Here is a 72,089-nt window from a genome sequence, read left to right as displayed (position 1 = left end):
GTTTTGAAGTTAAAGCCAATACTCTGCAAAGAATAATTTAGCTTTGCCCCCCCCCCAAACTCCAGACAGACCGAATCTATTGAGAGGGAAGAGTAGGGTTGCCAGCCTCCAGGTGGAGCCTGGAGATCTCCCTCTTTTACAACTGATCTCCAGCTGGCAGAGATCTGGAGAAAATGGCTGCTTTGAAAAGTGGATTCCATGGCGGGGTTTTTTTTTGTAAGAGTGTCATTTGCTATGTCATGATGTCATTTCTGGGTTTGTTGGAAGTGATATTGTGCATTTCCCCACTTTTTTTTTCTCCCTCCAACTAGCTTTTAAGGCAGGAGATCTGGCATCCCGGGCTTTAGGACGCTGCAGTTGTGATTATTGCCAGCAAAGCACTTGGCTGACCCCAATACGTAGCTGGTGAGCTGCGGTTAACCTAGTGGGTGATAAATTGTGCCGGTCTCAATGACTCCTTTTAAAGTCACAATATGCAAAGCAAGTTGCGCTGTACAGCATGGTTAGGAAGAAATGTAGCCAAGCAGCCCTACTGAAAAGCCACAAATGGGTGGACGAATAGTCTAACCGATCACCGAAAATTCAACTTCCTGTTCTTGACATGCGAACGGGATGTGAACCAAAGAGGTGGGTACTCAAGCATCCTTTGTTCCAGTGGTACGTCAGTTATGGCAAGAGGTGGTTAATCGTGCTTCTGCAAAACAATGGTGCCGACCTCCACACAGCCCGGAAGAATAGCCAGTGCTACCTCTGTTAACATCTATATGTGGGGAAAGGCTTCACCGCATTTGCCTCACCAGCTGCTGAGATGAAGTTTCCATGTGAGGAGTCAACAGAACTTCACCTGAATGCTGACGGTAATGAGAGTGTAATTGTGCAAGGCCACTCCAGTAAGTGTCATGGTTGAGAAAAAAAAATCTGACTTCCAACTCCAGCCCCACTCAGACTCGGGAAGTCAGTCAGCCAAGGGCTGCAGCAAAGGCTTATGGGTATGGAAGATGGTGGTGAGAAGAGGTGGAGTTTTAGGGAAGGAAATGTCTTTGTATGTGTAGACGTACTCCAATTTATTGAGAAAGCATCCTAACCAACATTTTAAAAATAAAATTGCCCTTTTTGACTGAGTTGGCAAGTTGTTTAAAATATACATTGTTGCTTCTTTTGCAAACTGTAGTTTTAAAAAGCCATGAGAGGCAAGGGTTACAGGTTGTGACATTTCTAAGAGAAGCATAGTGACCATTCCCAAGAGATACAACAGTGTCAGCATGAGCCCTGGTTAAATTAAATCTTCCGTCAAATTCTAATTCAGCAATTATTTATGCTACGATAAAGTCTTTGAGAGGCCACAAAAACCTCTTTTTGCTTATAAAGAAGGACAAAAATTGCAACACTCATCAAGGTGCATTCTGCAATGGGGTTATAAACTTCTGCAATAAATTCATAAATATTATACACTGTACTAATAAAGAAATTAAAAATAAAACTATATCCTGGGAACATGTGGGTTATTTTCCATAAACCCATGTTTATTTTATTATTTTTAATTTAATTTTAATCTAATGTTTAATTTTATTATATTTATATCCCACCCTCCCCTGGCGGGCTCAGGGAAGCTAACAACAATTAAAACAACATAAAATCAAATTGTTACAATAAAACCATGGCAATTTCATTCATTCGTACCTTTCTCCTTAATAAGGACCAAAGTAGCTTACATTGTTCTCCTATTTTATCCTCCCTTCAACCCTGTGAGGCGGTTTCAACTGTGAGGGAGTGACTAGCCCAAGGTCACCCAGTGAGGTTCCACAGCCCAAGTGGGGATTTGAACCTGGGTCGTGTTGTGTTATTTAGAAACAAATGGGATGGCAGCAAAATTAAATCTTCCATCAAATTCTAATTCAGCAATTATTTATGCTGTGATAAAGTCTTTGAGAGGCCCCAACAACTCTTTCTTTTTGCTTATAAAGAAGGACAAAAATCGTAACACTCATCGAGGTACATTCTGCAATGGGGTTATAAATTTACCAGAGTGCCTTATTCTGCTCTGGTAAGACCTCACCTGGATATTGTGTTCAATTTTGGGCACCACATTTTAAGAAGGATATAGACAAGGGCGACGAAGATGGTGAGGGGTCTGGAGACCAAGTTCTATGAAGAAAGGTTGAAAAAGTTGGGGATGTTTAGCCTGGAGAGGAGACGGCTGAGAGGTGATATGATCACCATCTTCAAGTACTTGAAGGGCTATCATATAGAGGATGGTGTGGAATTGTTTTCTGTGGCCCCGGAAGGTAGGACCAGAACCAATGGGTTGAAATTAAATCAAAAGAGTTTCCGGCTCAACATTAGGAAGAACTTCCTGATCATTAGAGCGATTCTTCAGTGGAACAGGCTTCCTTGGGAGGTGGTGGGCCCTCCTTCCTTGGAGGTTTTTAAACAGAGGCTAGATGGGCATCTGACAGCAATGACAATCCTGTGAATTTAGGGGGAGGTGTTTGCGAGTTTCCTGCATTGTGCAGGGGGTTGGACTAGATGACCCTAGAGGTCCCTTCCAACTCTGATTCTATGAAAATTGTACCTCATTCTGGGTGACAATACCTCAAGTCAGCCCTACTTGAGGTGGATACTAGGCTATCCTGGCTTTGCGGCAGCTGAGGCAAGTAAAAATGAACAGTGACACATTGCAAATGACAACAAGAAAAGGGGTCTTTTAAAATGTATGCTTTGCTTCTTCACATCAGAGGGGCTGCCTTAGCACTGGATACAGATATAAGCAATGTGCAGCAAAAGCACACTTAATAAATCATGACAACATGCAAAACCATGAGGGCCTTAAATGCTGTGCCTTAGCCTATCTAATGGCCAGCCATTGGTGAACTTCGAATAAACTGTTTCAGCCACTCCAAAGATAAATTATGAACTGATACCTTAAACCAGGGAGGTCAAACATGCAGCTCAGGGGCCGGATCAGGCCCCCAGAGGCTTCCTACCAGGCCCGTGAGCAAGTCTGCTTTCTTCTTCCTCTCTCTTGCTTCCTTCTGTGACACAGCTTGCTTTGCCAGGCTTGCTCAATTGTACAGAAGCGGCAGAGCAAAGCCTCTGTTTTCTCCATTGGCTGAGGCTCCTCCCTTGGGGAGGAGGGAGAGCTTGCTTTGCCAGGCTCTCTCAATCGTGCAGCAGACCTACTGAGTCAAGCCTCTTTTCCTTCCATTGGCTGAATGAGTTCGACACCCCTGCCTTAAACACTCTGCAAATGTAGGAGTTCATATGACCGGCCCTGGAGAGTCTTTAGCTGACGTCTGTCTCTTGTCTTACATCACAATATAGTAAGGAAAAGGAGTCTGCAAAGAGCTGGCAGGATGGGGTGAGCATGGTTTGAGACCACCGATAGAACCAAACAAGGTGGTGGTATTCTTTAGCAGTCATGATCAGCACTTATCAACCAACCAACTCCATGTCCCGTTAGGCTTCCCAAACCTCCCGCTCTGGCGGGAGACTTCTGGGTTCGCAGCCTCATCTCCCGCTCTTCAAAACTCTGGAAGCGGGGGTGGGGGGGGGAGAACATACCTTTAGGCTTCATGTTGTGGAGCTCCTGAGCCATTTGAAAAATGTCTGCCCCTTTAAGGCTGGGCAGGAAGCAGAAAGGGCTTCTGAGAACGGCCCCTCCCTTTCTTTGCTTTCGTTTTCACAGGAAGTAGAGTTGTCCGGAGGAAGATCTGGTAAGTGTGTGTGTGAGAGAGGGAGGGGGCAGGGGATTCCCTAGTTTGGAGGCCCTCCCCCCCTTTAGAAAGCGTGGGGGGGGGGAGGGAAATGTCTACTAGGCACTCTATTATTCCCTATGGAGAACGATTCCCATAGGGAATAATAGGAAATTGATCCATGGGTATTGGGGGCTCTGGGGGGTCTATTTTGAGGTAGAGGCACCAAAGTTTTAGTATAGCATCTAGTGCCTCTCCCCAAAATACCCCCCAAGTTTCAAAATGATTGGACCAGAGGGTCCAATTCTATGAGCCCCAAAATATGGTGCCCCTATCCTTAATTATTTCCTATGGAAGAAAGGCATTTTAAAAGGTGTGCTGTCTCTTTAAATGTGATGACAAGAACTCCCTTGGAGTTCAATTATGCTTGTCACATCCTTGTTCTTGGCTCCACCCCCAATGTCTCCTGGCTCCACCCCCAAAGTCTCCTGGCTCCACCCCCAAAGTCCCCAGATTTTTCTTTAATTGGACTTGGCAACCCTATGTCCCGTTAAAGGAATCTGTGGATATCTTCACAAGGCTAAACACTGGAAGACACATGAGGCACCTCATCAGCCATTGGCTGCCTGGCTCTGCTATCATGGAATGTTCATAAACATTCTTGTGAATTCTCATGTGTCCTTGCCTACATCAACCTACAAAACACACATTCCACTCTCTGTTATTTAGATTCCTTTAGTGTGTAATTCCAAGGACTGGATTTGGGACTTTGCACATGCTGAGCATGAGTTCTGGCTGCCCCCCACCCCCTACACTCACAAAGGAGAAAAACCCTGACTCCTGTTTTTCCTTCGTGATGTAGTACTCAACACCAACACAAAACTCTGGTCAGGAAATCATTTGTTATATTTGGTTCTCTTTGTATGTGATTACTATCCTCTGATCGGTTGAAAGGGTGCTGCATTTATATGACACCAGAGTTTTGCGCTGAAACTTTTACAGGAATATGCTGTGTAGGTTTCATAAGGTCCCTTCTGGGTACAATAAAACACTTGCCGACAGAGAGGGAAGAGAGATAGCTAATAATAACAAATGATTCATAGAATGTTGGAGATAGAAAAGAACCATTAGATCACTCAGTTCATCTCATGGGTGGTTCTCAAAAGAACAGTTTCCCAAGATTTTTGTCTAGCTTTCTTGAATTAACTCTATCCAAGGGATTTCGTCCTTTTCCTTAAGAGAGAATTTCTAGGCTAGGCAGACTAATAAATACAAGCCCCAGGAATTGCAATCTCTCGTCTTGAAGAACATCAGTGGCAGTTCAGGTTGCCTGCTGTTTCCTGCTGTTGAAGAAGAAGAAGATGATATTGGATTTATATCTCACCCTATACTCTGAATCTCAGAGTGGTCACTATCTCCTTTACCTTCCCCCCCACACACACACACAAAAGACACCCTGTGAGGTAGGTGGGGCTGAGAGAGCTCTCACAGAAACTGCCCTTTCAAGGACAACTCCTGTGAGACCTATGGCTGACCCAAGGCCATTCCAGCAGCTGCAAGTGGAGGAGTGGAGAATCAAACCCGGTTCTCCCAGATAAGAATCCACACACTTAACCCTTACACCAAACAGGGTCTCTATGACTGATCTCCAGGCAATACAGTTCAATTCCTCTGGAGAAAATGGCTGCTTTGGAGGGTGGATTCTATGGCATTATATTCCACAGGGCTCCCTGCCCCCCCCCAACCCCCATCAGGGTTGCCAGGTCCCTCCTGGTCATAGGTGGGGGTTGGTGGATGGGGCTGAAGATTTGAGAATGGAGCCTGAGGAGGACAGGGACCTCAGTGGGGTACAATGATGCAGAGTTCGCCCTCCAAAGAATCCATTTTCTTCAGGGGAACTGATCTCTACAGTCTGGAGATGAGCTGTAATTCGGGGAGAACCCCAGGTCCCACCTGGACGCTGGCATCCCTAATTTCCCAACCCTCTCCAGGTTCCACCTCCAAATCTCGAGGAATTTCCCAACCCAGAATTGGCAACCCTACCACTGGAGAATTCTCAGCACAATACGAGGCGCAGGATTCTGCGGGTTAAGGTTAGGCCCCCACACAGTCCCCACCCCCCTCTTCCTCCACCATTTTTTGCACAACACAGTTAAACCATGTAGAAGCCCCGTTGCTGCTGCGCTTTATCTGCATAAAGTCAAATCCCAAAGGAAACTGTGTTCCCTTCTGTTACATTCTTAGCACCTTATCTGCAGCCACACCAGCAATGGGGAAATCACAACATTTCATCCTGTGTGGAAGACACGATTGGTTTTAAATAACCCTGACCTGGATAGCCCAGGCTGCTCTGATCTCATCAGATCTCGGAAGCCAAGTAAGGTTGGCGCTGGCTACTATTTGGATGGGCGACCTCCAAGGAATACCAAGGTCATGACACAGAGGCAGCCAATGGCAAACCACCTCTGCAATGTCTCCTGCCTTAAAAACAAGTCTAGCTCACCACTAAATAATGCTAAAAGTGCTAGACCTTCTGGCTGCCAGACAATCTTAGGATCTCCTGACTATTCTACACGTAATGCTGTATGATAATTATGAATTATTATTGCTGATTTTAAAGACAGACAGACACTGAATGTGAATGTGTGTCTGAGCCCTCTGTTCATTCCTATCTGCAATATACATGTACCTTTCCTTATCTGTGGGTTGTTGTAAAGAATGGAATGGATCACTGAAGAAACATCTTTATTTGATTCATTTGTACCCCTGCCTTTTGCTCCAATGGGGTCTTCAAGTGGCTCACATTATTCTCCTGTCTTTTAGTTTATCCGCACAACAACCCTGTGAGGAAGGTTAGACTGAGGGAGTGTGACTGGCCCAAGGTTGTCCAGTGAGCTTTCACAGCACGAGAGGAGATTAGAATTTGGGTCTCCCTCATACTAGTCAAATAATCCTATAGGAGCTTCATTATGTACCCTTTTAGTTAGTCCTGACTGCCATTTTATGATTAACACAATTTTGGTATAGTGGTTAAGTGTGCGGACTCTTACCTGGGAGAACAGGGTTTGATTCCTCACTCCTCCACTTGCAGCTGCTGGAGTGACCTTAGGTCAGTCATAACTCTGTCAGAGGCTGCTCTGGAAAAAGCAGTCTCTGTCAGAGCTCTCAGCCCCACCTACCTCACAGGGTGTCTGCTGTGGGGAGGGAAAGGGAAAGGAGATTGGAAGCTGCTCTAGACCCCTCCGGGTAGTGAAGGGTGGGGTATAAATCCAATCTCTTCTCTCTTCTTTATTTTGAAAAAAAAATGCATAGAAACAGGATTCTAAAGTGACCCAGGTCCTTTACTGTTCTCTTATATCGCTCATATTTCTTATAAACAAAAAACAATAGCAAAACCCTTTGCCTCAGACTGCCCAACATCACACCACCTGGAGATGGACTACTTTTCGGAAGAGCTGGATGATTAAGAGGAATGAAAGGGAAAACACACTTTAAACTCACTTTAGAGCATAGGAAACCATTTCACTTAATGCAAAAGTACTCAATTTATGGTCCATTTTGAATTGTTTAGTAATTTACTGCCCTAAGTGCAGAGGAGATTTTAATGTAAAACAATTTCTCCTACCTTATACTTTCTCCTTCCTTTTGTTCCTCGGCATTCTGTGGAGAAGCTGAACAAATAGATATTTCAAAAAAGAATCCAAGGCCATGTCTCTGGAACGTAGTAATGAAATGGATATTCCCTCCTCCCCCCACCCCACTCCTTTCTTGACTGGAGCTATTCCTCTTCTTTAAAAAGCTGAGCATCATCAGATGACCATTCCAACCATTTAAAAGTTTGTTTAAAACAGGTTTAAAATATTTAAATATTTTATCTTCTTCCTCTACAACAGACACCCTGTGAGGTAGGTGGGGCTGAGAGAGCTCTCCCAGAAGCTGCCCTTTCAAGGACAACTCTGTGAGAACTATGGCTGACCCAAGACCATTCCAGCAGCTGCAAGTGGAGGAGTGGGGAATCAAACCTGGTTCTCCCAGATAAGAGTCTGCACACTTACTACACCAAACAGGGGACACAGCTCAGTGGTAGGACATCTGCTTGGCATGCAGAAGGCCCACCAATCAATCTGTATCATCCCCAGTTAAAAGAATCAAGTAGCAGGTGATGTGAAAGACAAGCTGGGGGGGGGGGGGAGCTGACATTCTACACTAAAATCATAGAATCATAGAGTTGGTTTATCTGATTCTATGATTCTAGTGCAGAATGCCAGTTTGGGGACAGGGTTAAACCAGGATTAAAGGTCTAATGCGAAATTGGTCCTTCTCTGCCTGACACACTGGAGAACAGCTGCCAATCTGAATAGACAATGCTGACTTAGATGGACAAATGGTCTGATTCAGCATAAGGCAGCTTCATGGGTTCTTGTGATAAAGGTGCTTGCCTACTGGATGACGCTTCCATCCTAGACCCTTGCCAGTCCGGCTTTCGCCCGGGTCATGGGACGGAGACAGTACTGGTCGCCCTGGTAGATGATCTCCAACGGCATCTGGATCGGGGCGGTGTGGCGGTGCTGATGCTGTTAGATCTGTCGGCCGCGTTCGACACGGTCGACCATCGGCTACTGACCCGCCGCCTCGCCGATATAGGGGTGAGGGGGTCTGCCTTACAATGGCTCTCCTCCTTCCTCGAGGATCGGGGACAAAGGGTGGCAATTGGTGGCGAGCGGTCCCGGAGGCGCACACTGGATTGTGGAGTGCCTCAAGGGGCAGTCCTCTCACCAATGTTATTCAATATCTATATGCGCCCTCTTGCCCAGATTGCCAGGAGATATGGACTTGGGTGCCACCAATATGCAGATGACACCCAACTCTATCTGCTGATGGACGGCCGGCCTGGCCGCGTCCCTGAAAATTTAGACCGGGCCTTGCAGGATATGGCAATGTGGTTGAGGGGGAGCGGGCTGAAATTGAATCCAGCGAAGACAGAAGTCCTTTGTCTGGGTCGGGGCGCCCGGGAAGGGGAAATACCTCTCCCGGTCTTCGACGGGGCGCCGCTGAAAGCGGCGCACCGGGTTAGGAGTCTGGGAGTCTTACTGGAGCCTTCTTTATCAATGGAGGCCCAGATTGCAGCCACTTCCAAGTCAGCCTTTTTTCACCTGAGGCGGGCAAGGCAGTTGGCTCCCTTCCTAGAGCGCCAAGACCTGGCAACGGTACTTCACGCAACGGTCACCTCGAGACTGGACTACTGTAATGCCCTCTACATGGGGCTGCCTCTGTACCGAACCCGGAAGCTGCAGCTGGTGCAGAACGCAGCGGCCAGACTGTTGTTGGGGCTCCCTAAATGGGAGCACATACAGCCTGGGCTGCGCGAGCTGCACTGGCTGCCAGTTACATACCGGATTCGTTACAAAGTGCTGGTCATCACCTTTAAAGCCCTATATGGTCGAGGACCTGTCTACCTTAGGGACCGTCTCTCCCCATACGAACCCCAGAGAGCACTGAGGTCAGCTGGAAAAAACTTGTTGACCACCCCCGGACCGAAAGAGGTGAAGCTGCAATGCACCCGTAACCGGGCCTTCTCCTCTGTAGCCCCGAACCTATGGAACCAACTTCCAGAGGAAATGCGGGCCCTGCGGGACCTTGAACAATTCCGCAGGGCCTGCAAAACCTTCCTCTTCCGACTGGCTTTCGCTGACGAAGAAAGAAATTGCTAATGATTACCGCCATTATAAAAGCACAATTAGCATTAGCACTTTTATCAATTTAATTAAGTGATTTTAAACTTATCAGAATTTTTTAATGTTTAATGTTAATGTAACCTTGTCTTTTGTATAAGGGAAATTGAATGATGTTGTTAGCCGCCCTGAGCCTGCTCCGGCGGGGAGGGCGGGATATAAATAAAATTATCTATCTATCTATCTATCTACTGACTCTTTTGGGCTCATTCCAAAATCGAGGATTCTCACCTGCCCATGTAAGAAGCTGAGAGAATATGTTTTGCAAACTTGGCCAAAAAAGTAAATAAAAGGATTGACATTTCACAGGTGGCATGAAACATTCTGGGGAATGTCAATCAGGATGCTGTGCTTTTGGGTGACACACCCCATTTCATGGGCCTGTCTGCTCCCTCCTTCAGTGTTCTAGTTATATATTGGAAAGTGAACAGATTACCCAAACTCCCATACTCTCTCCTTGAAGGAGATATGACACTGTGAAAAGCTGGACCCAAAACTACCTGCAATATGGAGGAATCAGCAAAGAACAGGGGTGCAAGTAACTAAAACGTCCTAGTACTGCCTCATGTGGGGATCTTGAAGCAGAAGATGGAAGGCAACCACAATAGCTGCTTTCTTCTAGTATTCCTACTTGTCAGCAGAATGGGGCAAGGGAATAATTTTTCTCTATTCTCCCTTCCCATTGCAGAACCCCGCATCAAGCCCAATGCGTTCATGTGAGGGTTGCCAACCTCCAACGGCACCTGGAGATCTCCCGCTATTGTAACATCACCAGACAATAGACATCAGTTCCCCTGGAGAGAGTAGCTGCTTTGGAGGGTTAGCAGCTTTGGAGGGGATTTGAAGAAGAAGAATCACAGATTTATACCCTTCCCTTCTCTCTGAATCAAAGACTCAGAGCGGCTAACAATCTCCCATATCTTCTCCCCCCACAACAGACACCCTGTGGAGTGGGTGGGGCTGAGAGGGCTCTCACAGCAGCTGCCCTTTCAAGGACAACCTCTGCCAGAGCTATGGCTAACCCAAGGCCATTCCAGCAGCTGCAAGTGGAAGAGTGGGGAATCAAACCGGGTTCTTCCAGATAGGAGTCCGCGCGCTTAACCACTACACCAAACTGATGCCATTATAGCCTGCTTAGGACCCTCTCCACCTAAACCCCACCCTCCCCAAGCTCCACCCCCCTCCCAACCTTGGGTATTTCCCAAGCCAGAGCTGGCACCTTTAGAAACCCTGAGGTCAGTCTTTGCAGGGTAGGGCTCAATGAAAGATACAGAAAAAGGTGGGGAAGTTCTGTTAGTGGAGCTCCACTCAGATAATCTCGCTGTATGATCAAGAGTCTGGAAAAACCAGGCTTTAAGCAGTGTGGGGATTTTCTGTATATACATTCCAGGGAATGCATGTCTGTTGAGGTAAGACTTGCCAGAGCTCGCTGCCACTACACATGTTCATTGTACACACTTAAGCATGTATAGAAAAGGACTGTGAAGTCTTCCATTTAGACACTGCCATTCAAGAAATATCTGGGGACTTTGGGGGTGGAGCCAGGAGCAAGGCTGTGACAAGCATCACTGAACTCTTAAGGGAGTTCTGGCCATTACATTTAAAGGGACCACACGCCTTTTAAATGCCTTCCCTCCATTGGAAATAATGAAGGATAGGAACACCTTCTTTGGGGGCTCATAGAATTGGACTCCCTGGTCCAATCTTTTTGAAACTTGGAGGGTGTTTTGAGGAGAGGGACTAAATACTATGTTGTAAATCTGGTGCCTCTATCTCAAAGAAACAGCCCCCCAAGAGCCCTGGATACCCGTGGATCAATTCTCCATTATACCCTAGGGAATTGGTCTCCATAGGCAATAATGGAGTGCCCAAGCAGTCATTTCCCTCCCCTCCCCTTGCTTTCTGATGACCTGAAGCAGGGGGAGGGCCTCCAAACTAGCGGATCCCCTGCCCCCACCTGGGGATTGGCAACCCTATGCTGTGACAATGTGCCAGGGAACACATGCTCTCAGACTAGTCTCTGGACCTTATTTAATAATATTTCACCCCAAATCACTCTTCAGTCACCTTGGTCACATTTTATATTTCAAACACAGCCAGATCTAAATCCCTTTCCAAATCATGTATAATATCCTCTCTCTCTCTCTCCAAAAAAGTCTCTATTAATCATCAAAACCTTTAGGAATCTGAAAAAAACATTGGCCAGAATCTTGTTCAAAGGCAGTTTATTTTGTCCAGCAAAGATGAATATCACATCTTTGGGCTCTTTAGGTTATGAACAGTCTTCTCTCTAAACTGAGTTAGTGTGAGCTAGCTCACAGATTTTTAGCCTCCAGCTCACACATTTTTGTCTTAGCTCAGAAAGGATGACCCCCAGAGCACACTAATTTATGTAGTAGCTCACAACTTTAATGCCAGTAGCTCATAACTTTAATGCCACTAGCTCACAAAGTAGAATTTTTGCTCACAAGACTCTGCAGCTTAGAGGGAACACTGGTTGGGAATTAGAAGATCTTCACTCACAACATATATGAGGGCCTTGCACCAAGTCTGAACAACTGGACCAACATGAGCTTGGAGTTCTACCCAGGGCTTTTTTTGTAGCAGGAACTCCTTTGCATATTAGGCCTTGATTACCAATCCTTCGAGAGCTTAGAGGGCTCTTAGTATAGGGCCTACTGTAAGCTCCAGGGGGATTGGCTACATCAGGGGTGTGTGGCCTAATATGCAAAGGAGTTCCTGCTACAAAAAAGAAATGAAAAGGCCCTGGTTCTACCCATGTACTTCCATGTAGGGAAGGATTTCTGCCTGTGGAGGGCATCTTTTTTGCCTCCCCTCCACTGCAGCTCAAAACACCCCTGGAGATAATGATCTTGGAGCATTTTTTGGGGAGGTGGAATGAAAAAGCCAAAATCTACATGTAGCAATCCTGTCTGTGGAGACATTCCAGTTTATCCAAGTCATTGTCTGTTGAGGCTGGTACAAGTGAATCCAAGATAATACTGTTTCAAAGTGTAGCTGTGCTGGTCTGTTGTAGAAGAGCTAGATTTGAGTCAAGTAGCCCTTTTAGAAGCTAACAAGCTTTTATGGGGTTTGAGAATTAAAACTTCCCTTTGTCAGACTCTCGGAAGCTCATACCCCCAAAAGCTTGCTGGTCACTGAGGTGCTACTGGATTCAACTGTAGCTAAAACAGATCCCCCCCGCCCCCGCTTCAGAAATGTAGTTGTTAATGGTAAAGTCATTGATTCCTCCGATTTCCTTTCAAAAGATTTTTTTTCCTTTGTAGTTTTCTGTTATACATCCTATGTGGCTTTTGCAAATTCAGCACTCACATGTTTTTTTTGTTGATGTTGCACACCATAGGATGGTGCTCTCGCAGGAAGATAGAAAGACTGGGGAAGCTGTTGCCACCCTTGAGCACCCGCAGAGCGAAATTCTGCAATACCTCCCTCCCCACCTCTCCTCTCTTTGAATTTCTCTTTTGAGCAAAACCGAGTTGATCCAAAACAAGACTCCAGACTGGGTACCGAAACTAGGTACAGAGAAATGAAGCAAATCTCTCTTAACAAAGCTAGTTCTGGGATGCCAGGAACAGAAATTAGGGCTACCTCTGATACAAAGCATGCAACCTTCTGCTAACCTGTCACTTCTGGATCTAGAAATGAAGAAGGCCCTTTTTTAAATACATAGCATGTATTAATTACGCCTCTGTTCAGAGACCGGCTACAAGCTGCCCTCAACCTTTTTTCTCCTCCCTTTCCAATCGGCTGTGTTTTCCAGTGCTAACAGTGTGCTCATACTGTCACCTTGTGGTCAAAAGACACAAGACCACATCACCACATTATAACATACAAAGGCTGCGAATAGCAGGAATACCTTAACCCACACAACTCTCCCTCCTAAAGCAATTAAATATTTTTTTTGCTTTTGCTGAATCATTTAAACAGTTGGGAATAAAAGGTAGGGGTAGAGGGGGCAATATCTGTTTCTAGAACATAATTACCTTGATTAAAAGCACGTTTGTGAAGTCTACAGTTAAGAGAGGGGACATAGAACCAACATTGTGTATATACTGCTTTCCATATAATCCAGATCAGAGAGATCAAAACTTCACCTCTGAAACATCTACCTGATTTCTCTTCAAACTTATTTTTAGGTGATGGTCAGTGGAACTGAGAATAACAAGAAGAGATTCCCGGGGGGGGGGGGGGAGCTTGTTTCCAGATAAAGAGAGCCCAGCCTTATTCTGGACCCCTCCCTCTGATCGGTACAACTTTTGCTGCAGGCACAGCTTCTGATTCGCATCTCTCTCTATAAAAATATCTCGTGATTGTTCTGGGATCCCTTGGTCGCCTAGCAAGGAAGATCATTTGCAGGTAAGAATCAGTGGGGTGAGAAGAATAGGTACTTACAATTTCCCTTGCCTCCCATGCATATATCCCTCTCCATGTTAACCCCCAAACAGGCTTCGGGACAAGAAGTAAGCTGGATGGGGAAAGGGAAAATGGGCAGGAAGGAGCATTTGCAGGGGAGAGTTGGTGGGCACAGTGTTGGTCCCTTCTGCCACTGCCCATCCCTGGGCTGCCCATTTCTTGCACCGTTCCTGGATGCCTCCAGGTCCTCCCTGAGTCATCAAATCAGATGTGTGCCAGCAGCTGGAATGTATGTTCTGCGTTGCATGCAGGCTGATTTGTACAGAGACCCAGAGCCTTTTTTCCCAGTGTGATTTCTCCTGACCTAAAATGGACCCAGGGAGCTGCTAGTTGCCTTGCTGGGGAGCCACTGAATAGAAGATAAAGGTTCACAGTGTACACAAAGAACACAAACAAGATGACCACTGTGACTAGACTGCAAAATATGAAATATTTAAGTAAACTTTGACAAAAAAAATATCCAATGTGCATTGTATGCCTCTCCGATTGAAAATGCTTATAGCATCCAAGAACATGCAGCATAATAAGTCCCATATATTTAGCCATCCAGTTTAGCATTACAAAAAATCTGACTTGCATATATGGACTTTCTAATATAATATATAATTGCCATATAATATGGACTGGCACATCCATATTGTATGTCAAGTCTACGGACTATAACAAGAGCAGATCCCCATGTTTTAAGACATTCACCAATTCCTTACACAAGCTAGGACAGAAAATGATTCCTATGTCTGAGAAAATCCAGCAAAATTCTTTTCTTTACAGGTCCCTAGGTTAAGCCCATTTTGGACAAATCTATCTTCCTCAGAAGTATTCTCTTCAAAGTCCCCAGAGTGTCCATTTTACTTCTCAGCCTCCATAGAAAGGAAGCTTGCTTTGTAAAGAAGATGCCGCTCCATTTTTAACAGGAGATATAAGAATCTTCCAAATTGTATGAGTGAAATTACCGAGCACTGGATTTTTGGTAAGGCTAAACCAAACAGGCTAGATTTATGGGACTTATTATGCTGCATGTTCTTGGATGTTATAAGCATTTGTGATTGGAGAGACATACAACATACATTGCGTATTGTTTTTGCCAAAATTTACTTAAATATTTCATATTTTGCAGTCTAGTCAGTTCAGTGTAGTGGTTAAGTGTGTGGACTCTTATCTGGGAGAATTGGGATTGATTCCCCACTCCTCCACTTGCAGCTGTTGAAATGATCTTGGGTCAGCCATAGCTCTCACAGGCATTGTCCTTGAAAAGGGCAGCTTCTGGTAGAGCTCTCTCAGCCCCACCTACCTCACAGGGTGTTTGTTGTGGGGTAGGAAGATAAAGGAGATTGTGAGTCACTCTGAGATTCAGAATGGCGGGTGGGATATAAATCCAATATCTTCTTCAATCTTTTTCTATCTTCAGCAGTCACCTTGTCTGCTGAGGAGCCAAATATGTGCCAATGGGCTGTACTCCGCTTCAAGGTACAAGAGGCCCCAGGGTCAATCCCTAAGATCAGGCAACAGGTGATGTGAAAGATCTTTCCCTGAAAACCTGCCAAGCCAACTGCCAGCCTGTGTATACAACAGACTTGGATGGACCAACAGTGCAGGATTAAAACTCTGTGGAAGCCCCTAGGCAGTCAAAAGCTTGGGGGCTCCCAGGCAAATTATCTCAAGAGTTAGAGTGCCCACCCCACCGCTCATGGCCCCCACTGCAGCCTGCAGGAACCTTCTTAGAAGCCCCTTTGACAAAGCTGCGGGAGAGAGGCAAACTTGGCAATGACGCCAGCAGCAGCCACACCAGGCAAGTCGGGCAAAGAGCAGCTCAGTTGCTGACTGTGCATGCAGGCTGGGAGGGCTGCAAGCAGGGGGGGGAAGGGAAGGGGAAGCCAGCCTGGGGCCCCTAAACATGTGGGGGCCCGTAGGTCAATGCCTAGTTGGCCTAATTGTTAATCCGGCCATGTGTACCAAGGGGCTGATTCAGCTTAAGGCAGCCTTGTGCCTGTACGTACACAAATCCCTCCCTTGCTTTCTGCAGCTGCCCTGTACTTCTCCTGTGCTGTCTGGGGGAAAAGCCCATGTGGAAGAGATGTGGCAATAACAAACTCACAGCAGCCGCTGTTAGGGAGAGGGGGGAAAGCCTCTCTGCATCCATTTGTAGCATGCGTAAAACTGGTACTTGTATGAAGCAGCCCCCTGGATACAGCAGGAACGTTTTAGGCCCCAGGGTTTCTTTCTGGCAGCGATCCAAACAACCACAAGAAGACTGAAAAGATGTGTCACCACCTTCGGTGCAAATGTCAGTTTTCAGGAAAGATTCGGCTTCACGCAGCTTTTCAGCACCTTTACAGCTCCCCCCCTCCCTCGCCCCGTATGAGGGCACGTCACATACCTGAAAATATCAGAAAGGGAGCTAAGGAAAGGCTTGACTGAACTCGCAGGTCAAAAAACACACTGTCTGAACTGTTTGCATCACCTGGAATGCTTTGAAATTAGTTCTAAAAGCTGCTGATCTCAAGAACGCACCTTCAGAAGTGCTGCTCGGGTGAGTGACAGCAAAGAGACAGATGCTGACTGCTAAATAGAAGTTACAGTTCTATATAACACACATATATATATATATATATATATATATATATATATATATATATATATATATATATATATATATATATATATATATATATATATATATATATATATATATAAATAAAAAGCCAACTTTTTTCTTTTTTCAGCAACCTGTTTGGAAATTTTAATTGTGCCAAGATTATCCTTCACTAAGAACTAATTGGCCATGCAGCATGAGGCCTTTGATTTCACTTCTGTGTCCCGCATTCTCTTTTATTTGGAGCTTGTCGTCTGCCTTGAAACACTGAGATGCTGGAATGACATGATGGGTGACACAAACCTATGTCAAAAACAGCAGCCTTCACACTGCAAGCACATACAGCCCCCTTCCAAGCAGATGGATTCATCTCTGCAAGTCAGCTCAGCGGAAACTGGCTTTGCAGGAGCTGACGACGCTCAGTGACGATTGGCTGCTAACCGTGTCATCGTGGCACCCTATCCCATGCTCAGAACTATTTTTGCAATCTGAAGAACAGCTTCTTTCAAAATAAAGAGATGCAAAGTGAATTTTCAAATGTATAATTGTACAGGCTGTCCTTTATAAAGAGATTAAAGCAACGGACAAGCACGTCACTAGAAGAACTCCTCCTGGGGAGAGGCAGCCACAAGGACTAAAGTAAGGTCTGGAGATACCAATCAGCATGCGCATCTATCAAAACAGAAGAGAAATCTGCACTTCACTGTGTGGGGGAGAAAAATCTTGTGGAGACTATACTGTCCTGACATGTCTTTGTCCAGAATCTTAGTATGCATTCTGTCTCAGAAGTGATAGTCTGCAAAAGGTTTTAGGACACAAGAGAACATGCCATCAGTCATCAATATTTTAGGATGAAAGTATGTCAGGTAGACCATTTTAATTCCAAGTTGAACACACCAGCTCAATTCCTACATCTGCATTCAAGGAGGGCAGGAGAGACGGAAAATTGTGACACCTTCCCCTTGAGTCCTGCACTGAAACTCAGTTACTCGGTTGAAATATTTGCAAACTGAAGAGAGGGATTTGTTTCTTTTATTACCGGGGGTAGGGTTGAATGACTAGACACCTCTTTTCCTGAAGTCTTAGGAAATGATACAGAAAGAAGGCACCTATTGCTGTTGTGGGATTTTAAGCACTTGTTTGTTCAAAATACTCTCCAAAGTGTGGTGGATCATGAATGGATGATTTAAAGGAAGTACTTCTTCATCCAAAGAGTGATCAACATGTGAAATTCACTGCCACAGGTGGTGGCGACTACAAGCATAGCCAGTTGCAAGAAGGGATTGGATAAACATATCGAGCAGAGGTCCATCAGTGGTTATTGGCCACAGCATATTGTTGGAACTCTCTGTCTGGGGCAAGTGATGCTCTGTATTCTTGGTGCTTGGGAGGGGAACAGTGTGAGGGATTCTAGTGTCCTGACCCTACTGATGAACCTCCTGATGGCACCTGGCTTTTTTGGCCACTGTGTGATACAGAGTGTTGGACTGGATGGGCCATTGGCCTGATCCAACATGGCTTCTCTTAATGTGTCTTTCCTCCTGCTTGGGCTAGAATCAACTGGAGGGAGATTTCTATCAAGAAAGGGGGAAGGGTCATGGTTTGGTGGTAGAGCATCTGCTTGGCATGCAGAAGGCCCCAGGTTCAATCTCTGGCATTTCCAGTTTAAAAAACCAAGCAGATGGATCCAGGTGCTCTGAATTCTTGGTGCTTGGGGGCACAGTGGGAGGGCTTCTGGTGTCCTGGCCCCACTGGTGGATTTCCTGATGGCCCTGGGTTTTTGGGCCACTGTGTGACACAGAGTGTTGGACTGGATGGGCTATTGGCCTGATCCAACATGGCTTCTCTTATGTTCTTATGTTCTAAACACTTTCTATCATTCTTAGACAGGTTCACAAATTATGATGCTTTGGGAAAGGAGGAAGAGCCCCACCCCTCCATCCATCTTCCCTCTAACAGGCTACACCCTTCCAAAACCAACTTTCAGGAAGCTAGCTGAATCTTTGAAATGGCATGCAACCAGCATTTAGACAAAAAATAAAAAAATAAAAATCGCACCAGCATCATCAAAGCATACCCAACAAAGCAGAAAGTATATTTAAACATCTTCAGATTTAAAAAAAAAACAAAAAACAAAACACAAGGACGACAAGGGTATTTGCAAAAACACCAAGTCTATATTTACATCCACGTGTAATAACAGTATTCTGCTAAACTGAAAACACATCATAAATTAAATGACTTGTACGGTGTCTACAGCTTGACAACTTAAAGGTTTCACAATTAAAATAAATCAAAGTGGAAGGAAATAAATATAACAAAGCAACAACTTGTACCGGTATACTAATTGCCAGTGAAAATAAAACAAGGGGGGAAAACCAGTAGTATCCCATAGTTAATACTGATGGGCAAAACCTATCCTCTAGACCAAGGGTGCAACCTTCAATGCATTCGCCCAGCAAATCCTCCATTCTTTTTGGCTGGATTGCCAGGGCACTTCTGTGCAGAAATGCTTGGGTGGAATGGGCCATAAGGCTGGAGGCAAAGTCCCCTTCTTTTGTTACCCTGCACAGCGTGGGATCTGCTGCCACTTGCACTGTGAAAGCAGCAGCAGAAATGTGGGGCTGCATAAGAGGAGCCCATGCTAAGGTTCCTGCAGTCCCGCCACATCTTTCCTCTGGGAATCTGGGGGTAACGGTGGCATGACAAGAAGCCAGAGTTTGGGGTATTTAGCTTTATGGGGCAGGAAGGAACTGTTGCCAGATTGGCTGTCTTCACGCACCAGACGGGAGAGGAGTCCCCGAGTCATGTTCAGAAGCCACGAACTGCTTTCTTCTTTGCTCCCTCCCGTCCCCTCAGGAAAAAACCCCACCCCAAAGCTTCTGAAAAACGGCACCAACACAAACGAGAGATTATTTTTAAAAACTGGTTTGGTGATGTTCATTAAACACAGACCCTGGTCTTTTTTATTATTATTTTTCTTTAAAGAGACGTTACTTTTGAAAGGAACAGAACAGGCAAGTTATAGAACACATTCGATATAAGCCTCAAAGGATCGGCAAAAATAGATTAACCATCTTCCATGTGAATTCATCTTTGAAAAATAGACTACAAAAAGTGCAAAACTAAGAAAACGCACATCTAGATTTTATGTACATATGGCTCAGCTTATGAACAGGAAAAGGGGAAATTGTGTACAGTTTCCTGATACGCAGCACTTCATGACATTGCCAGTTTTACAGAGACATCAAAATTATATATTCCTTAATACACGGGAAGTAAGACATAAATTTAAAATGTCTCCAAGTTGCATACTGGGGGGGCGAAGGGGAAGAAAGAGGAGGACAAACCTCCGGGGACATCGACGCTTTGCTATTTTACATCTGATACAAAGGAAAGAAACAGTGCAAAAAATATTTTTGAAACCATTTTGTCCTGGAACAAGTGGAAGCCAAAATCTGTTTTCCCCCCTCCACTTCTTCTAAGCAGTCACTAGGACCTTTCACACACAAGTTGTTCAGAACATGAAACACAAAGGTCAAGTCTCCTGTTCAATATTCAGTCACACACAGCAGGATAACCTTCCCCCCCTCCAGTCAAGTAACTAATATTAGATAAAAGATATGAACATAATTTGGAGCAGGATCTCTCACCTTATTATATGCACAGTTCACAAACCTATCTGTGCAAGACAGGATTCCCATAGGGAAATCATTAAGCCCTCCCACCTGTCCACGCATTGGCTTAGGTTGATGGAATGCTGAAGCGTGCTGATTGCTGGACCTGCCAATAGGAATGGTCAGATGAGTAGCCTACATTAAGGAGAAATGGAGTTATTGGGCCACATGCCTCCCACCAAAGGCACTGGCTGGAAGCATGGTAATGCGCCCAGTGCTAAACATGCTCAGGCTTGGGGAAGGAACAGAGATGGCGGTTGCATTGTGCCCTGTAGGAACACTGGACTGTTTGGGCAACCTGCAAAGGGGAATGGGTTGTGCCCTTAGTTAACTGGCTGCATATATCTATGGGCTCCCATATCAACAAGATTCAGTAGAGCGGGAACTTTCACTGAATATTCCAACATAAGCTATGGGACGCTCGTGGGCCTTGTGCGTGTAGCTGAATATTTAGGAAGAGGTAAGCGACAAATTAAATGTGTGTCATGTAGACTCTCCAGAACACCTAGAAGGATTGAGAGCATTCAACTAAGCACCCTCAAAGCTCACACAGTAAGGAAAGGATTGAGACCAAATGGCAAAGGGTGGGGGGGATCTTCTTCCCTTTTTCAGAAATACACTCTGAATTTTGAGAGTGGCTATTTGGGAATCGACATCAGTTAGAGGAAGTAAAACTTATTGTAGAAGAGCGTATCATCCTTATTTGGTGTCAACATCCCTGACCTACTCTGGAGTACTGTAACTGTGCATAAGATGAACATAAAGAACATAACTGATCTGGAAATTGTTTAAAAATATACATAGTTTAAAGCACAAAGCAAAATCTGACAGACTGTTGCCCTTTATTTTTTTTAAAAAAAATGCCTCTCAGTACGGAAACCAGACAGACTTAATGCACAGATTTACCTGAGGTGCAAGGGTTACACACAGCTTCCAAAAAAACAAAAAGATCTCTCTTCAGCAGCACTCAAGTTATGCAAAAATATACTTTATGCTGGATATTTGGTCTATGATCATTCTAAGAAAAATATTATTCAAGATCAGCAGAATTGATACACCCATTTTCCAGTTCTCTCTGACACCATTTCAGAAGGCCATGTTTGCAGCCACATGGTACAAATGGGATCACACCTTCCGTTACAGCACTGTAGTGTTTTCTCTCTATACATAGTACAATCACAGTTTAGTTTTGTAGCTTTTGTTGTCCATTCTCCTCCAGGACTGAACCGCGAAGAATCCCCAAGTTGCAGCCTTTTATCTAGAATGCACAAACAAAGAAGGCAATGCATTTTAATAGCTGCATGGAACAACTCAGATTGATAAAAATAATTTAAAAAAAAAATTTCTGTAGTACAGAGGTGTCAAACTCATTTATTACGAGGGCCAAATGTGACATAAATGAGACCTTGCCGGGCCATGTGTGTCATAAAAGGTAATGCCAGATAGCAGAAATATAAACTTTACAAAGGACACGAACAAACACAAAGATTTTTTTAAAAACTTAAAATAAAATGTGCTTAAAACATTAGCACTTGTTAGTCTTAAAGGTGCTTTCTTTGTCACTCTTCCATGCAATCCAGGCTCTCTCAGTTGCACAGCAGAGCTATTGAGTCAAGCCTCTCTTTCTTCAATTGGCAGAGGCTCCTCCCCATCCTGGTCCTCTGGGGAAGGAAGGAAAAAGACAGAGTTCCTTTTGAAGCAAGCTATCCATTCCCCCCTTCCTCCCCAAGGGAGGAGTCTCAGCCAATGGAGAAAAGAGAGGTTTTGGTCTGTAGCTCCTGTACAATTGAGCAAGCTTGACAAAGCAAGCTGTGATGCAGAAGGAAGCAAGAGAGAGCAAGAGGGAAGCAAATGATGGCCAGTTGCTCGTGGGCCTAATAGGAGCCCTCTGAGGGCCTGATTCAGCCCCCGGGCCGCATGTTTAACACCCCTGCGTAGAGTCTGCTGCAGTACAATCCAAAACAGACTAGCACCATTCTAAGCCCACTGGTATCAATGGATTTTAAAAGGTGTGACTCTTCTTAGGATTGCACCAGACGGATACTTTCATAGACAACTGATGCTAAACATTATTCAGCCATGAAGCTCATTACATGATTTTTGCTCAAGCACTCTCTCTTGGTCTAGTCTACATCACAGGATTGTTGTGGGGATGAAATGAAGGACCGTGTAGTAAATGGCTGGGGCCTCCTTAGAAGAAGTGGAAGGGCTGGGGCTTAATGGCAGAGTATCGGCTTGGCACCTAGAAGGTCCCAGAGTTAATCTCCAGTTAATAGGATATGGTAGTAGGTGATTTCAGAGACCTCCACTTGAGGCCCTGGAGAGCTGCTGCCGGTCTGAGTAGACAATACTGACTCTGATGGACCAAGGGTCTGATTCAGTATAACCTAGCTTCAAGTGTTCAACAGCAAGATGGAAAATGTGATAGAAAATAGGAGGGGAAAAGTCATGCACCGGTTCTATTGTCTAGAAGTCGACTATTAGATTTTTGTCCTACCCTTCCTTCAAAAAGCTTATGACAGCTCTCTCCATTTCGTCCTCACAACAACCCTGCAAAGTAGCTTGGGCAGAGAGAGAATGACTGACCACAAGTCACTCCATGAGCTTCATGGGTGAGTGGGGATTAGGACTGTGGAGACAGGCCCCTAGCTTATCTGGCACAGGGCCTTGAGTCTCAGTGAGAAAGGCAGGCTACAGAGAAAATAAAGGAGTAATATTTCAATTCAATAGCCTTTAAGGAGAGCCAGTTTGGTGCAGTGGTTAAGTGTGCGGACTCTTATCTAGAAGAACCAGGTTTGATTCCCCACTCCTCCACTTGCACCTGCTAGCATGACCTTGGGTCAGCCATAGCTCTGGCAGAGGTTGTCCTTGAAAGGGCACTGCTCTGAGAGTCCTCTCAGCCCCACCCACCTCACAGGGTGTCTGTTGTGGGGGAGGAAGGTAAAGGAGATTGTGAGCCGCTCTGAGACTCTTTGGAGTGGAGGGCGGGATATAAATCCAATATCTTCTTCTTTATTGGCATGATATCAAACATAACAGGGAACCAATCCATCCATCAAATGGCAATTTGCAAATACATTACGCGCCTCCTAGATGCTAGATGGGGAAGGCAATGGCAAACCACCCCGTAAATAGTCTGCCTTGAAAACGTTGTGATGCGACATCACCCCAGAGTCGGAAACGACTGGTGCTCACACAGGGGACTACCTTTACCCCTTTTTTAGATGCTAAATATAAAAAATATGCAACAGTTTCAATTACCAATTGGTTCTGAGTTGACAACAGGAAGACAATTTTATATTTGTCGGGCTTTGCTGTTTGCTCACTCAAACAGGGGTCAATGAGTATGGAGCGCAGATCAGTTTAGGAACACATGTTCTAAAGTTTCTATCTCTGGACATGCACAAAAGGAGTAATAAAACAAACTACATCACTGCACTGACTGGAGCCATACTCTTGAGGGCCAACCGATACATTACAGGTCACAAAGCCTCTCCCCCTAAAATGGCACTCAACGGTTCATTTCTCTCCTGCAAGTCACAGGTATAGTTAATCAGAACTACCATGTCATCGCCCAAGAGTGTATCATCACCCCTATCAATGGCAGCTGATGACTCCAGGACAGAGAATGCACACTTGCATTTTTTTTCCCTACAACTCTAAGGAATGCTAAAGCATGCTACAGCTTTAACCACAAAGCCAGTCCAATATGGCTTGCACACAAGTCATGTTTATGTTGCATGGTCAAACAAGGCAAAAGGAAGGCACAGAGTTTGTTAATTAGATAAGGAACAAGGGTCCTGGAAAAACTTCCAAATATAAAGTATCTTTATATCTTTTGATAGATAGCAGTGCCAGAACATTGCCAATATTTAAGGTGTGTGGGACAAGCCATGATAGATAGCACTACAGGGCAAGACCAGGACTCTAAAGCCATTTTTCATTTGAGGTGGGCAAGGCAGTGGGCTCCCTTCCTAGAGCGTCAGGACCTGGCAACAGTGATTCATGCAACGGTCACCTCGAGACTGGATTACTGTAACGCCCTCTACATGGGGCTGCCTCTGTGCCAAACCCGGAAGCTGCAGCTGGTGCAGAACGCGGCTGCTAGGCTGTTATTGGGGCTCCCAAAGTGGGAGCACATACAGCCAGGGCTGCGCGAACTGTACTGGTTACCAGTTACATACCAGATTCGTTACAAAGTGCTGGTCATTACCTTTAAAGCCCTATATAGCCGAGGACCTGCCTACCTGAGGGACCGTCTTTCCCCACATGAACCCCAGAGAGCACTGAGGTCAGCAGGGAAGAACCTGCTGACTATCCCTGGGCCGAAGGAGGTAAAACTACAGAGTACCCGCACACGGGCCTTCTCTGTGGTGGCTCCACACCTATGGAACCAGCTCCCGGAAGAAATGCGGGCCCTGTGGGATTTTGATCAATTCCGCAGGGCCTGCAAGACCATCCTCTTCAGGATGGCCTTCACCGATTAAAAAGAGAGACTGCTGAGTAAATTTACCATCTGCTGAAATAGCACCAGGTTGTTAATTTTATTGATTTTATTAATTTTAGAATCTTAATTAAATTGTTAAACCAGTTATTGTTTTAAACATTATTGTATAAGTTAATGTATTGATCTGATGTTGTTAGCCGCCCTGAGCCTGCTTCGGCGGGGAGGGCGGGATACAAATAAAAATGATGATGATGATGATGATGATGATGATGATGATGATTATTATTATTATTATTATTATTATTATTATTATTTAGGCAGGTAGCCACATTGATCTGAAACAACAGAACAAAGTTTGAGTCCAGTGGCACCTTTAAGACCAACAAATTTTAGTTCTGGGTATAAGCTTTTAGCATGCATGCACATGAAGGCTTATACCCAGAATTAAACTTTGTTGGTTTTACCTTCATGAGGTGAGACACCCTCTCTTCTGCAATCTTGGGGGGCAGATATAACCAAATACCTTTTGAAGATCGTATATGCCCCTGCTGTAATGAAGGGATAGAATCTTTAGTGCATGTCCTGTATGACTGCAAGGTATACAACATTCACTGTTAAATCCTTCCTTTTCCTGCAATCTTGCCTACCACTCTTAATCACAAATGCAACAACTGAAGGATCTTCTGAATGATAGGAACCTTAGGGTTATGCTCAAATTAGCTAAATTTGGCTGGCTTGCCACCAGAACTAGAAAGTCACTCATAGCGCTGAAGGGTAATAACTTTGTTGGTCTTAAAGGTGCCACTGGACTCAAACTTTGTTCTGTTGGTTCTTAAAGGTGCCACTGGACTCAAATTTTGTTCTAAAGCCATTTGCTTGACAGGAGCCCAACCAAAGTTCTTAGGAATGCAGATCCATGTTTCCATAACAACAGCTGCAGTGCTGGAACTACTCGCTCACATATACAAGGGGGCAAGATTGCACCCACAGAGCAGAGCAGATTTTAGCTGAATGCTCCTGAGGCAGCCATTTATTTTAGTTATGTTATTTATAGTCTGCCTTTCCCACTTGGACTCAAGGAGGCTTACACAAAGTGAGTCAATACAGTTCACAGGATGGGGCATTCAATGAACAACCAAATAAGAACTGGGTTGTAGAACCAAACAGAAATCTAAAAAAAACCCAGAACTGAAGCAAAGCACAGGTATTAACAGGACACATCAAACAGTGCAAAGATTACATAGTAGGATCCTAGTTTCATAGCAGAATAGACCACAGTCCCTAATAATTTTCCCATGTAGCTTTGTGAGCCATTTAGTACAGTGCAACATTGCTGCATAATTCAGTTTTAAACAGTTTAAAGAAAGCCAAGAGGGTTTGCGGAATGAAACAGAAAAAAGAAAGCAGAAGCATTAGATATCACTAGCTTTCATGTTAACTACACATAACTAGATACTTTAACAGTGCAATCCTAAGAGCACTTTCCTGGGAATAAGCCCTATTGAATAAACTTAGTAGAATTCAGAGTAGACCTGCTTAGGATTGCTCTCTAAAGCAAGGATTCTGTGCTTTCCATTAAGGAATCTAATAGTCAAGTACACTTCAAGGGGTTAACACACTTCCAGTCTAGTTAACATGCTGGATAAGAAACCCTTTATTTTACTCTTGCATATTTTTTTAAATAATTCTGACCACTGGTAAATATATAATGCCTCTATTCTTCCAGAATAAAGAGGCTCAGTAGATGATCAACAAGTAACATGACATGTCTTTATACCTCCTATGCTGGATTTGCCAAAATCAACAGTCAAGGATTTTATTTATTTGAGGTTTTTAAAAATGTCGCTCACCATTCATTCAAGCCAACTCATGTCTTCTTGTCATTCGGCCGATAATGCGCAGTACCAAGTAGACTCTCGTAACTTCGCTTTTGTAGCATAGTGCTGGATAAATGTTGATAGGACACTGGCCTCTTTCCTGGGGGGGAGGGGACACAAGTATTTGAAGACGTCATGAAGAATACTTGCAACAATTGCAATTGCTTATTCTAATTGTTTCCTGGAATCGATTCAGGGACTTTTTGCCCACCGTTGCTCAAGCTCAGAATGTGCCTCCTTTTTGCATCTACATGAAAGATTACTCACAAGAGAGCATCTTATCAACCAAAGTTTAGAAGCATAACATGGAGAGCTATTGCAAATCAGAACATGCCTTTAGATGAGAATGTACATCTTCTGCCCCACAGAAACATGTAGGCCAGGACCCACAGAATAATGATCTCAGGGAATCCACGCTTTCCAGAGAACCACAGGCCTGTTTTCCCTCTTACAGCTCCATACGCTTCACAGCCCCGCTGGATCAGACCTGCAGTCCGTCTAGTCCAGCATTCTGTTTCACACAGCAGCCAAACCAGTTGCCCTGAAGGGCCAAACAAACAGGGTGTATAGGCTAAGGCTTTCCCCTGATGCTGCTGCCTTTTAGCTCTAGCATTCAGAGGTTTACTGTCTTTACTTACAACGGCTAGTAGCCAATGACAGAGTCTAGGGATGCCAGCCTTCTGTGGGTCCCCTGGAATTATGCTCATCTCCAGGCTGCAGAGATCAGTTCCTCTGAAGAAAATGGAGGCTTTGGAGGGTGGACTCTGAAACTGTAACCCACTAAGGTCCCTGTCCTCTTCAGGCTCTTCCCCAAACCTCCAGGAGTTCCCCAGTCAAGATCAGGCAACCCTATTCCATCATCCCCAGCCAGTAGCTAGGAGGGACCAGGTACCCTAACCCCCTTTTAAAGCTATCTATGTTTGTGGCCATTCACTACCTCTTACAGAGCAAACTGCTTCTGAAACATGTGGACTATGAAAAGCAGCTTTGCGTATGGAATCTTGAAATCAATATTTTAAACAAATAAATAAGTTTCCCAAGGCAGCACACGCCTGAGGAAGAGGAAGAGGAGGAGGAGACTAGATTTATACCCCACCCTTCACTACCCAAAGGAGTCTCAGAACAGCTTAAAGTCTCCTTTCCCTTCCCCTCCCCACAACAGACACCATGTTAAGTAGGTGGAGCTGAGAGTGCTGACAGAAACTGCTCTTGAGAGAAACAGCCCTGTGAGAACTTGTGACTGACTCAAGGCCACATCAGCAGCTGCATGTGAAGAAGTGGGGAATCAAACCTGGTTCTCCCAGATAAGAGTCCACAACCGCTACACCAAACTGGCTCTGCCCCATGGATGAAATAACTTTCCAGGAGTAAGCCAATTTTATGCCTAGCCTCAGAATTTTGTACCCCATTGAGCCCCCTGCCCCACCCCACAAGCTCCATCCCCAAATCTTCAGATGTTTCCCAACCTGGACCTGGCAACCCTCCCCCCAACCCCCAATTCTCTGATGGGGACCCGTAACGCTAATTCTAGAAGACACGGGACTGGAGTAAGCAGCCATCTAACTCAAGCCTGGGCCGGAGGCAAAAAAAATTATCATGAGCAGATCTTTTGTCTTGTGTTTGCCATCTATATTTACACCATAAAAAAAGAAACCATAAAACCATTTTTTACACCATAAAAAAAGACATTCACATCACACTCCAGTACATAGGAATGTCAAAATCAAGCAGACGGGCAGATTCAGGTGAGCACAACATTGGCATGGCAGTTCTTACATGATCCTGCCTCACCTAGGTTGCTGGTGGAACATAATATGGAGCTATGGAACAGCAGATACCAGCTCACTCCTGTAACACAAGAACTAACCCAAAGACAGGCAGGCCTCCAGCGAGATCCTGTTCTGGCAGAAACCATGCTAGGGGGGCAAATGCCACAGCACCAACCTGTGTAAACCCTTCATTAGGACCACATGCAGCTTCCCTAATTTTCTAATATTATGTAAAATGCAAGACTGTGTGTGGCTATCCCGTCCCGATTAAGGGAGCTTATACTTTGGAACTCTTGTTGGTGGAGCCTGAAGGTGCTACTGGACTTGAGTCTTGCTGCAGACCAACATGGCTGCTCACCTGAAACCCTTCCAGGCTTACCCAACTGAAATCCTTTCTTCCTATAGCTACACAACCGTACAACAGACACAACTTCCAAGGCCAGCTGAACATGGAAGTGACTGCATGAAAGACAACAGGTAGCAGATCTCAGAAAACAACTGTTCTGCCCTGAAATTCATACAGTTGAAAGGGGCCACAGAAGCCAGCTAGTCCAAACCACTGCTCAGTGCAGCACAGTACCAACCCCCTGCTGCCCTGGGCTCTGAAAAGCAGAGCCAGGGATGAGTGACCTAAGCATTTTTATTCCCAATGGACAGTGCGGGACCCCAGGCTGCTGCAACACTGCAAGCCAAGCCAAGGAAGAAGGAGGCTGCAGATTTATACCCCGCCCTTCTCTCTGAATCAGAGACTCAGAGCAGCTTACAATCTCCTATATCTTCTCCCCCCACAACAAACACTCTGTGAGCTGAGAGGGCTCTCACAGCAGCTGCCCTTTCAAGGACAACTCCTGCAACAGCTATGGCTAACCCAAGGCCATTCCAGCAGCCGTAAGTGGAGGAGTGGGGAATCAAACCTGGTTCTCCCAGATAAGAGTCCGCACACTTAACCATTACACCAAACTGATCAGAGCCTGTCCAAGAAGGCATGCCTATCTGATTCTGCAGCCTAGCAGCATCTAGGCTGCCACGGTGCAAGATAAATGGGATCTCCACAAAAAGCTTTTTGAAATAACAGGATAAGAACATAGTGGAACCTGTGTATTTGGCAACTGGTCAGTGACAGAATACCAATTCTCTCTTGTAAACTATGGGTTTTACTAGGAGATAAAAAGTCTGAAAACTGTGAGTGCTCCAGTATCTGGGAGCTGGATTTTTCCTTATGATGCTAAAAACCATTAAGTATCTAACTGTAAAGAAAAAAGTCTAAGTGGTAGCAAAATGGTTGGGGTGGATCCAATAGCGCTTTTCCGCAGACACAGGGGCTGTTTTCCCACTTACCTTACCCCGGAGCGACGTCCCTCTTCACCGCGCTGCGTCTGCGCGGATTTCGCACAAACTGCTGCGCAGCACCAGGAAGAGCCGCATAGTCCCGGGGCTTTTGCGTCGCAAATGTAAACCTGCTTTTTGGCGGTTTACATTTGCGACGCAAAAGCCCCGGGACTACGCGGCTCTTCCTGGTGCTGCGCAGCAGTTTGTGCAAAATCCGTGCAGACGCAGCGCGGTGAAGAGGGACGTCGCTCCGGGGTAAGGTAAGTGGGAAAACGGCCAGGGACTTAATAAACTGCTGGAATGCATCGGTGGTTGATCTAGTACAGCATCCTGTGTCACGCAGTGGGCCAACCAGTTACCCTGGATATTTTATGAATTTGGGAATGTTAAAGCAGTATACAAATATTTGCTCAATGCAAATAAAAATAAATCCCTGTATTGGATTAACGAATGGTTCTGCTGCTGTCTCCATTTCCACTCTGCACAGATTAAAAGATACTCGGGCGGATCCAATTATGCACTTCAGCATTTTCAGACGAATGAAACAGGCCTAGTAAGAAGCCCTGGGTCACTTTCCAGGACACCTGAAAATTTACTGAGGATTAAGCGGGATGGAGAGAGTTGACAAAGAGAAATTTTTATCCCTCTCTGCAAATACTAGAACGAGGGCATCGATCCAATGAAGCTGATATTAGATTTATATCCCGCCCTATACTCTGAATCTGAGTCTCAGAACGGTCACAATCTCCACTACCTTCCTCCCTCACAACAGACACCCTGAGAGGTGGGTGGGGCCGAGAGGGATCTTATAGCAGCTGCCCTTTCAAGGACAACTCCTACGAAAGCTATGGCTGACCCAAGGCCATTCCAGCAGGTGCAAATGAAGGAGTGAGGGATCAAACCCGGTTCTCCCAGATAAGAGTCCGCACACCTAACCACTACACCAAACTGATGGGCAGTAGGTTTAGGATGGACAAAAGGGGAAACTTCTTTTACACAGAGTGTGATTAAAATGTGGAATTCACTGCCAGAGGATGGCCACAGGAATAAATGGCTTTAAAAGGGGATTAGATAGATTCATAGAGCATAGATCTATCAGCGGCTACTAGCCATCGTGACTGAGGGGGAACCTCCATATGCAGAGGCACTGAATCTCTGAATCCCAGAGCCAGGAGGCAACATCAGGGGAAGGCCTCAGCCTCTATGCCCTGCTGTTGGTCCTCCAGAGGAACTGCTGTGAGACAGGATGCTGGACTAGATGGGCCACTGGTCTGGTCCAACAGAACTCTTCTTACATTTTTAACTCAAAAGGCTGGAGAAACATCAATTGTGTCTCCGCTAACCAGTGCCAGTGCCTAACCCAATACCATTTCATTGGTAGAACCAGAAGACACTATTGTTTTAAAGCACCTTTTCCTATAGAATCATGAAAGCTATCAAGAGCATACCTTCTTTCGAAGAGCTAGGAAGCTGGCCGCTGCTCGATCCGCAGGAACTGTAATAGGGGCCAGGACCGTACGTTTCATATGGCTTTAGGATAGTCACAGGATTTATAGCATCTACTTCAGCGCTCATGAGCCCTTGCTTGGCAGGCAGGAAAGAGGATGCAGGTTTGGTGTGTGCACATTCCTGAGGTAGCAGATTGGCATATCTGCCCGCTATATGAATCCTGCTCGAATCGTTTCCTCTCCGATAAAGAGCAGAGTCCGTTTGTTCTGGAGCCAAGAGATTAGGTCTTGTTCTTTTAGAGGAGGGTCCGTCAAACTCCAAGTTTGTATTCCCTTTGGGTCTGCTACTGAGAAATTCTATTCCCCGACTACTTGGCCAGGCTGCTTCGTTCACAGACGTCTCGAGAGAGCCATTGATGTTAGTACTCCCTACGCTTGACTGAGAAGCCAAGCACCTGGTTTTAGAGTCCAGCTTTCTCCCTCGATCCTGTACCATGACGCTGCTAGAAGCAGGGTGCATTTCATGATTCCTGAAGCTATTCGCCGAAACACCGACCACCTGCAGTTTGCCCGATTTCAAGTTGCTTGGAGATGAGTTACTGGAGCCAAGCCCTGGAGGAATGGGTGCTTTGCTCTGCACGGCGGGACACTGTTTAGCCTTTTCCATGTGTGAGGACTTTGACTGGGCAGGCAGGGAAGCCTTGGTTTTCACTGGGTGAAGAGGCAGGGGGAGCACATCTTTGCCCAAAAGAAATGGGGGGCATCCAGTCCGCCTAGCTTTAAGAGCTGCCCTGTTCCGGACACCGTTCTTATTAGAAGTCTCAGGGTTATATTTGTGTGTCAACCGCTGATGCATTATCAGGACCTCTGGATATAACGTCCGGTAAGTACAAAAAGGGCAGGTGCTGGTTGCTAAAGATCCTCGACAGAGAGAGATCACCGATGCATCTTGGGACGATCCAGTGGATAGATTTAAAGGCTTCTCTTGAGCTATAAGCTTGCATTTCGAGTCTTCTGAGGCATCTCTCCGAAGATCCATGTTTGTTCTAACTTTCTGAGTACCGTGACAAAGCACGCTGTCTTGCAACGCAGAGCTCCTTGTCTCAGGCCTATCGGTCATGTAATTACTTGCCTGAGGTTCCATCATTCTCTCGCCAGATTTCAGCTTTTCAAGGCAGGGAACTGGTACGGCCTCTTTTAAGCCACTACAATCAGCACCTATATTTGTGTCCTGAGTTACACTGTTGGATGTGCTCTGAAAGGAGAAAAGGGTCTCCTTCTGCTGCTTTGCAGGTGGGCTTCCTTTACCGTCTTTGGCATCTTCAAGGAGCCTTTTCAGATTTTTGGTTTCTGGAGCACCACTGGGGATTGGTAAGAAGCCCATCTCCTGAGTAGGTAACAAATCTTTAGGGTCGTTTTTCACATCGGCCACAGCTTCCATGTTCTTGTCCTTGTGATGTCTCTCCAAGTGATACCGCAAAGATGTTTTCTGGGCTGCTGCATACTCACAAAATTCACATTTGTACGGTTTTTCACCTGGAAGAGTTGTGAATCAGGAGTCAGCACTATTAATTCTGCTTTTTACAAGAGTACTAAGCATTTTGAAATGCTACTTTCTCAAAAACTTCCTCCTCTCTCCCCCTGCCTAGAGCCTCCCTGTTACCAGGCTCTTGTTTGAGCAGGCCTCATAACTGCACTGAGGGCTGTTTTAAGCCAGGAGTGTCAAACATGTGGCCTGGGGGGTCAAATCAGCCCACCAGAGGGCTCCTATCAGGCCCCCAAGTGACTGGCTGTCATCTGCTTCCTTCCTCCCCTCTCTTGCTTCCTTCTGCATAACAGCTTATTTTGCCAGGCTTGCTCAATCAGAGCAAAAGCTCTGTTTTCTCCATTGACTGAGGCTCTTCCCTTGGAGAGAAAGTGGGGGGAAGGCAGAGCTACTGAGCCAAGCTTCTCTTCCTTCTATTGGCTGAGGTTCCTCTCCCTCCTGGTCCCCTGGGGAAGGAAGGAAAGAGCCAGAGCTTCTTTTGCCTAGTTCCCTGGATCCCATGGGAGAAATACAAAGAAAGCACCTTTAAGACCAACGAGTGCTAAAGTTTAAAGCATGTTTCTTTTTTAAAAAAATCTTTAATTGTATTTGTCTGTGTCCTTTATAAAGTTGTGTGCTACCTACACACAAGGCCCGGCCCGACATGGTCCAGTCTGACAAGGTCTCATTTATGTCAGATTCGGCCCTCATAACAAAATGAGTTTGTCACCCCTGTTTTAAGCCATATAGCAAAATAAAACGACACACATCATAAACCGGCTTTGAGTGGATCCAAGACCTTCAGGCCCTACTAAGACATAGAAAGTGGTGAAGCAGCTTAACTGCTACCTTCTTCCTCCACAGGCTAAACATCTGAGAGCCATTTGCCCACAGGACAAATGCCCTGAACTCTAGTATCAAATCTAATGTGCAATAGGATCTCTCACGTATGCCGACTTTCAAGCACTAAACTAATGTTCGGACAGACTAGTCAAGTATTCCAGAAGCTTAGCAAGAGAGTCAAAATTGCCTTTAACTTTATAGCATTCATCACTAAATTTTAATGTCATTTCATATTTCCAAAGAGCTGTATTACAATTCTGAGCACTCAAAGTCTGCAACAGTGTAGTGGTTAGCCACCTTATCTATCTATCACAGCCACTGAGAGAGAACCATCACATTTCCTCAACACACAACCGGCTATTTCCTGAATACACCAAGCAAATTTATTCACTTCACAGTGGAATTTGGAGTCTAAACCGTTCAAGCCAGCTTGGTTTTCCTTACCTGTGTGAGTTCTGAGATGAATGTTGAGGTAATAGTTTGAGCGGAAATACTTCCCACAGTAGCTGCATTCTCTGGAGGCCCCAAGGTTTTTAACTTTTGCTCTTTCCATGCTATCTCCATTTTTATCTTTAAATAGATAAGAAAAAAACCCATGCATTATGATGTACAAACATGAATACAAGATCTGTGCATGTTTCACACTCATACTGGCACTATTAGGGTTGCCAACCTGGAGATCTCTTGGAATTCTGACTGACTTGCAAACTATGCAGTTTCCCTGGGAGGAAATGGCTGTTTTGGAAGGTGTTTCTTACATGAAGAAAAAAGGCCTTTTTGGTATGGCACCACATTCCTCCCTTCCTCAAACTCCATGCTCCCTAGGCTCCACTCTCAAAATCTCGACTTTCCCAACCTAGAGCTGCTAACTCAAGGCACAATATATTTATTTGGTACATACTTTTGTCTATAATTTTGTATACTTAGTACAGTATTGGCCTACAATACTGTACTAAACCCACACTAAATATACTCACATACTCTATACCAACATCAAACATGGGGTATCAAACATGTGGCCCAGGGGTGAAATCAGGCCCCCAGAGAACTCCTGTCAGGCCCCCAAACAACTGGCTGTTGTCTTCTTCCTTCTCCTTCCCTATTGCTTCTTTCTGCATCACAGCTTCCTCTGCCAGGCTTGCTCAATCGCAAACAGAGCAAAGCCTCTATTTTTTCCATTGGCTGAGGCTCCTCCCTTGTGGGGGAGGAAGGGGGGAGGGATAGCTTGCTTTGCCAGAATCTCTCAATTGCACAGCAAAGCTATTGAGCCAAGCCTCTCTTCCTTCTATTGGCTGAGGCTCCTCCCCATCCTGGTCCCTTGAGGAAGGAAGGAAAGAGCCAGAGCTTCCTTTTCCCAGTTCCCTGGATTGCATGGGAGAGAAACAAAGAAAGCACCTTTAAAACCAATGAGTGCTAATGTTTTAAACATTTTTAAAAGTTTTTTTAATAAAATCTTTAATTGTGTTTGTCTGTGTTCTTTATAAAGTTTATATCTCTGCCACCTGGCATTACATTTTATGACACACATGGCCCGGCCCAACAAGGTCTCATTTATGTCAGATCTGGCCCTCATAAAAACTGAGTTTGACACCCCCTGCTTTATACATATCACTGCAGATCACAGCTGCTAAGATAAAATTGCAAGCGTTTGAGAATGGTTTGCCATAGTTATCACATATTTTTATCCAGCTTATCTTGGAAAGATAGATCAAACAGCAGATTATATACCAGCCAGTGTTTTAGGTGGGACTGTTTAAGTGGATGGAGGCAGGACCTTAATCCCTCGCTGTAATGACAAATATTTTAAATAAATAAACCATGACAATAAAATTATGGACAATGCAAAATGGATAAACTAGGCTTCTAAATGCTTCAGGTGTAACACACACATTGGACAAAGTACAAGATCCCCCCTTTGCCTGTCTTATGAGTCATCAACCATCCCAAAGGCAAATATTTTCCTTCATTTACAAAAAAAGGGGTGTTTACAATACTGAAGGCAGTTCATACATGCAATGTGGTTGTGAAATAACTACATATTTAGTTTCCTTATGCTATGTAAATCTTTCACCATTTTAGAACACAAATATTCCTCTCCATTTGTTTAAAAAAAGTTGTTTGAAAAAAAAAGTTCACTCTATCTGATGCATGATTCTCTGTGAAGCAAAAGAATATAAATCTGGGGAAGAAAAGACCTCTACTTTCTGTTCTCACAAACATTCAATACCTAGTGGGTGCTTAGTTGCTCATAAGTCTACTGTGTCTCTTTTAAAGGTACAGGTAGTCCCCTGTGCAAGCACCAGTCGTTTTCGATTCTGGGGTGACATTGCTTTTAATTTTTATATCCATTTTTCTCCTGAAGAAAAGCCCCCTCTCTTCAAATTTAGGGAATGCCTAAGCTAGCCTGATCCTGTCGGATCTCAGAAGTTAAGCAGAGTTGGCCCTGGTTAGTGTTTGGAGGAGAGACCACCAAGGAATTCCAGGGTTGCTATGCAGAGCCAATGGCACAACACTTCTGTTAGTTTCTTGCCTTGAAAACCCTGTTCCCAAAAGTCAGCAGCAACTTGAAGGCACTTTCCACCAACACAACTAGTACAGTTGCCAGACACACACACACACACACACACAGCCAACGGGACAGGATGGAGGAAATAGGGTTGCCAGTTCCAGGTTGGGAAATTCCTGGAAATATGGGGATGGAGCCTGGGGAGCACAGGGACTGCAGTGGAGTACAATGCCATAGAATCCACCCTTCAAAGCATCCATTTTTCCAGGGGGAGCGATCTCTGCAGTCTGAAGATGAGGTGTAATTCTGAGGGATTCCCAGGTCCCACAAGAGGCTGGCATCCCTAACAACCAGACTCACCAGGCTCAGGCATCCCCAGCCACCTCCAGCCCACCACCTTCCTTAGTGCCAATGCAGGGGGCAGCAGTCTGTCCGCTTCCTCTTTATATCAATCTCATTTGTGGAACTCTGCAGTCAAGTCCCTCCCTACAAAGACTCATGCACAGCTTTCCTTTGAAGGAAAGGCTCTCCAAGCACAGAGGTTCTCTTTACCCACGAACAAATACTGGAGGACACAAAGTCCAGAGAGGAAAATAACTGACGGACCAGGGTAATGGGATCTTATAAAGCCAATAATCAGGGATGCAAAAATGTAGCAGAGGCCTTCACACTGGCCAATGAGGTAGTGTGGTGGTACCTGGGCTGGGTAGGCATGGTCTGACCTAGGCCATGTGTGGCTACAGCTGTGTCATGCTTTTCTTGCAGCATAAGGAGCAATGCCTTTCTGCTTCTCTGAGCGTCCTTTTAGAGCTGTAGCCAAACTCTGTTAAAGAGGAGAGAATTAACATTGTCTGGTGCAAGGGGGGGGGGGGCGGGGGAAGGTCCTTAAACAGCACTCTGCTTCCTGCAGTTGCTGGGGTCCAGCTGACCCCTGCTGACTCATTTAAGAGTCCTGCACCCAGCACTACTGCTGGAGAAGCCTGTTGCTGCAGCTACGAAAAATGCTGTCTTTTGTCTTACTCTAGGAGACAGCTCCCAACCTTGACCAATCTGATCTGGCCACCGTGATTCATACCACAGTAACCTCGAGGCTAAATTGTTGTCACCTGCTCTGCATGAGTCTGCTCTGGCAGACAACTGCAGCAAGTTCAGAATTCCACGGTTCATTTTCTTTCAGGAACTAGCTGAAGTATTCATATTACACCTAGTCTGCAATCGCTATATTGATTACTGATTAGTTTCTGGATTCGATTCAAGGTACTGGTTATTAACTAGTGCCATTAGGACCCACATATCTCCAGAACTGCCTCTTTAAAGTCTGACAAGACAGCTTTGCTCATCTGAGCAAGGCCTTCTGAAGGTGTGCCCCCCCCCCCGCACGTGAAAAAGAGCAACAGCTGCCTGTACCTCACCTTTCTCTGTTGTAGCTCCCACCTGGTCAAATGGCCTGCCTGACAGTCAGGAAGGCTCCCACACCTCTGGGCCTTATTATAAAGGAAACAGGGAAGTGGCAAAACAGAATTGTGCAGGTGGGCACTTTCTGACAAAGGTAACAGGATTAGTAATTCTTTTAATCCATCTGTGAAAATTTTAGGCACCTCTCTTTTTCCTCCTTGTTCATATTTCATTGTTAATTGGGTGCACTGCACCCTTTATTTCATTGTTCCTTAATTGTGCAATCTAGTTTTGTTGCACTGTACATACTACATGGATCCTTATTGCACTGTTTCATAATATGTAATCTGCTTCGTCTCAGTACGAAAGGCAAATGATAAATCAATAAACTTATGTTGTGGTTCTGCAGAATTAGGCACTTCTTCTCATGTGTGGCCTCATTTTGCTCACTCAACCAGTGTGGCAATTCGTATTTATTTGTTAAGGTTAGTTTGGTGCATACATTTGCAGAATATGGTTTCTGTGTATAAAACCACAATGCAGATGCACTTTGCACTCACTTTTTATTTATTCTGCAGTTCGGTAGAATCTGGCTCCATCTCCCCCACTGGCCACGATGGGTGCTGGTTGCCACTATTCCACCCAGCCCAAAACTTGAGGGAACAAAGAAATGTTTTCCCTCTGACTTCTGTGTAAATGCCAAGATCTGCCACTAGAGGGTGGCAAGCACAGCATTTTGCACAGCCAGGACATCACCAGCTGCACAACAGAGGAAATTAATCTCCAGTCTGTTTACTAGAAGGTAAGGTTATAATCAGCAGGAAAAAACTTGGGCAGAAGACACAGACTGGAAGTTTCATTCTCCCCTCCCCCCCCTAAAAAAATGCAGAAGTTTGCCCTTCTTAAAATTTATCATACTCGAAATAATTTAACACCCTAGGTAACCACGGCTGAGGCAGCCGGTTTCTGTATTTATAACCTCAGATACATCTGATGCTTGCATCATTGCTTATGACAGGCTCAGAAGAACTACCACTGGTTGAGAGAGAAATGATTTTGTTTGCAAAGCAATAACACGATGCCTCTTGCTCCATTGCACCAGCCTAAATGGCAGGTTGCTGGAAACAGTAGCGTGCAATAATGTGTCCCTGAACATGCTGTGCGTTGTGTCTGTGTTGGAGATGATGCAAGCATCCTTCCCTTACATACAGATACAAGGGACAAATTATGCCATGCCTTGTAAAAGATGTTGAAATTATGTTCAGGAACAAGGATGCAAGTATGCGCTCTCTCTCTCTCCCCCTTATCATATACACACAGTTCAGATGTAAAACAAAGGCATTGCACTAGCTTCTTTTATCTACAGTTAAGTTTGTGAAGCTGGGAATCAGCTTGCAAATGCCCATTCAAATCCTGGTTGGCTTCAATAAATGCTGATTTCCTCAATTTCATTCAGCCACCACCACTCACAAGACAACCAGCAGGCACCCAGGAAAGCATTTTGCCAGGAAGAAGCCTGAACATTGGCACATCACGGGAAACTACAGTTAAGCTGCAGCTTCAGACCAGTTTTGCCATTGGTAAAAAAGGAAAGCGCCCCCCCCCCCCGACTGCCCAAACTCTATCTTTGGGGTCATGGGACCTGCCAGAACAAAAGCCATGTGGGGCAGAGACCGTATCAAGGATGGGGATGTGCTGAGCCAAAAAAGCTGACTGGATCCAACCCAGTAGTCTTCTCCAAAAGCCCACCTGTGAATAGACCTTATAACTCACCTAAAGCCTCTGTTAGTCCATCCTCAGAGCCGTCTTCGGAGCCTCCCTCCACTCGCTCAGGTACTCCGTTCTCATCCAGAGGCACCACGTCTGCAAGACATGATCTTGGTTGCTTTGCTTCACCGGAACCAGCTTCCGGGTCATTCCTTCGGTCTCTCTTGTGTACCCTCGAGTGAAGGACTAGCTGGTGGTATGTTCGAAAGGCTTTGCCACACTGCGCACAATGTGTGGGCTTGTCTTTGTTCTGGGACAGTTTAGGATCCATGTCTATAGAAGGCACTTCCCCACCAGGATATTTGAATTTGTCTTGTGGCACATTCCCAAGCCTGGCATAACTCCCACTTCTGCTTCCCCTAGTCTTCCCCGTACTTTCAACCTGGTTTGCTTTGCTTGCACGCCAGATTTCCCCAAGCTCTTCTTTATCAGAAGATGACTCTTCATTGTCTGTACTTCCTTCTTGCTCTGGTTCTTTTATTTGTCCATGGCCAGTAGCAATCTTGCCTTTGGTAGCCAATTGCCATGCCTGATACGTACTGAATGGATCCAATTCTGCAATACATTTCACAGGTTTTTCAAATTTGCTGTTGCTGGAAGGCGAACGTGGTTTTAGGTTCAAGAACTGCAGGAACTCTTCTCTGGGTGATCTGCTTCCTTTGCCACCTCCATCAGCCTGTGAGCCATCACTGCTGGCTGAGGAATCTTTGGTATGTACTTTGCTGTGCTCGATTAGAGTCTCCTTGTTTTGAAATAGGAAGCCACAAACCATGCAGATTTTATAGGGAGATGTAATGCTTTCGGATACTTGGTCTTGTACAACTTCATTTATGGTAACTGGGCTCTCAGAACCTTGTGCGGTCTTGCTTCGAGAACCGGGCTTCCCGGTGTGCGTTCTCATGTGGTTCTTGAGGAACCAAGGCTCTTTAAATCTCCTCCCACACACGCTGCACCAGTAAGTGAAGGAGTCTTTATGCTTCCTCATGTGGGCCTCGACATCAAAAACCTCCTCAAATGTCTGCCCACAAACGTCACAGCTGAAGCCCTGATCATCTTTTGGGTTGACATCCGAGGATGGCGAGTCTGTTTTCCCTTGTCCCCTGTCGAGATGGCTGAGGTATTCCGCTTCGACACGCAGGACTGCCGGTTCACAAAGGGTTGGCCTGTGCTGCGTTAAGACGTGCTTGCCGAGATCCTCCGGGTGCTTGAAGGTTTGGTCGCAAAACATGCAATCCAAAGGCATGCACCCTTCGCCCTGCATCAAGAACTTCTCTTGCATGTTTTTGTAAGAGATCGTGTTGGTCCCTTTTATCGGCATAGTGGCATCGTTGTTCTCCATACGTGAGCCCACAGTACAGGCTATACCATCTGGCCCATCCATATATGCTAAGAGAGGCTGAGTCGGCATATTTCCTGCCTTGGTGTTAATGTGAATTTCTGAGGTCTTACGTTGGAAAGAAGGCCACTTTCAACAAGTTCCCAAATGTTTGCTTGCAAATGTCCAAGTCCAGCCGCCCACTTCAAGAGCAATTAAGCATTGCCTCTCCTCTCTAGGTGCAGCTATCGATGTGCAATACAAACTATTCATAAAAGTATTCATTAGTTCTCCCAGTACAGGTATAGGAACACTTACATTATTATTCTAGCCTTTTGGAGGTTTTTTATTTGCCTTCTGAAAAATAAATCCAATTATATCTCCAAGTGTAATACTTCAGATCTTCTTCTTGAGGTCAAGAAAGCAGGGAAACAGCTCCAGAGCACCGAGAAATTCACCACCTGTGCAGAAAACAAAAACCCTACCATTAGCTAAGGAAGCCGAAACAGATTTCATTAAACACTCTCCAAATTAAGTATTTCATAAGTTTTCAGATAGAAGTCTGTAAGAGTCATCTGATGTTAAGATAAAATTAGCAGGCAGACTTCCTTTAAATTTTTCCAAAATCCCATGTATTTTTTTCTTAAATTTTTACTTTCTAGAATTGCTGGAGGAAGGTACATTTGTTCAGCCACTTTTTTAAAAAGATGTTCCTAAACAAGATATTCCTAGGCTTCAAGTTGCACAGCATGACTCTGAATCTGAAACTTCACAGCATTGCTTAAATGATGCAACTATCAAAGGAAGTTACTAATTTCTGCAAGGAAACTGCCCTGGAGAATTACTGTAAAACTCAGATTTTTTTTTGCTTTTATATATTCACACAGGCAAAAAAGTGCCTCAGTGAGTGGAATCTTTCTAGTTTATTATTAGACAGCTTCCACCCATAGAAATCTACATTTGGATGCTGGTTGGGAGAATAAGCTGACTCAAAAATTCTATTCTTCCAAGAAGGTACTATCATCTTATATACACAATCACAATTTGGATTGCTTTATGCAATATCTCCCCCCCCACCCCATCAACTTTTTAACATGGCTTTACCCACAGTTAACAAGTACTTATTCATGACAACATGTAATGTCCACTGTGGACCAGGCCCGCCTGGCAGCCATTTTGAAGCTCTGTTGCTAGCTAAATGTCAGCCAGCTCTGAAAATGGCGTTTCTACACTTTTTATTACTTAACAGCACACTAGCAACAAGCCTATCAGATAAGAGACGCTGACAGTAATACCTAAATTAGCCCTAATACAATACATGACTGCATGAGCTGTTGTTCATACTCACAATGGAGCACATGAACATGTTTTTAAAACTCAAGAATATGTGAAGGATAAGTAACGAATTTCAAGGCCGTGTAACTTGCGCTGGCCCATTAGAACTGGTTAACTAATACAGGACTGGTTCACAGTTTTTCCAGACAGAAATGGAAAAGCATAAAAAAAATAATTAAATACAGCACATAACAATAGCACTTATAAGACCCTTCTGGAGTGTAACCATTACTGCACTGGCCCACCAGAACTGGTGACTCAATGTGGTATCGGTGCACAATTTTTTTCCAGACATCAATGGAAAAGCATAAAAATAATTAAATGCAAAGCATAACAATAGCATATGTAAGACCCTTCTGGAGTGTGACCTTTATACCCTTCCTCAAAGTAGGTCAGTATTATCATTTCTAGACTGCAGAGGGAAGCAGAGCAGAGACTATGAGTAGCTTGCCTAAGGACAGTTATGGTGCTCTCCTAAGGAGTGTTACACCCTTCTAAGCCCATTAACTTCAAGGGTGTTTACGCTGCTTAGGATGGAACCATCAGTGAGTTCATGAAACAGGGAAGAGTCAATCTGGAGACTTCCTGATCTTTAAGATTACTCTTAGCTGCCATATTGCACTGGACCTCACCAACATGTGGTCTTCCCACATGCACAAAGCTGGCCTTCTTGCTTGTAATGATATCCAGGTTAGCTTTCTGTTTCCATTTCAGCCGGAAAAAGACTTTTTGTGGTTCTCAAGAGCCAGCCAATGTATCTGGCCAAATAAGACATCACCATCTGAAAGGTGTGGAATGCAATTTTTTTTTAAATAAAAAATTGTATCTCAGCTGTATACAATGTACTCATTCAGCTACTGCATTTTCATCTTGATTCTTAACCCTCCAGGCAACACAGCTACCACTGTAGAATACAATAGTTTATGTAGTTGCCAAGTTACATTATTTGAGCCACTATCTAAATGGAATGCTGCCTCCACCTCATATTTGAAGGCTAATTCTGCCTCTTTGGGAAAGGGCAACATTCTAACTGTAGTAAGTAATAAAACTTTATTGCATATGGCCAAGGATTGTTAGAATCTTAAGTAAAATTAAAAATACATAAAATAACAAGAAAACAACAATAAAAGCAAATTGGGGGGGGGGGGATTAATAAGGAACAAACTAACAGCCTGGCCCCAAGCCACAAATCACGCTTAAATTTTCTTAGCAGCCGGTGCAAACAATGAAACCATACCAAGTGATTCATCCATCTGTATGGACTAGACTGAAAATTTTCTCTGCTGCTGGACCTGGGGTCAAGGCTGGCTGAGACTTTGGCAAAAAATTTAGATCTGGGCTCCGTGAGGAAAACCCTCCACCTCTAGGGCTCAACAAGGACAAAGGCAATACACAACAGATTTCAGCTACAAGCGGTTAACGTGGCTGTTTGGCTTAATTTGGAGGCGAGTGGCTGTGCAGTTGTCTAACTGCTCATGGCCACTTACTGGCAATGGATGCATGGATCATTTGATGCAGGTACATAGCTGAGGACTAGTGTGGCCAGTGGCTAATGCAGCGTAATGGAATAAGGTACAAACTCTTGTTCACAAATTATACTGGTTGGCTTGAGGCACACCACCACTTTTCAGCTTGGGCAGTTGTAGAAACTGAGCTCTTGGTGAAGTTTACTATCCGGTTATCCTCTGAGAGTCCTAGGGTAGACACCAGGATGCTGGTTGCCTAACCAAGAGAGTGGCTGGCACACTCTCCATCTCCGCCTCATGGAAAATGAATCTCCCCACTTTCATTAGGACCAAAAAGTATCAGCATTAATCAATATCAAGTATTGATTAATATCAAGTATCAGCATTAATTCTGAAATTATCATTAATCATCTGTAGTAACAGCAATGAATTTCTACCAGGTTCTACAAGACAGATGCATGCTCTGAGCTTGCCCGTCTGTCTTTAAAAGAAAATACTGGGAAGGAAGTGAAATTTTGAAAGTTCAAAAGTATTACAAAGTTCTAAAAAACACACAAGTAGAAAAACCATTGCTAAACTCACTGTTCTGTAACATTATAAACAAAGCCCATCTCTTTCCATTAATTTAACAGCCCTTACAACTACTTGGTTCGTAACTCTAATGTCAGTTTAGACATGAGAGCAATTTTCCATACTCTCCTAATCCAGCCATTAATACGAGAGACCACAGAAGATTTCCAACAGAACATTACAGTCTTGCAGCAGATAACAAGATCATTATAAGCTCCCAATCTAATCTTCTCTAGATTTACCTTTGCTTTTAGTCCTGTATACCATAATACATGTGGGGCATTATTTCCATGCAGAATTCATTCTAAATCTAAGTTGATACTAACAAATACCTGATGCAACATAAATTCCTAGGGGCTTAAGGCTCACAAGTATTACAGATGTAGGAAACCAAACAGCCTGAAGTTTTCAGGGGAATCATAGGGATATAGGATTCCAGTTCTCTTCAGTGTCATTTGAAGGCACAGTTTCTTTGAACTCCTTTATAAATCCTAGATCACATTTCCTGACTGCCAGGACACATGGTAAATTCAGAACTTCCAGTTCTTCAGCAAAACACACACACACACAAAGTCATGCTAACTATTTAAAGCCACTTAAAAACAGATTGGAATTTCAAAAATCTGCATATGTGGGTACACACACACAAAACCCATTAGTAGGTCACACTGCTTTGTTTTACACAGATGAAAATTATTTAAGGTGAAGATTTGAAGAATGAAGTCATCAGACAGCTACTCTAGGCTTTCCCCCACAGTTCCAGACAGGAAGCTTTTAAAGTACATCGTGGTGGATTGGTCAGAAAAAAACAGAACAAAGTTAGAGCTCACAACATGAATAAAACTTTGTTGGTTTTAAAGGTGCCACTGGTCTCCAACTTCATGTTTTTAGTAGTAGTTGCTTTTTGCATTTGGATATGACATCTAACTACACCACAGACTCTATTGAAAACTGAGAATGGGTAACAGAACATCAAATCCGGCTTACCTCAATTCAAATAAATAGTAATGGTTACTCTGTTTTTAAAAGAGATAATGGATCAGATACATAGTAACAGATATTTCCCCCCAAAAGACAAATAAGTGAGTTCTAGAGCAAATCAAGTCTGAATTCTTCCTAGAAGCTAAAATGACTAAACTGAGGCTATCCTCGTCTCATGATGTGCCAAAATGCAAGATTCACTGGGAAAAAGACAGTAATGCTAGGAACAGATGAAGGCAGTAGGAAAAGAGGAAGACCAAACACAAAATGGGTTCACTCTATAAAGGAAGCCACTGCCCTTAGTCTGCAAGACCTGAGAATGTTAATGGAGGACTTTTAATTCATATGGTTACCATAAGTCAGAAGTGACTTTGTGGCACATAACACACACATTGCCTAGCATTACACATTTATAAGACTTATAGCCAGACATCCTAAATTCTGAACCACATTGTTTTTGTGACATGACCTCAATTAGTGATGTAAATGAACAAAGTACCTGCTTAAACAATTGTAAAAAAATAATTTAAGCATTAACAAGCTCACTTCCTAGGTGTGTACTACCATTGATAAAAATCAGTGATTTTAAAATAAAATAAAATGCTTTTTGAGGAAAAATCTATCCAAAGGTTACTCATCATGAAATAAGGATTTAGTTTTTAGTTATGTATTGTGGGGCTATAAATTCATGCAATGTTTGAATGTTTTGGTAAATGAATTCCATCAATCCATTCAAAATATCATGCTTTCCCAGAGGTTTCTGTAAGATTATTTTTGGCAGTTTTTCGATCTAGAAGATATTATCACAGATGTTTGGTTTTGCAGTTCTCAAAACTGTGAATTTGTGTCTGCAGAGATAAGGTGCCTATTCTTCACAGCAAAACAATGTAACATACAGAGTTAAGATACTTCCATCCTATCTATCCTCTGCAAATCTATGCACACAGAATCAACCCCTTAACTCTTAAGTGCTAAGTTTCAAGAAGTTCAATGAATATAAGATTGGGTGGAATAGGACTGGATAAGGAGGAGCAGGGGTGGAATTCTAGCTGGAGCTCCTTTGCATATTAGGCCACATCCCCCTGATGTAGCCAATCCTCCAAGAGCTTAAAAAAAAGTCTTGGAAGCTCTTGGAGGATTGGCTACATCAGGGGTGTGTGGCCTAATAAGCAAAGGAGCTCCTGCTAGAATTCCACCCCTGAGGAGGAGATGCTAAGAGCTAAGCATGAGGAGGAGAGAGGGGCAAGCAATACAAATGAAAATGAAACTTTCTGAGCAGAATACTCCAGAAATCTTTGTGAGCATATCCTCATAGATACAAGAATACATATGCTATATAATGTTTTAGTTAAATAAAACAATTTAAAAGGTTATTGTTAAAAAATATTTTTATCCATCCAATAAAGGATAGCAGAAAAGTTGTCCAAATATGAATGATTAACCTATTAAAGTGGAGATACTTCACGTTGCAGTGATTTCATAACTGTCTGTATAACTAAAACTAACCTGAAAAGTTATTATACTAAAATGAAATTTTCATCTGAGCTGTAAATATTATAGACAGCAAGCATTAGCCTTTATTTGGAAAACGATGATTTAAATTACTACTGATTTAAATCAATATGATTTAAATCACAGGATTGTGATCCAGTACCCAGGACTGTGCAGCATGTTTACTGGGGAAATGGTCAGGGACCAGGGTGGGATGTTTTTAAGTCACTTGCTTCTAGTTTCTAATGGCAACTACAGTGCAGAGGACTGAGAGCTAAAAGTCGGACCATCCCACCAATTCTTGAATAATGGAAAATAAATTTTGCTTCTAAAATTCATTATGATTTATATGAAAGTGAGTTAATCTACAGCTCTGAGTCCTCCCTCTTGTCAAGCTTAGAAGCTTGGCATGAAAGAGAGGCCCAGCAACAGCCCGCCCATAGTGTGTGTGTGTGGTGGGTTTACTTCCTTCCCTGAAACATGCCCCACCCTCCACTCCATGAGATGCAAGGCAGGCTAGCCTGCTCAGTGAACCACGCCACTCACCTCCACATCCCACCACTGTTTTTTGCTTCTTTCAGACACTCAGTTCTTTGGCTTCAGCAGCTACCAAACTCAAGCTAGACAAAGAGCAGGGCAGGAATCACCACTCAGGCAAAGTGAGATGCTGTGGGTGGTGCTCCCCATAAGCCTCCCCTCCCCCCAGTAACGTCAGCCAGGCCCTCTTAGTGTCACTTGGACCCCCGTCACACCCACCATGGCTGAAGGCAACCAAATATTACAAGGCCTCTGAGTTGTCCCCTGGCCAGCTGCTGAACGACTTCTCCAGTCATCCCACTGTTGCCAAGTATAGCATCAACCTGAGGCTCTTTGTCCCGAATTGGGGGCGGGGGGGGGGACACATGGTTTCTGGCCTTTAGCAGGACAATCCAAAAACTACCCACTGGAATCTATAGCAAAGGTAGAAGTGCAGTCCTTTGCTGAGGAACGTGAGGGGAGGGGTAACAATGCCGGACTAACAGAATGTTAAAGTCTCTAGCAGCAACGTTAAATTGAACCCTGCCTCTATTTTATAATAATGAACACACATAATGTTCAAAAATGCTTAACCTTCAATCCCTAGTATAGATGATGGAAGCTTATTTTGCATAATTCTAGTTTTATTAGTGGCAGCCAGGACATGGGTGTTCATTGCTCTATCTCTCGCCACGAAAAATCTTGCTCAGACATCCTTGATGGCTTCTGAAGTTTCACTAGGCATTGTCTGCACACTTTCAAGTCATAAGGACTCAAAATTCTGTTGCCAAAATCATTGATTTTCCAAAATTGTATCTTGCATAAAGACATGTACCAACTTAAATACAAGGAAACGTGAGAAATGAATTTTAACAAGCAAAACATACTGTATTTCAGGAAACTGAATTCTGTGCCACAGCCACACTTGGTACTTTCCTGCGCTCCTGCAGAATCACAACATGTGTGCGTGTATGCACACATTCCTACATACAGATCAAGGAAGCACATCGAAGTGGTACAACTCCAAGTTGTCTGATCAATCTGTAGATTATGCTGCGTTGGCCCCACAAACAGGAAATTGTGTCTTCTCCTGGAACTGATGTGTGCATGCCTTTGAATCCAACCCATCATGCTGTGTGTCCAGCCAGATGACTTATTAATTCCCTTCAAAAGTAATGAACCCAAGGCCATAGTTTCCTGGGCAAGGCCCAGCTTGTTATAATGTAGTTAACACACATACCAGTTTTACTTCCTTTGTTATCAGAAAAGCTGAAGAGTTGGCATTCTAGGAAATTACTCAGTTTTCCAGTCAGGGAGCTGGACCCACTGGAAAAGTTCACAAGCATTTTTGGCTTCTCCTCATGTCCTATCCTTGAGTAGCTTGCCATTTGTCCAAAATTCCTTCCCAAGGACTAGGACAGTCTTCCAAGCAAAATGTGCCACAGGAGGGAGCTGGGGTGCATGTAGGCATGCAGCAACAAGGAGAAATAAACCACAAATCGCTATGGAACCAAGGAGAAAAGGCAGATTTTTGATTTCCCTTCATTGCTGCTGCCTCTTTCCTGTACTGCAGAGCCTTTTGTTTGTAAAGTTCCTGATCCTTGGAAGGGAATCTGGGGACAAACAACATCGTTTTGGGAAGGAGCAACTGAGGAAAAATCTGCTCCACCAGCCTCTGGGAACTCTTCTGAAGACTTTATACCAGACATTTCTTGTTGAGTCTCTCTCCAGCTTTGGTTTTCCTGGAACTTTAAATCATTCTAATGGCCCCTTCCCTTTCTCATCTTCTTCAAAAAACAAGTTGCATAGTATCCTCAAGGGCAGTGGGAGAGCTCAAAAAACTTTGATTGGGCACCTTATGACTCTGAAGAAAAAGCAAGTACTCCCCACACAGTCTAATTGTTCCTTTCTGCAAGAGTAACTTGGTCAAGGCTCAGGCCTTCAGCTATTCATAGCATCTAAAATTACAAGGTGCCAGGATTTTTTAAAAGCCTGAGAGAAAAGGATATGCTAAGAATGGGTGAACAGGGGTCTACAGAACCCTCTCTGGTAAACATCCCATACACAATGCCGCCTCCTCTGACAAGTAAGGAGCAAGTCACAGTTCCATCTCTTACCACTGGGCTTTTTGAGAACAACAAAGGAGACTCATTCCACTTCTGCCTTCCCAGAGGTCTAGCACAGTTACTCTTCCTCTGGCATCTGCAAGGGACAAGGACGCAGAGACCTTACTTTCTTTGTGTAACAGGCTTTGAAAGACAGGCCCCTTCCAAATATATGAGAATTATTATTGTGCTTAAAAACTTGGGGTGGGGGGAAGCTCTACAGGCCTGGTGACTGGGTTTGCATTTAACAGCTATGTTAAAGGCTTGTGCAAGCTTTCCCCATGTTACATGACCAGTTGTGAGACTGATGTGGGCTCACATTAAGAACATGACAATTTTAGCACGCCAAACTTTCTCCAGAGGTGCTGGCCAGCAGGCTACTATGGTTGGAAAGCAAGTGAACTCACAGTTACACTGCCCCCCCTCCCAGTAGAGTAACAAGTACGGACAAATGGGGCAGCCATGGCCAATCCTAGCCATTAAACTCCTGTATAATCCTAGCCATTAAACTCATGTATGTTGAATACATACATTAAGTTTCTGTGTGCATAAACATAAGATGCAGATGTGTCTCTTACAAGCAGCTTGAGCAACTGCTTCCTGTCTTTCCTCAGGGGTGCAGATAACCAATCACTTCTCATCTTTACAGCAGCGGTTTTCAGATATATACACACATCAAAGGCTATTATGCAAAATGGATAATTCTCGTTCCATACAATTTCTTAAAAATACTTGTTATTCCCTTGGCTTTCCATGTAACCACAAATACTTATCCAAATGGAATTTATATTCATCCTGTTATAAAGATACGCTGCTAAAGGTACTACCTACGCAAAGCACCACTTAAAACCTATGCTAGTGAAAAAGGCATTTCTTCCATTTATAGCTGTATGCTAGGAAGGCAATACATGTTTTCTGTTACTTCTACATTTAGGCATGAAGTGATGGAAGAAAAATAAAATAAAACCTTAAGCACCAAGAAGCTAACACTCTTTGCAATCTCTATTGTTTGGCAAATGCATGGAAGGCAAACACAGCACAGAACTATTCAGCTGAAAGCCAATCAGTTGTCTTTGTACAAAGTATCAGTGTATACATACACTACCTTATAAACTATATTAGTAGGTAAATTTTTTTTAAAAAACTGATGAAGCAGACACAAGAGTATTGCAGCTTTCATTTTTCTGACATGGTGAGTTTTGTTCAGCTCTCTTTTTGTATAAGAGTTGAAAACTGGAAATTGTTAGCATAACCTACTATTGCAGTATTGGGGGGGGGGGGGAGAAGGGAACATAAGGGCTAGTAAGCCATTCCAACTACAGTTCCATCCAACCTTTCCTTTTTAAAATATGGTTGCTATTCTGCCTCCTTAATTGTGTGTTACACATCTATGTAAAAAGATTTTCCAACTTTGGATACAATAACATAGGCAGAACAAAGAAATATTGCAAAGAAAGTGAGTTCTATAGGGAGTTGCAGGGCTGTTTTGATGGGATGTTTTGATGTTTTGAGGCTGGGTGAGTGGGCGTCAACGTGGCAGATGCGGTTCAATGTGGCCAAGTGCAAAGTAATGCACATTGGGGCCAAGAATCCCAGCTACAAATACAAGTTGATGGGGTGTGAACTGGCAGAGACTGACCAAGAGAGAGATCTTGGGGTCGTGGTAGATAATTCACTGAAAATGTCAAGGCAGTGTGCGTTTGCAATAAAAAAGGCCAACGCCATGCTGAGAATTATTAGGAAGGGAATTGAAAACAAATCAGCCAGTATCATAATGCCCCTGTATAAATCGATGGTGCGGTCTCATTTGGAGTACTGTGTGCAGTTCTGGTCGCCGCACCTCAAAAAGGATATTATAGCATTGGAGAAAGTTCAGAAAAGGGCAACTAGAATGATTAAACGGCTGGAACACCTTCCCTATGAAGAAAGGTTGAAACGCTTAGGGCTCTTTAGCTTGGAGAAACGTCGACTGAGGGGTGACATGATAGAGGTTTACAAGATAATGCATGGGATGGAGAAAGTAGAGAAAGAAGTACTTTTCTCCCTTTCTCACAATACGAGAACTCGTGGGCATTCGATGAAATTGCTGAGCAGACAGGTTAAAACGGATAAAAGGAAGTACTTCTTCACCCAAAGGGTGATTAACATGTGGAATTCACTGCCACAGGAGGTGGTGGCGGCCACAAGCATGCCCACCTTCAAGAGGGGGTTAGATAAAAATATGGAGCAGAGGTCCATCAGTGGCTATTAGCCACAGTGTGTGTGTGTGTGTGTGTGTGCGTATATATATATATATATATATATATATATATATATATATATATATATATATATATATATATATATATATATATATATTTGGCCGCTGTGTGATACAGAATGTTGGACTGGATGGGCCATTGGCCTGATCTAACATGGCTTCTCTTATGTTCTTATGGAATGGCATTCGTTCTAGAATGTAACGGATAACTCTTATTGCAGAACATTCCTGTTTCAAAGAGCTGTACAGAACAGGCTGCACTTCCAGAGCCTGGCAAAGTTTTGACCAGGCATCCCTCTCCTATTTGCACCTGGAATCAGAGCCTAGAAATCAATTATACAATCGCCTTGTTGAGAAAAAGGCCTAGTGTTTTACGCATTGACCCAATCATCAGTTACACTGATTCAACTTAAAAAAGGAAATGTGATGTTGTATCAGCTTATGGTTTGGTTCATACATTAGTTTTTTACAGAGGCAATCAGATACACAGAAGCCTCCCAGAGTCTGTGCTGGCTGTCACTTCTGGAAGGACAGGAGTCAGAAGCTTAGAAATTGAGCAGTGTTGCTGAAAAAGTCAGCGCAGGGGGGGGGGGATTCACATTGGTTAGCGCTTAACTCAGTTGTATCTTTTTAAAAAATCCTTCCTTACTAACACAAAGATCCAAGAACAAGTAACAAAAGCTTTAGTAAATGGCTATAGTGCAATAACTTCATACAGTTCATTCAAAATTAACAGTATTTAATAAGTGGAAATACAAGCTCCAAATCTTGATACAATACATTAATTTCCATAGTTGTGTAAAAGGAATATTCTTTGGGGAAAAAAACACTTCATACCAAACTTAATGAATTCAGTTAACAAATTAACTGAAAAATTAAAAGTTAAAATGAGCACTTTTGTTTTCAAAGATTTTGCATGAAGACAGAAGAAATTTCTTTACGCGGTACTTATGATTCGGCAGCGGAATTAAAATGTGACATCATATATTGCATTCTACCCATATCCTGTCTGATTTTTTGAATTCCTGTATAGTTTTAAGGTGCCTAAACACATACTACAGGTTTGACTGAGAAATAACAAAAACTTACTCAATTAGATGCAAAAACAAGCATAACTTGAGAGGGAATAATGCTGTACATATTGTTTCAGCTGCAGAAGAGATCAATGAAAAATAATTCCAAAGTTTGGGCATTCAACCTCAAATATGTAAATATTCTTTAAAAGCTCCGCAATTTTAGCTTAAGAAGAATTAAAAAACAGAACTCTGGAAATTAAACCACTATATATACAAGCTAAAGTTATTGTTGCCCACATTAATCCTCTTGTGTAAGGATGCTACCCTTCAGATGGAACCTGGGGATTTCCTAGAATAGCTCAACCCCATACAGCTCTGAACAAAATGGATGTTTTGGAGGCTGGACTTTATGTAAGGCTGCCAAATTCCTGGACTGGGCAGGAGTTTTCCCTCCCAAATTGCTAGACCGTCCAGGAAAACCACAGAATTTCCCCAGAAGCTCCTAGAGCGGCTGGCGCGCAACATCACCAGTGCAATGATGACATCAATGCTCCATGGAAGTGAAAACAGTCCCCCACCGGAGGCTGCAGGGGACTTGGCAACTCTAACTCTACGATATGATACCCCACTGAGGTCCCTGTCCTCCTCAGACTTCATCCCCAAATCCGCAGGATTTTCCCAACCTGAAGCTATAATCTACCCTACTCTTGTGAGTGTTTTACTTTTTGTGAGAAACTTCATTGGATATCTGCTGGGTTCCTTTTCTTTAGCAGGATGGTCCATAAAAATGAACCTGGACCCCACTATACAGAACTCTGATAAATTTTGACTTTACTTTTCCCATCAGGTTGCCAATGGTCATCTATGCACAAGTTCCCGAGAGGCAGTAACGTTAGCCTGTGGCAGCAAACACGAAGATTATCAGATTTATTGTGGCATAAATTTTCATGGCCATGTGCTCATGTCATAGCCATGAAATATTACCTGGGAGATACATCTATGCGACCACACAGGTATAAGGGAGAAAGTTTGTAAACAGAGAAGCAAAAAGGCTATGAAATCGCAAAGGAAATCCAGGATACCTTGCAATATCCTATGTGACACATAAATGTTCATTAAGAGAGAACAGTAGAATGAGGCATAAAGAAAAGAGATGCCATGATAATTTTTCCAGCTATGTTAATCTTATACCTTTCATTGGGAGGGGGGGGATCACACATTGTTTGGAATAAATCTTGAATTAAATTGGTTAACAAATTCTAGTTTAGCAATTTCACTTTAGAGTCTCCCTTTGAACTTAATTAAAGACTTCAAAGGGAGGCTCTAAGGTGACATTACCGAATAAGAATTTATCAACAGATTGCATCTAGGATTAAATCAGAACCACAAGTTTCTTTCCCAGTACAGGTATGAAATCTACATAGCTTAGAAAGACATTTAGTGACCGCTATTGATTCGAAGGCAACAGACTGGATTATTCACATTTAGATATCACATAAAAATTTCAGACTACCCCCTCTACCCCATGTGTTTTTACCACCTTCGTCTCCCTGTTTACAAGTTCTTTTTTGATGAGAGTGTATCTGCCAACTGAGAATAACACACTTTGTGAAATATCTGTCAGATTTATCGGGGCACAAGACTGCAGAAACTACAGCACACTTCATCAGATACACAACGTTAACTTCAGTCATATTCTTATTTTAAACATTTTTATTCTCCCTTCCGCCCAGCTCAGGGTCTCCCAGGGGAGTGAACAGCCCAAACATTAGAACATATTTTTAAAAGGCATATCTATAAAACAGTTAAAACAATTTCAGTGAACCATAAACTCACAGGTACATAAATGGGCAGGCAGGTCAATGAGGGAATGGCAAGCAAAACAACAAAGTCTTCACCTGCTGACACAAGACAGTCATAGTGAGTGTCGAGCAGATCTACCTGTGGAGGGAATGCCACAGTTTCAGCATCAGGCCCGTTCTCAGATTGCTGCCGGGGCTCCTGAAGCCGAGCCTCCCAAGATGACCATAATGGTGGGGTAAGTTCATAGGGAAGTAAGCGGTCATTCAGGTATGCTGAACCTCAAGCTGTACAAGGCCTTAAAAGATCAATTCTAGCACTTTGAATGGCCTGAAAGAAAATCTGGCGCCAAGGTGGGTGAAACAACACTGGAGTGATATGGCCTTTAACAACCCACTCCAGTTAGCATTCTATACCAATGGTTAATACAAAATATTCTAGATGCATACATGCAGGTATTCTAGAACACTCACAGTGCAATCCTGAACAGAATTGCTCCAATCTAAGCCAATTGAAATCAATGGGCTTAGACGTGAGTAACTTTTCTTAGGACTCCATTCTAAGTGTTCTGCTGCTTTAACATTACACTACCTATGTGTCCTCCTGCCTTTCAGTCAATCCTAGAAACACCTTAAATGATTACCTTCTGGAAGTACTCCTACCTTTTGAGCTGATACGATTCACATAGGACTAAAGCTCTCTCTTTGTGGTATTTTCAGTTTCTGGAATATAAATGCCAGGATCCAAAGAAACTGCACAAATCCCCCAGGTTCTAGGAAGTTTTAGATTCATGTCCCTCGAAATGAAGCCTCCAGGCAATAGGGCAAGCTGCTTTTGAAAAGCAACTGCAAAAGTAGTTTGAGATACACCATGGGGCCTATTGTTCAAAAAGCCTGAAACATCACTGGGAATGCAGTTTCTTGAGCCAGATCTCTTGGATGTCTCTCTCTCTCTCTCTCTCCCCCCCCCCCCCTCCTTAGTCAGATTTTGCTACTTGGCCATCCTGACACAGGAAGAAGCACAGTCCCTTCAATTCTATCAAGTCATACCCACAAATCAATCACCTGCAGGAAGTCATTACCGGGAAGATATTCATAGTGACCAAGAAGCCTAAAGGGTACCAAAGAAAAGCCTCCACTAAAAACATCATAAAGCTTCCTTACCTGGGATCATTCTTTTCTGGCGCTCCCATCCCATATTGGAGAGGAAAAGTACACAATCGCACTGGAAGATCTTTAGTCTAGTTTACCTGCAACCAGGTCTCAACGGGGTGCTAAAGGCTTGCTAAGTAGCACTGGAAGTTCCAGCACACACAGAGCAAGGACCAATTAGTTCACAATCTGTGCCAAACCAGACCCAAGCAGCTGAAGCAACCCTTGCTCTTTATGAGTCTTCCTTTTGCAAGATCTATGGATTAGGTCTGAAATACCTGGCGCACATCAAAGAGAACCAGGGGCAAAACTTTTTAGCCCTGCGTTTAACAAGACGACACTTTCTACCATGAAAGCTTATCTTTAAAATACTTCATCTTTACTAGTGGAGAGTGTTCTTTTTCCTTAAATACATAAGGTTGAGGAAAACAATGGTCCACGTAAGCAAGCCCTAGGGCACGTCATCACTGGCGATGCTTTATATGCAAAGGCAGGGGGGGGGGCTGGGGAAGAGAAAAGGGTATGCAGTGCTGCCTAGAATGCCATATGGTTCATTTTTCAAGTGGTGCCCTTTACTAGTGCAAAAATACTAGTGATTGCTCAAAGCAGCAAGATGCTCCAAGTAACACAATACTCTTTCCTTGCCTTTGGGAACCTGTTTTAGCAACCCACACAAAGAAATCTGTCTGCCTTAAAACTGATTCTCATTGAAAAGCAGGGGCCAGATCCATTTTTGATTAAACCTATGAACAAGATTTTCACTTGTATTTTATATACATGACCATCTTCCCAATACTAAGAGCAACATTCTTAAATCTCATCAAGTGCCACAATAATAAAGTTTTTCAGCATTTGGGGCTGTATGGCTAAGGGTGTGGGGGGACCACCTCTAAGTAAAACAATATTTGTATTAATCCATTCTAAAGGATCATTCTAAAGGCAGTTCAAGACTTCAGAAATCTAAGACAAACAAGTAGTGTCTGGTTTCTTATGGCTGTCTGTAATACTGTACTTAACAATGCAGTGAAGAACCCCATCACTCATGACACTACCATTTAAGGTCAACAGTTTGGTAATGCTAAACCCCACCCCCTTCCATATATACAGATGGATGTTAATTACCTATCTTGTGCCTCTTGAGTCTTTGGACACAGTTGTAAGAAACCAACATACTTGATTTGGTAATTTAACGACATTAGGCTGTTATGTACATGTAGAAGTATTTGTGAAATACTATTTTTGCTAGGACTGTATAGGGTTGCCAATCCCCAGGTGGGGGCAGGGGATCCCCTGGTTTGGAGACCCTATCCCCGCTTCAGGGTCGTCAGAAAGCAGGGGGAGGGGAGGGAAATGTCTGCTGGGAACTCTTTTATTCCCTATGGAGATTTATTCCCATAGAAAATCATGGAGAATTGATCTGCGGGTATCTGGGGCTCTGGGGGGGGCCTGTTTTTTGGGGTAGAGCCACCAAATTTTCAGTAAAGCATCTAGTGCCTCTCCCCAAAATACCCCCCAAGTTTCAAAAAGATTGGACCAGGGGGTCCAATTCTATGAGCCCTAAAATAAGGTGCCCCTATCCTTCATTGTTTCCTATGGAAGGAAGGCATTGAAAAGGTGTGCCGTCCCTTTAAATGTGATGGCCAGAACTCCCTTTGGAGTTCAATTATGCTTGTCACAGCCTTGATCTTGGCTCCACCCCCAAAGTCTCCATGCTCCACCCCCAAAGTCCCCAGATATTTCTTGACTTGGACTTGGCAACCCTAGGACTGTACCATGTTCTCCCACATCAAAATCCCTCTGCATAAGAGAAAGTAGCATAGCAGAGAGATCTAGCCCAGCACATTTTTCCATGTTCAAGGAGCCTTTTTTATTTGATGCAGTCATCAAACTTGTTGTCCAAAACGTTCATTCCTAGAATTCTGTTCCACATAACTGAACCTGTGACTGAATCTATAGAATTCTATACTACTTATCTGAAACTCAGCCAAGACTAGAAATAGCAGAGTTTTAAATATCAGTCCCAACGATCAGCAGGCCTGTATAATGAATCCACAGCTGAACAACACCATATTAGACTGCCGATGGAAGGTGTTCTACCCTCTGAAAAATACTTCATATAAGTCACTGAGAGAGTTTCATGGCAGGGTTGGGTGATCTGAGTTCAGATCTTTAGTCCTAATATCACATTATAGCCACTACACAGAAAAACACTGGATTTGTCTGCTTACAGTATGATATGGTATAATCCAGTGGAAGCTGATTTGCTGTGCGAGTCTGCTTCAGTGTCCACTAACAGTTGTACGTCTAGCCTGCCTCCCATACCATCTGCATTACAGGTAGTTTACCAACTACTTGATTTCAAGACACAGTTATAGAGAGTTCAAGCAAGAATATATATAACTGGTGAAGCAACCGAGAGCATCTTAATCCAAGCATCTCTTGGAAGACCAGGTGATTAACTGCATGATACAGCGCTGATGTCTTCCCCAAGATATTCAAATTTCATGTGAAAATATGTTGCAACGAGTCTGGTTTTGTTCTTTTTCTAGAATCAACTTTGTGGCACCTACAAGCAAAATGTACTCACAATGAAGGCAAAGCAGCAACGTACCAATTTTCATTCTTAATTATTTACATAATTTAAAACTGGTGAGAACTTGATCATATCTTCTCCCTTGTTTCTAGGGCTGGAGAGCAAACACAAAAGAAGTCATTGGCTGCCCTTAGCCAGATTACGCATGTCTGTTTGTGCAGGCTATATCAACAGTAAGAATATCCACTTTCCTTTAGAACAGCCACATTTTCCCAGGACAATTCTATTTTTTTAATCAAGTTTTCTATCACTTGCCATTAGGCAAAATAGTTTAGACCATTCAGGCAATGCATCTGAACTCCAGCTATGTATCATAAGCATATATTGACTGGAAACGATATTATTTCTAAACTGTGCTTATTATTCTGAATATTTACTGTTGACAATACTGGGACCCCTTTTGATCATTGCAGCTGGGCAGAAGATTCACCTGGCAAGTTGATAACTGTTACATTTTCTAAATCCCAGGAAGTTATTCTACTTTCTGGGAAACACCACCAAGGGTACATGCAAAAAAATAAAATAAACCTGAAGTCAATATTGGAAGGAATTAATCCAGAAGACAACCCCAAACTGCTACCCACTGGCATCGTTAGCTGTGTTATCTGAGGATGCTAAACCAAACCTGCTGATATGGTTGATGTAAGCAGTTCACAACAGTTGAAAAACAAGAAATTTTTACTCTTGGATTTCTTCCAGTCTTGGACAGATCAGCCTATTCCTTGCTTAGAGCAAAATGTTCTTTAACTGCATTGTGAACCAAACTTTCTTGTTGTTGTTGTTCAAAGTGTAAACCAAGAATTCAACTTGCTGATAAGCTACCAAACAGACTTTAAAAACAACCATGATGCAGCTACAGACTGGGAAACAGGAACAAAAACAGAGATGTGCTATAACCCCCAGCTATCAGCTCTAAAGATGTGCTATAAACCCCAGTTTAAGATTATTAGGCACTACCTGAACAGATTACCCACCCCAGTTCTAAGGTTCTCATAGTAGAGAAATTTACTCAAAAAGCTTTAAGTGCTGATTGGATCAGGAAAACAAACAAAAAAACCCAGCGTCTATGGGAGGAAAAGATCCTTCTATGTTTCTTTGTATTATTTTACTACTAATTTTTGTTTGCTAGAGCTTTGTACAAGATTTGAGTGTCATTAAATATGCTAAAAGTTCTCATTATGAGTAAATGTATCTTTTATGCCAAAAGCATAGCAGGTGTAATTATGTGAAGTGGGGGGGAGGGGAACACACCCAACTGTATTGAATTCCTGATGTTCTAATCAAGAGTCTGAGAATAAAGGAAGGCTTGTAAGCCTAGTAATGGCAGCCCTGCTGTGTCAGAAATTTTTGCTGATTTTCTACATTTAAACAAAAGGGTGAACTGGAAAGGATGACATGAGATAAATAAGTAAATAGCAGTCCAATATCCTTAGTTATTTAATCATCCAGAATCTCTATGGAAGCAAGTAAACTCAAAGGTCAAACTTCTCTTTCAGATTTGCCTAAAAATAGGAAACCTTAGTTCTTTTCACTATAGGTAAAGGGGCAGGGAGAAGCTATTTGCTTCCGTGTGCTTCAGAGCAAATGGGATTTGTTGTTTTGTGGCACACTTACCAGAAATGTGAGTTGGGGAGGGGGAGGAAGAACTTGTTTTAAATAGATATTAAAAAGAATGTGGGCCACATTTGCTATTACATGCTTAACCTACAATGCTTCTTAATTACCAAGAACCATCTTTACACAGATATCACCCTACTGGAAGCCAAACAAGATCTGCAGTTCTCTTTTCAGCTATTTTGTTTTTTTCCCTTTCTGGACAGCCATCAAAAACTTCCACCTTGATCCTGAAGACATTACTTGGAAGAATGCCATGCTAATATTAGTGGGACTTGCTTCCAAGTAATATGATTAGGGCCAGGGTACATGCTTTTGATCTTATGCATATATACAAAACAAACCGATCCTGGACCAATGCTGTTATAAAGGTGGATCTAGGGGTTTTGAGTGAGGTCAGAGTTTAGGAGAGTTTAAAGAAGCTGAAACAAAACAACGTTAAATGGGAATATAGAATACCTTCCTCTCTCCAGCCACATCCCCCACCCCCATGCCTTTCCATTCCCCACCAAAACAAAGAAGCTATCCCAAGCCAGCCATAGCTCTCCATCTGGAATCTAATGCAATTCCTGTTGAAAGTCAGTGGCCATTCTATTAAAGCCTCTATAAATATTAGCCTTGCTTTGTAATTACACTTTGTGGGAACCACAAGTTTATAAATAACAGTGCTTAATTAAAACAAATCCAGGAAATGGCTCCCAATTCACTCAAAACGTTTCACCATTCTAAGACATGTAGTTTAAAGAAGGGGAAGACACAAGCAGCCCCAATATGTACAGGTCATGAGAATGTTATTCTTACTGAACCTGGGGGTGGGGGGGAGAGACATACTTTAAAATAGGCATGGTAAACAGGTTTTGTGAAAAGTATTCAGCTGTGATCTTTTGCGAAAAAAATATCTTCTTTAGTGTTCTCTCTTTCTCTCTCTCTCTAGTCAGCTCTTTGTTGAAGAGGAACATTTGATATTGTAATTTTACTTCACACAGAAACTTCAGCAAGACACGTCCCTAAAATAAGACTTCTTTCTCAGCAAGAATAGTCAGCTGCCATTAAAGCCACACCTTAAAAAGTTCTTACCACACAGCAACTGAGCAAGTACAAACGAGTGGTGGCTCTTTTCAGCCAGAAAAAAACCCACCCCAAAACAAAAAAAAAGGGAGAGTTAAAAAGTTAAGATTTGATATTTTAACATTCAGTTCTTCAAAAGTCTGCGGTAAAGATGGAGCTATACCCAATTGCGTTTTTAATAGACTAAATACCCTTTTTCGCCTTTTACACAAATGTAGTCTAACAACCTTTCACAGAAATATAAATATTTAACATTTAAACCTGACAACACAGCACTAAAAGATAAAATGCCTTCCTGCTAAGAGCAATAGTGCCTCAGAACTGGAAGGCAGCTGTTGTTCCCCTGCCTTTTCTTTTGTTGCACCTAATCTCATGTCAAGTCATTCAACCAGCTCCAAAGCGATGAAGACATAATTGAATCAACCTTATACAAAAAAAAAAAATCACATCTACTGTTCTTAAATAGCTATATGCACACATTAAGTATTTTTAAAAGCTAATACTGTTCTCCCTTTTCATAAAGGCATGTGTGTTAGAAACACACAATGAAAACAGGAGGGGGAAAAAACAACCACCACTATAGGACTATCAGACCAGAGTTTATCCAGATAGGTCGGACCAATCAAAAGTCTATTGTAATATATTTTCAACTACAGCTATTTGTTATGCACACTCATAACTTGAAATAGAGCCTGAGGATCCACAGCACTTTAAAAAAAAACACCCAAGGGAATCCTTTCCCCCAGAGACTTGCATCACGAAATGCACACATTTTTTTTAAACGCTTCAGAACAGCAGTCTTAAGAACAAGTTATCTGAGGACCCATTACAAACCAGCTAGCATTCCTGCTGCAGATCTTAAATACTGACTCATCAATTCACATAAAACTAGCAGGAAGGGGGGAGGAAAGAGAGAGGCTCAAGCTCCACCTACTTTCCCTCCCCCATCTCCAAAAGAAAGCAGTTTAACCTACTTATTTCAGCCAGGTCCTCTTATGTTGCCCAAGAAAACATCTCATCATAAGCACACTCATCACATTTTTTTTTTTAAAAAAGTAACAAATAAACAAAATCTCAGGTCCCAAATCTACAGAAGGCCCCCCTGACGTGTAATAAAACATGGCAAGAAAAAACATTTGCAAGCCATTGTTATAAAGCACAGTGCTCAGATACCTTTGCAGACACAAAACCAACCCCCACCAGCCAACAGCATGTAAGCAAGTGGTCAGAGAGTCAATGCCAGCTATTCAATTTGTAGTTAGGCGTTTTATTTCTCTGCTTTCCTGATTATATCAGGGAGGCTTTTGCAAGGCCTAATAGGTTTTGAAGAATGATACCACTCTCCCATCCCCCCCCCCCCTTTTGAAAGTGCATTATTTCCTTCTGTTCCTTCACATACAGAAACTTCCCTTTTCACATTCTTCTGTAAAGATTTCCCTTCATCTACATATTAAGTTCCCATTTCTGGTTTTTGCTGTTAGGTTCTTTCTTCTGTCTCCCCCCTCCCCCCAGCAGAACTGGGGAATATTTTTAAAGCTTTCAAGGTCAATTTGGAAAGGACACATTTTTTTAAAAAAGTGGATGGTTTCTATGTGTGTTTTAAAGCAGCCCTTCTGAACAAAACAAAACCCAAAACCAAAAGTTGTTTTGAAATCTTTCCTTGCTATCCCAAGCCCAGGACATAAATTTTTGCTGGCCAATACTTCTAAACTATTACACTTCATTTCAGATCCTAATACGAGGTTTCATACAGAACATGGAAGTAGAGGGTTTAGGAGGCTGTATATAAGAAACCTTGGGTTTGGGAAACAGAATTTCTGCAGCTCAAATAAACAAAACTCAACACACCCTAAGAGGAGCTGATTAGCCAAGTATTATTAATGTCTCCCCATATATAGGTAAGGTATCAGCATACGGAAGTGAAATCACATCGCCAAATGCCCTCATGAATTTTATTATCCCTCTCCTAGCAAAGAGCTATTGTTGTCGTAAGAGTCAAGTAGGAGCACCTTGGTTTTTTTTTTAAAAAGCCTCTATTAGCTTTATTAAAAATTCACACACACACACCCCCCCCAGAAAGACATAACAACAAACGCTCAGGGGCAGATTAAACCCCGCATTCAAAATGAAACTGACAAAAACGGATCAATAAACTTTTCATTAACAAATTCCACTCCCCCCCCCTCGTGGGGGGGCAAACATATTACCAACCTTTCTTCTAGGAACATCTGACTCACAAAGAAATCCTTGTCTTTCTCAACCCCCCTCCCCAAATCGTCATGTTAAAAGTATTGAAAACATACCCCTCAATAATAATAATAGAAGTTTCAAACCTCTAACTTGAATGGTTGGGGGGGGGTCTTTGCTTTCAAGCCAGAAGAGAGGAACAAAAAAAAAAATCACACACAGCAAGAAGTTTAGAGAGGAAACAGAGAACCGAAAAGGTTCAGCTCTTCCTCATCCATCTTCGCCCCCCCCCCCTCTTTATTGTGGGGTGGGGTGGGGGGAAGAGCAAGGAAAGATAAGGGATCTATTGGTAACCCTTTGCGCGAAGAAAATAATAACTGGGGAAATGTTTGCATTACCTGCTGCTGATCCTCCTCTGCCATTGCCCGGCGGTGGTTGGAGGAAGGAAGATAAAACTGACACAACAGGACTTGCAGGCGTTTGAATGAGAAAGAAGAAAAGAGGGAGGAGGGATTCTTGCGGGAGGGGGAGGAGGAAGAAAAAGGAGGAGGAGGAGGGGGAGGGCATTTTTTTTTTTTTTTGGAGGCTGGGTTGCCGCACACACCTGATCCTTTTCGCTTCTCCCCTCCTTGCCCCATCGCGGGGGTTCGCTGCGGGGCTGGGGGGGGGAGGGGGAGAAAAGGATTTAGGAGGGAAAGAAAACGGGGGAGGGCATCATAAGGAAGAAGGCACTGGGATGCTATGGGGAGGGAGGGCAGAGGCGAGCCACGGGGCAATCTGGAATAGAGAGGGAGGAGGTGGGGGAATAACCAAGCGTACCTTTCTGGGGACACACCTGTCCATCCATTTTGGAAGGAGTTCATATGAAGGGAGTTAACTCTTGAGCACACACACCGTGTATCGCTGGGAAGATAAGCACACGCGCGCAACACACCCTCCCTGGTCCAACAATTTCAGGGGGCCCGGAGAACATAAGAGAAGCCATGTTGAACATAAACATGTTGGATCAGGCCAATGGCCCATCCAGTGCAACGCTCTGTGTCACACAGTGGCCAAAAAAAAACCCCAAGTGCCATCAGGAGGTCCATCAATGGGGCCAGGACACTACAAGCCCTCCCATTGTGCCCCCCCCCAAAGCAGCAAGAAGACAGAGCATCCCTGCCCCAGACAGAGAGTTCCAACGATAAACTGTGGCTAATAGCTCCATATAATCTGCTCCATATGCTTATCCAATCCCCTCTTGAAGCTGGCTATGCTTCCATAAGTATGTGAACACCACTGAACTGAAAGGATATCATATTAGCACCATATTGTTTTAATGAATGGCTGACCTGTTGATATTGTTTGCTATTTTGATTTTTTTTTGGGGGGGGGGGTTGTGAGCCGCCCTGAGCCCGCCTAGGCGGGGAGGGCGGGATATAAATCCAATGAACTATGCTTGCAGCCGCCAAAAAAAGGTTTTCTCTTTCCCCCTGCCCCGCTGAATACTTTGCAGCGAGAGGATGCCCACCCGATGCACACCCATCCCATTCACTCACCCCATTCACTCACCCCTTCTGGCAGTCATTCTTCTTCGACACCCCCCCCTCCGCCCCCCACATCAACACCAATGAATAGATGAGATTGGAAATCCCTCCAGAGCCCAAAACCGTCTCAAAATGGAATACCATCCCACCCCCCACCCCCCTTCTTGTCCTTGGAATGTGTTTGAGACTCTTTGTATGAGGAGCCGGGTTGGTGTTTTCTCCCTCAGGAGGGGAAGGGAGTGCTCGTCCTCCTCCAGCCCCCTCAAAAAGAGCAGCCCCCCCCCCCGCTCCAAAAGCTGAGGCATCACCTGAAGCTCTAATGGAGGCGCTGCCGCCCTCGCCTCCGCTCAGAACTACATTTCCTAGCACAAATGGCAACGTGGAGACCTCGGGCTGCAGAAGGGGGCTCATCCTAAACTAGAGAGGAACCGCTCTTCTCCCTCCACTTTAGCCGCTAGCCTGGGCCGGGGGAGGGGAGGGGAGGGGGGGTGGCAGCGCCGACTCCACTCCGGCCGGCCTTGCTTGGGGCCCGCCATGGAAGCCGGCTGCTTCCCCCCGTCCCGTGGCTTTTCCCGCCGGGCCTGCCCTGCCGTGCCCCCCTCGGTCCCTCCTTCCCTGCCCAGCGGGGCTCCACCTCCTCCTTACGGCGCCCAAGCGGCAGCTCAGAGGCGGGAAGCAGAAGCTGAGGCCGGCGTGGCTGGGAAGAGAGATCTCTCTCTCTCTGTATTTGTGTGTGTGTGTGTGGGGGGGGGTGTTTTGAAAGGAAGATGGGTGGGTGTGTTATGGAGGCCATACCCGGGAAAAGAGACATAATTTGGGGCAAGGTTAAAGCGGTGGGGAGGGCTGGAGGTGGTCTGCCCAGCCTTGGCAAAGGCTGTAAAATGGGGGCTGGAGTTTGTTATGAGGTGAATATATATATATATATATATATATATATATTTAAAAGGGCGGGGGGGATATGAATCCTATAATAATTGCTACTAGTCTCTAGAAACTTTGAGGGGGTGTTACAAAGTCGTTTTATATTATTAGGCTTTTCCTGATATACAGGTCTCTTAAGGGGAGGGAGAGTTATTTGGTGCTCTCTTGTTTTTTTGGTATGTTTTAAAGGCAGGATGTATATATTTTAATATATTAATTATCACACACACCCCTCTGTTGATGACATATTAGAAGAGTTTTTTGGGGGGATGAATTTTAGGCAGGAAAAGTGTAATGAAGAGTGAAGTGGAAAAACTGGGTGGTGGTTTGATATCTATTTGAGTGGGGATATTTTCCTTTCCACCTCTTGGCCCCCTCACACTCCTAGTGTAGGTGACATTGGGATAAGTGACATTTGTTATATCCCACCAGCTTGCAAAGTAGATGGGACTGAGATGCAGTGATTAGCTTGTAGACCATTTCTGAGTATGGGCTTTAAATCCGTGTCTCCCTTAAGCAAGTGCAACACTTACATTGGCTTCCTAAGCATAGTATTTAACATTTTGAGTGTCCAAAACTCTTAAAGTACATTATGTCAGTCATCCTGGCCCACTCATGGACCTCCTGATGACACCTGGGATTTTTTGGTCACTGTGTGGCACAGAGTGTTGGACTGGATGGGCCATTGGCTTGACCCAACATGGCTTCTCTTATGTTCTTATCCTTACAACAGTCCTATAAGGAAGGCCATCATTATCAGCTTCAGTTTGCAGATGAAGGTGTGAAGCTGACCAGTAGGGGTTTGCTTAAAATTATGGCTGTGAAAATTCACTTTAGGTCATCACATTTCACACTCTTGGCCCTTGCATATATCATTTCTTTTTTTAAAAAAAGATTAGTAATCAACAATTATTAGCTATGATAGCTAAATCAAGTATCCCTAGTCAATGGCAGTATGTCACAGCATACTAGTTTCTAGAGGCAATACAACGGGAGAAGTATTCTTGTCCTGATGAATTCAGAAGAAACTGGTTGGGCATTGGTGGAAAAGTGTGGTATATTTCTTAAGAAGCTGGAGCAGGGATCCCGTTCAAAATCCTCACTGGGTTACTTTAAGCCCACTGAACTTTCTCAGCCTAGCCCGCCTTGCAGGGATGTCGTGAGGAGAGAATTATGTATACAGCTCTGATGGGAGACAGGGTCCAAAAAAGGTACTAAATAAATGTTGAGAAAAATTGAATACTGGGCTTGGTGGACCTTCTGTCTGATCTAGCAAGATTTTTCTTAAGTACTGAGTTGCTGTAAAATTGTTTTTAATGGACTGTGAGAGATGACTTGAATGGGGGAAACAGTGGGAGGGAGAAAGTTAATCACCACAGCTTTTCTACTATCAATTGCACCTGTGGAAAGCAAACTTGAAAAGAAAAGGGAAAAAAGGTATTAGTGAGAGCCACTGTGATTATAACAATGGCATTTTGGAATTTATTTCCAACTAAAAAGTTGGGTGTTGAAACACAGCAGATGGTTAAAGAGTCACAAAGTGTAATGCCTGCCATTAGACCTGAGTTGCACAGTGTCTCAGCCACCGTACTCCGAAAGGATGGGAAAGAGAGCTTAGCATCTTTGGGAATCAAAATAACAGCTCTTAATGTTGCTTTGGAATAGGGACTATTAACAACACTTGAGTTGTTTCTTTGTGTTGCCAAGTGCATTTTGAGAGAACTCTGCAAGGGCATGTCTGGGAGTATGTGTGCACACATTTAAGTCTCTTCCTTAAGCAGCAAAGAAGGAAACACTTAATTATATTTTGTTTCTTTTAGATGTCTCCCTTTGTCAAAATTGAAGAAAATAGATGGACAAACCACTACACCTCTGTGCAAATCAGAAATAATTGGAACTGTTCTGTTTTGTTCCGTGATCCTGGATTCGTAGAGTTTAAGGAGAGCTGAACAAATAGCCACAGAGCATTTTGAAGAATTGTTGTGTTAGAACTATTGTTGTGATAATCGCCTCCCACTCTTTGTGACAAACATACAGGATTTCAATAAATAATGTTTAGAAATACCTCTCCATGTGTTGGGGATTAAGCAAAAGAACTGTGGCAGAGATCTTTAGATATGAGTCTGCTCCATTCACATATAAAGCAAGGCACAAGTTGTTCTTTATAGGGAAGAGAGGGTGAGGTGTGTGTTGAGTCCTTCCTCTCACTGTTTTTCCCCAACAGCCCCTCCCCCAGGTGCTTCCCAGGCAAGCTCACCTTTGGTATTGGAACCTTGCTGGTACAGCTGTGCTTACCCAGACAGATTGTGGAGGGAAGAACAGTGTGTGTCTATGCGTGGAGGGAAATCAGCACTTTCTTTCTCCATGCCACTTTGGAGTGCACTCTTGCTTCCTGCTTTACATTTCAGTCGGGGAGGCTTGCATTTAAAGATGTGGTTGTATTACCATCAGGGACTTAAACTGTGGGGGAATTTATTTCCAGTGAACGTGACTAAGATCAGGGTGAATGTGAAAGGAGGAGACTCTTTTGTAAGTTGTGTGTCCTGCCAAAGAACATATGAACAACAAAGGAGTACGTTCAAGTGAATTAGGCTGCAGAGAGAGGACAAACTATTAATGGGACTCTTGCAGAAAGCACTGGAGTTGCAGGTTGCCACAGTGGTCCAAAACAAAGCCCTAAAACAAAAGTGATGGGATATCTTTTATTAGTTTTCTGGGCGGGGATGGGAGAGAGACAAGACATTAAGGCCCTAATCTTAAAAGCCTCTTCTTTAAGTTTTGTACAGACTGCCATGTAGATTTGAATAGATAAAAGTGCTGGGTGGAGCTCGTTTCAGGTTGCACCTTGGGCCTTCAAGGAAGAATCAAAATTGAATCTTATAGCTGGTCAAATCGCTCTCTCTTAAAAGGCTGAAATCTGGTTAGTGTGGTAGCGAACAGTGTGGATAGCTAGTCAGAAAGCCCTCGCATTGAATGAAGACCTTTCAGCATATCCTTCCCACATCTGACTTGATGCCAGAATCCTGAAATAATGCATGTGAAGTGCTTGGAGCACTCAAAGTTCTACATAAATGCTAAGTATGATTAGACTAGTGACATGCCTGCAGCAGGAGGATTTGCATGTAGTAGAGACTTGGGCAGGGGTGATGGTATTGCAAATATCTTTGTGCAGTCAGAACATGGATATATTGCCTTCACTCTGGAGTGCAGTCTCTTAGTGCAGCCTGGGCCACTGTAAGCAGGTGGGCATGAAGAGCAATACTTAATTCTATCTGAAGTGCAACACTTGATTTTTTTTTTATCCCCCTTACAGATTGGCAGCTGTTCATTTGCACAAAAGAAAGTAAAATGATACACTTGGATTCACCATGGGTGTGGTGAGTTTGTTTATTTCTCACACATAAGTCACTGGGAGCATAAGCCAGCTCTCTGCATAGCCTGACCTTTCATCTGCACATTTCCACTCAGGGTTCTTTTCTTTTTGTTTGCAATATCACCAGCCTTGTGAGAATAATTATACATATATGGAAATTATTTATTTATTTGGAATTTTTTTTATCATTGCATCAGCACTGCACCAAGCCCGGGGGGGGGGGGAGTGGGGGTTGTTTTTGCTTTCTTTTGGATCTAAAAAGTGAAGTTAAACATGAGTTAAGAAGACATCATGGAAACGAACCAAGTTATTCTTTGTCAATGTTGTGGCTTGAGTCTACTGCACCATAGAAACCTTGTTTATGCTTATGTATCATCACAAAGGCTCAAAACTCAACAAACATGGGTAATTTTGCCTGTGTGAGTAGACTATTGTAAGTTAACGTTGTTCTTAGTATGCAGATGGGATATTTCTTCGCTGCATAGTGTGAAAACATAATGTACCAGTTCTTGGAAAATCATTCCGCAGTGGTCAACAGAAAGTACATCTATCATGACAAACTTTAATTATTTAACTAGGGATCTGATTTGCATTTTTTCCTCTTTCTGCTCTTGGATTCTTGACTATCATTTATAAGAGGGGTGTGTGTGTGTGGAATAATGATTTTAGCATTCCTATCAGTAGAAATTAATAGAAAAAAACTGTATGTCAATATAAATTTGAGAATATCATTTAAGCAGCTTAAAATGTGATTGTTCAATGGAGGTAGGGAAGATACTCTTTATGGTTTTTGGTGTTGACATTCCTGAGGTGGGAGGAAGTGTCCATGAATTTGGGTGTTTGTGTAGGAAACAGAAGCTAATTTAACATGCGTGTTTAAAATAAATTGAAGCTGTGTTATTCTGCAGACATTAAGGCATCCAGGAGGTTGGATCCATGCAGCAATTCAAAACAGTGGCACTGCCCTAGACTTGAATGAGTTAGATAGTTGTGAATGCAGGTCATACCTGGGACAGGGTAGAGCGTGGTAACCATGGGATGCATCAGCAGAATAAGGCCTTCTCACCTCTCTCATCTTGTTGCAGCCCAAAAAACTTCTGAAGAACAAAAGACCCTCCCCCCCCCCATCAACGGGAGGAGGCAATCTGCCTTGGAAGGAGGGATTCAACAACAAAACACCTCTTTGATAGATGGAAATTTGCCACTGGATTCAGTCCCATATGTCCTGTCCATATGTCCAGTTCTGTCCCAGGTATCCTCTCTTACCATCAGGCATCGTGATAAAAAAGAAAGGTTTGTTTGGAACAACTTGCTTCATTCAAAAAACTGGCTGTTCGAGGAATTACAAATGCTGGCAGAGGACTGAACTGAACACTTATCCTGGAAGTAATTCTTTTCAGCTGATGACATGTAGAGCTAATTTACATTTTCATGTTGAACACCTGAACATGAAGGGACAAGGAGATGATTTCAAGAATATTTATTGATGTTGATTTATTAGATTATTTGTATTCCCACTCCAACGGAGGCATAGGAAAGGGATGCCTGAATCCTTCCTCTGACTACCTCTGTTCACCTTCAGCTTCTTCTGCAGGATCTTTTCCTTCTAGTTGAGACTGATTCTCTTCCATTTGCAAAGGAAGGCAGTCTCTGAGCGGTACGTATGTTGCCACCACCACTTTTGCCTGCCCCACTGCCACATTCCTGTGGGGAGAGACGGCTATGCGGTGTGGAAGGAGGACTGAGCCAGGCCTACGCAGTGTATTCTTGGAGGCATGGAACACCTCTGAGAGCGCACTGCGGAGGCGTTCTCTGAGTCACCTTGCCTGGTTGCTGGTGGGACACGTTCTCACCCAGCTTGGAGGAGAGCACACTCTGACACTCTTCTGAGCAACACACCTGGAGACTTCCTGAATCAGTGTTCTTGCAAGGATGGGGCTTTGGGGAGTTCGAAAACTCGGAGGAAAACTTCTAGACTTACAGCTTTAGATCCAAATCTGCAGAAAACCCCAGTTCAAAAAGTGAGGAGCGACTCCATGGTGAAAATGCTCTCGATGCCAATTCAAGAAAATTAATGTGAACTACTACGAAAAATCCAAAGCAAAACAGAAGTGATGGCTGTATGCAATGTAGACTAACACTTTTTAAAGCGCACTGAAAGGAAATCTGCCCAGTGTAAAATCAGCCTCGAGAGCTAAATGAGGGGGAAGCAGGGAAGGGAGGCAAATGTATCCAGCAGGGAAAGAGTGTCCACTCTTCTTGCTCCTCCTTCCCTTGTGCTACTCTACAGCTGAGACATGAGTCTGCAGCAACCATGGGCCCTAGTTAGTTCTTTGTACTTCTGTGCAAGTATTGTATTAGTCTTGGGATTTGGAGAAGATCATTTAGGTGGGAATGCTAAACATTGTTTCTTTGGAAGCAGTTGTCACTGAAAACAATTTGTTGTTCAGTCGCACAGTCAAGTTCGACTCTGCAGCCCCATGGACAAAGTCACGCCTGTCCTCCACCATCCTCCAAAGTCTGCTCAAATTCATATTAGTTACATCGGTAATGCTGTCCAGCCATCTCATCTTTTGCTGTCCCCTTCTTTTGCCCTCTGTCTTTCCCAGCATCATGATCTTCTCCAGTGAGTGCTCCCTTCTCATTTGGTGGCCAAAGTATTTGAGCTTCAGCATCTGATGTTTCAGGGAACAGTCAGGGTTGATTTCCCTTAGGAATGACTGATTTGATCTTCTTGCAGTCCAAGGGACTCTCAAGATTCTTCTCTAGCACCACAGCTCGAAAGCATCTATTCTTCTGCACTCAGCCTTCTTTGTGGTCCAACTCTCACAGCTATACATTACTACTGGGAATACCATAGCTTTGACTATACAGACTTTTGTTGGCAGGGTGATGTCTCTACTTTTTATTATACTGCCTACGTTTGCCATAGCTGTCCTCCCAAGGAGCAAACATTTTAATTTCATGGCTACAGTCATCATCTGCAGGGATCTTGGATCTCAGAAATGTGAAGTCTGTCACTCCTTCCATGTCTTCCCCTTCTGTTTGCCAAGGTATGATGAGGATTAGTCTTCCAAAATAGTGTATTTTGGTCTGTGTTGGAAATTGTTTAATGGAAATGGGCAGGGATAAACTGCCCCTCCTTCCTCAGACTTCCTATAACTCAAAGGCCATAACTTAAAGGTCACAATTTGCAATAAAATGTATATCTATGGCTTTTCTGGGACAAATAAGCATGATATACTCATGTTTAAGTAAAGGGCGCACTGCATATTTGGAGGATTGGGACCTTTAAAAACACTTCAACATCATATTAGGGCTGCACTCCTATGAACACTTTCCTGGGAGAAAGCTCTACGGAATAAAACGGTACTTCCAAATACACTTTCTTAGGATTGCTGTTTAGGGCTCTTTTTCTAGCAGAAGCTCCCCTGCATCTTAGGTCATGCCCCCTGATGTAGCCAATCCTCAGAGAGTTTAGAGGGCTCTTAGTACAGGGCCTACTATAAGCTCCAGGAGGATTGGCTACATCAGGGGTGCATGGCCTAATATGCAAAGGAGCTCCTGCTAGAAAAAACCCATAATTCCATTAACTTTTGCTGATTGACTGTCTTGATGATAGATATTTACAAACTGTTGCATTTCTGCCCATTTTGATCAAAGAGAGGCACCATTACGTAAATACTTCCCACTTTTTTAAGGTGTTATTTATTTGTTTAAATATTTGTTATCCTGCCTTTCTTCATGGTTCAAGACAGCAACTGGTT

General features: G+C 43.6%; 1 protein-coding gene across 1 annotated transcript; it reads right to left on the bottom strand.

Annotated features, from left to right (window-relative positions):
* Positions 1 to 18,606: 18,606 nt before the first annotated feature.
* ZNF217 (zinc finger protein 217) lies at positions 18,607 to 63,048 on the bottom strand. The gene is made up of 6 exons (XM_060230775.1): positions 62,901 to 63,048; positions 39,041 to 40,810; positions 33,811 to 33,936; positions 30,999 to 32,534; positions 26,426 to 26,552; positions 18,607 to 21,386 (listed from the first exon to the last, which is right to left on the bottom strand). Exons 2-5 carry the CDS (start codon positions 40,440 to 40,442, stop codon positions 26,443 to 26,445), a joined length of 3,174 nt encoding a protein of 1,057 aa, XP_060086758.1. The 5' UTR covers positions 40,443 to 40,810; positions 62,901 to 63,048; the 3' UTR covers positions 18,607 to 21,386; positions 26,426 to 26,442.
* Between the last annotated feature and the right edge of the window lie 9,041 nt (positions 63,049 to 72,089).

This window comes from Heteronotia binoei, chromosome 2, assembly GCF_032191835.1.
Source record: "Heteronotia binoei isolate CCM8104 ecotype False Entrance Well chromosome 2, APGP_CSIRO_Hbin_v1, whole genome shotgun sequence".
NCBI lineage: Eukaryota > Metazoa > Chordata > Lepidosauria > Squamata > Gekkonidae > Heteronotia > Heteronotia binoei.
Note: the sequence above shows the minus strand (reverse complement) of the source record. Positions and strands in the feature narration are given on the sequence as shown.

Coding starts and splice junctions, on each gene's coding strand:
- ZNF217 (XM_060230775.1), bottom strand. CDS start 40,442: ATGCCGACTCAGCCTCTCTTAGCATATATGGATGGGCCAGATGGTATA. Junction 33,937..39,040: donor TGGACTAACAGAGGCTTTAG/GTGAGTTATAAG, acceptor ATCTATTTAAAG/ATAAAAATGGAGATAGCATG. Junction 32,535..33,810: donor TCATCTCAGAACTCACACAG/GTAAGGAAAACC, acceptor CAACTCTTCCAG/GTGAAAAACCGTACAAATGT.